The sequence below is a fragment of the Tiliqua scincoides genome, chromosome 1 (assembly GCF_035046505.1).
Source record: "Tiliqua scincoides isolate rTilSci1 chromosome 1, rTilSci1.hap2, whole genome shotgun sequence".
Taxonomy (NCBI): domain Eukaryota; kingdom Metazoa; phylum Chordata; class Lepidosauria; order Squamata; family Scincidae; genus Tiliqua; species Tiliqua scincoides.
Window position 1 is genome coordinate 138,612,752 of NC_089821.1, and position 72,089 is coordinate 138,684,840.

The window sequence follows — 72,089 nt, forward strand, 5'->3', positions numbered from 1 at the left end:
GATGTGGGAAATTAACCTCATCTCCCCAATCTTCCAATCGACGTAATCTGTTAGACAGCCAGGAGGAAAGAGGACCTGAACTTGCATTTCCCATATCATTCTTTTTGGCCTAATGTTCATATTTCCAACTCCACTTTACCTTGTAAAATAAATGATTGGAGCAGCAAAATCACCTCTCTGAAAGTCAAAATAAATTCAGATTCATCTGGGTTATTCGGCAGCCCCTTCGGATCCTCTACTCACAAAAGTGCAAAGATCTTCCTTCCAGAAAAATTATTCAGGGCTACTCAAGGCAGGGGGGCATGTTTCAAGGTTGCAAATAAAAAACAGGGTGTCACCATGTTAGTGCTTTTATAAAACAACCATGCCAGTGAGGAAATTTCAAAAGGAAGATATGAGCAGTGGGTAGTATATACACAGAGATTTGAGAAGGCTGTACACTGAGTCTGGTTGTTGTATTTTAAAAGAACATTAAGCCTGGCCGGAAAGTGAGGGTCATTTCACACGTTCCAGCAACAAACCTGTGTTTGCCACCAAGTGTCCATTCAACTGGCCCTTTTAAGCTACTTTCAAGCTGCAGCCCACCCCAGCTCTGCTTTCAGTCATTTTGTTTGTCCCATTCACACCTGCAGTTTTATTTGTACATATTACAGAACATAATATGTAAGGAGGTTAGAGATGGTTTAGCCTGTCTGGTTAGAGAAAAGAAATGGTTGGGTTTTTTTGGTAATAAGCTTATGTATAGCTCAAAAGCAGCAGCAACCAAAGTATATCTGGGGTCTGAATAGTTAACTCTTGTGAAACTTTTGAATATGAACTGGAGAGAAAATAGCACTATAACTGCAATAATATTTCCCCCCCAGCATTTCAAAATTAAGGAAAGGTCTTTGATTTTTACCACCAGAAAATGTTATTGCCCATGTGCTTTGTACCTTCCAAATCCCATGACTTTTGAATGTACAATCCCAAATATTCATCCACCTTTGATCTAAAAAAGTATACTGCTCACTCTTGAAGGTATAAAGGTATCTCTCAGTAACAGCAACCTTGGAGCATCTGATCATTGATGTTGATTGGTCACAGCAGGAGTGTTACAGATGTTGGCTACAGTGGACAAGGTAGCTGTTACTTTTGCCCCACCAAGAAACTTAGTCGATGAAAAAATGTGACTGTTCATCTATGGGTGATTTCCGAATCCAAAAGTACTGCAATACAAAATAATTTGTCCAAACATCCTGAAGGGCATCCACAACATTTACACAGTCATAAGGTTAGCACTATTTTAACGATATTACATTGACAAAGGATGCACAATGAATATGAAGAATGGGGAGTTTTGCTTCACCCACGTTGAAATAGGGAGAGTCTGTTCTCGTGCCATTGACTTGGATGGAACAGTGCTCACACCAATAGATTCTTTTTGGAACGCATGCCACCACTGCAGCAACAGACTCATCTCAAGAGCTCTGCATTGGCACATAAATGCATTCTGAAGTGTGACAGAAGAGCATGAATTTTATCTGCTCATCTCTGACCACAGTGAGTTTAACAAGTTGTATCACAGACAACTAAGGATACTTTGTACTGCTATTTTATGAGTTTGTTTTGACAATCAGCTGTCTTTTGTAAAACAAAACACATTATCAAAATTCAAACCATCATACTCAAATAAGCAGTCTGCTCACAGGAGTAATGTCAGAGCCACAAACTCGCACGAGATCTCATCTTCTTTTCCATGAACTGGAAAAGCACAACTTGCGGTTTTTCACAGCCAACTCAGGGGCCGTGATCTGTGTGACTTCCAATCAGAAACCTCAGTCTCATGGGGCTCCAGCTACACTGCTCACAGAAGCAGACTACTCAGAGAAGTAGATGAAGGCTTTTCAGTTAAAGTCAGTTGCTGATGCATTTTCCAAATTAAATTTTGTGGGGTTTACAATGACAGGAAGGGAGGTGGGTGATGATGGACACCATTTCAGGCTGTTATTTTATGCATATAAGGTTGCCAAATGTTGAATGGTGCTTGTAACTATACAATTGACAGCAGATTGATCTAAGGCTTCCAATTCCTGAAGATTAAGTTACTACTAAAGGGGCAGCTATGAGGTCTGGTTGAAAAGCTGGCAGCTCTATAAGCATTATGATCCTGAGCATGTTTCATGACAGTTCCATGAAAAGCTGGTCTTACTCTGCATTGCCGTAAATTCTGTGGCACCATGGAATATCAGAAGCACTGTATTATTTTAAGAAGAACATGGATTTCAAAGGGGATGAATCTTTAGGCCAAGGTTCTTGCCTGATGAACTCTTATAATCAATTGCTAGGAACAGTGAAGTTGTATTCTATTTGCTGCAGTGGGGAGGCACAGAGATCAAGGATCGGGCCACAGGGACAAAGTGAGGGAGAGTTCAAGCACAGCATGTTTGGAGGCCTCCAAGCTCTGGTGTGTACTAATAATATCATCAGCACATATCAGGACCTATTTGTACATGTCTGATTTCAGGATAATGAAGCAGATCTTCGGGTAAAATAATCTGTAACTATAAATTTATTCCAGAACTGAACAGGTAAGTTCTTCCATCCTTTGAATGGATCTGGCCCAAAGCAGAACAAATAGAATAAATTTGGTAAGACTTGAAGCTTGAAGTGTCACAAGCATGAAACAACTGCAGTTAATGTAGATGTGTGATAGATTACAAAGTATTTTGATAGAAATGGCTACCCTTTGGCTGTTTCGGGTATGCTCTCCACAAATTGCCACCTCTGTTCCAAACACAATGAGCTCAATGGCTTATGGATGTATGTTCTGGGGAAGCATTCACACTGTTCAGACATTTCCTGAATGTTCAGCAAGGTGGAAGTGCTATCCACTGGCCCTGTCCTAATGTTGGAAACAATGATGCATTTGTCTATGTATGTGCATGGGCTCTGTCCACATGATCAGGAATAGTAACTATTCAAAGGATCTCTAGTCACATAGACAGAGCCTATACCTGTGCAGTTGATGCGCTATGCCAAATGCACGTAGGTGGGTGGGGCCCAGGGGCATGAGTAGATGCAATCCCCCTTCTATGACTGTTCTGAAACCATCTGAATAGCGCTGTTGGGCCATAGTCATATTACTAAAGAAGCAGCTGCAGGGAGAAGGAACATCATAACAACAAGGCAATGCAAAAGACCTGCCCAGTCACCTATATTGCAATGCAACGCAAGCAGCTGTGTATGATTTTCTACAGAGATGAAACTCAGCTGCTACGGTTAATGGTAGGTAAGGAAGAAGGTCAGAAGCTCTGGCTATTCTTTTGTCTGACTTCTCCCAACTTGAGGTGGGAAGGTGATGGTCTGAACAGCTAGGGCTCATTCACTGTGATCTGTGACATCCTCCCCAAGGAAGTACCAAGGTTGCTCTTTGAAACAGAAGGACTGGTCCTTGGCTGGCTTTGGCATAACTCCCATGTGAACTGACCATAAACTTCCAGGCCCTCAAAATGCAGTCTTCAAAATGCAGCATTTCCCCCATTCCACATGTTCGTCCGCATCTCTCTCATGGGGTTATGGAAAGAGGCACTCTTTTTCTGGTTCGTTCATCCAATGAATGATGTGTCCCAAGTTCACCTGGGAGCTGAGTAAGAGGTTGCTGTATTTTCTTTGTCTCCAATTTCGCTGTCCAATCAGAAAAAGCATTTCAGGCCTAGCCTGTAACCAGTGACGCTGTGCTGCTTCTTCAAAGTCTGGAAGTGCTAAGAAAAAAATGTGCCAGTGAATGACAGGATGTATGTGCATGCACATGCATGTGCACACACACACACACACATGCACGAGCACACAGACACACGCACACGGAAAGCGGTTTAGGGCGACATGTTTAAAAAGTGACAATGTCATTGCACTGTTACTGTACACTGCTCTTCTTAGGGTCAGGAGGATTGGTGGTTTTGCTTTTTTTGACTTTTCCTCGTTCTGTTTGGTCCACTGGAGTTAAATCACCCTCAATGAGATATAGATATATATAGATAGATATAGATAGATATATGTTTTAAAAAAAATATCAGCAGCAAGGTTCTCTGGAAATAGATTCTGTTTGATGCAGCTAGTCTGTCTTTTCCGTTTTGCCCTCTTTCACAGCGGCCTCTGAAGTTTTCCGCAGGGGGGCTTTCTCTGCATTGGCGTGTCCTTGGCCAGATTCTGCTGCTCCGCCATTTTTGTGTGCCGTGTGTTTTTCCAAGTAGTTCAGCATTTCACTGAGAACAGTTTGGAAAGTGCTTAGGGCAGCACATATTGCAGGAGTTCCAAAGCCGTGAGTGATCAAACTGTGAAGTAGGGAGAAAGAGAGAGAAATATTGAAGAGTTTACTGTACGCAGATTTTCATTATGCTGAAACTGAAGACTTGCCCGCTAAAATATTTATCACTTTTGAGATGGGGAAGAAGGAAGGCGCACAGACAAAATCCAGGCCATATACAACTTCAGAAGTTGATTTTCTGGTTGGAGGGTTAGAAATGAATTATCGAGAGACCGGATCTGCAGTTGGGGCAATTTCATTCACATCAGTAGCGATACCTGGAATTCTGTGGATTCAGAAACTGCCATTAGGCTTCCCAAAACTATACAGTGTGACCCCCTAAAGGATTGTTTCCTGAGATTAAGGATAAAATATAGCTTTAAAAGTTTCAAAGACAGCTAGACACATCACAATTGCTGTGGGAACTGGGTTGGCCTTATCTTCAGTATTGGGACCCTTGATTCAATCAGACACATATATACAACTGTGTAAAGATATATGCATCACGCCCACTCTTTACCTATTCACTGCAAGAAATAGTGATGGAACTGATTCCTGCAGTGTGATGCACACTAAAGACAGCTATTTCCTCAGCAATTGTGATGCCTTAAGCTGTCTTTAGTGTGAGTTAAAAAATGTAGTGCTGCTGACCGTTTTTCTTGCAGGGCTTCAAGGTATAAATTAGCAGTGGAAGTTTTCCTGACATAGTAAAGCAATGCTAGGGAAAGCATTACACATTGTTTTTCCACCTATTATGTAGCTGTTAAAGGCACAGCAGCCATACCAGATTTTTGTGTGTGTGCAACTTTTATGTCTCAGAGAAGGTGGAGAGTTTCAAAATTGCTTCCCTCTTTCACCTTCTGTTGCCCTGGGCTGACCTCCTTTGCTGCATTGCTCCACTGTAATAATTTGCCAAGTGCGCATGTGTGTGTTTTAAAACAGCTGCCACAGGTAAGTGTAAAGGGTACCACCATGTCTGTGTTACTACACAAGTCTGAGTGGTTCTTAGATCTTCAGAGGAGTTAGCAAGGGTCTTTTCTTCTCCAATTCAGCTTTCACAAGCCAAGATGGAAATAGGTTTGCCTCAGAACTTATCAGAGATGTTGCTGACAGCTCCAGTGCTATTGAAACTCCATTGCTATTCTCTACATTGGTGGCCTCTATCAGCTGATAGAAGTCAAAATAGGAAAGACCACACTGAAGTCCTCTCCCTGTTTAAATTGTTTACAGTAAGCAGAAAATGATTCCTTTCTCCCAGGCAGGGACTACTCTTCATCACCCAAAATATTTTCACTTTGCGACCCAGGTGTCATTTCAAATCTCAGAGTGGGCAGGGGACAAATAGATTTCAATAAGACTATGGTAGACGCCTACAGCACCCGGTATTCCCAGGTGGTCTCCCATCCAAGTACTAACCAGGCCTGACTCTGCTTAGCTTCTGAGATCAGACAAGATCAGGCATCTGGCCCTGGTTACAAAGAAGGATACTTCTGAATACTCATCACAAACTGTCTGAAACAGGGTGGGTTGGGTGGAGTGGGGCTGAGATGACCCTTTTGCCTTTTATAAATGGCAGATAGTGGCAGTATAGGGGAGCCAGCCAGCTTGATGAGCAGTTAGAACACATCATTTCACCCATGAATAAAGTAGGAATAATAGAGTTCATCAAGGGTATTGTGAGAAAAACACCAAAAAAATCCCACATTCATATTTATAAAGAATGTTCTGAGATGGACTGAGTACTGGTGCTAGTGTATATGCCAATGTTTTCTAGTCATTATGCAGTTGAGCATATGCAACCATGCCTAGAAGCTTGTTGGGAGGGAAGTCTCTATCATGTTTTAATGATATCCTTTCACATAAGTACATCCAGCCAAATAGGCCCCAAGACTTGGACTCTCCTTTGGCAGCAACCACAAGGTCTCTTGCACCCCATCCCACCCTTCCACCCCCAGGCTGACAGAGCTCAGTTCTTACTGCAAAGGAAATACCTTCATTCTCTATGGGAGGAGGGGGAGAAGAAGAGGAAGCCACCATCTGTCTAGCCCCAATTTCCAACATTGGCCGAGTTTGGATATTTCTAGCAGCAGAAGTTGCTATCAAATATTTACAACATGCTGTGACTGACTGATGATACTCAAAAGAGAGAGAGAGAGATTCTATGATGACCTGTTTGTTAGGAAGGCATCAAATTCATGTGCAGCCTATACAATCTTAAAGGCATGGTCCACATGCTCTGTCTAATATATTAAAAACTAACTTCTGTTCTCAGTCCTCACATTGGTTCAAGATGCTGCTTAGAAACGGGAATGCCACTTGTCAACCATGACTGAAAGTGCCAAAGCTTAGCACCAAGCCGTAAATGTCCTTTTATGAGCAGAAGTTGGGGGGTCACCTTCAGTGACCTGAATGGCACTCCCTTGTTAAGCAATCGCGCTTGTCAAGTTCACATGTGGCCCTCACTCTTGTTTGCTGACACATGAAGAAGTGGTTGTGTGCAGGCTGCTTCCGCCTGAACTATATCAGCATATCCTCCTGCTTCCTGGTTGGCAGCCCTAGTTTTGGGACAACACTGGTCTCTAGCCTCTATTAACAGGGACCCATGAGGGGTGCATTATATCTCTAGGCACAGAGTGCAAAAAAAATACATTGCATCACTCCACAGGACTCTGAAATATATACATACAAGGGATCCTCCATTGTTCCCTAACTATTATAATTATGAATAGTATGAATAATTATGAACTGAATATGAATACTTTCACCGTGTTTCTCACTAATAATAGCATCTCAATACCATCCCTTTTTTATTTTCACCTTTTGCTCTTCTCTTCTGCTCTGCTTTGTGCCTTTCACATATGCTTTTGTTTGTTTTTTAAATCATGAGAACTATGTGCAGTTCCACTGGCACCCTTAAATTCCAAATGCCAGTTCTCAAATGCATTGTTTTCATGCAAACAGCAAACAAGTTTAAAAAAAAAAAATAATTGTACTGGTCATTAAAGTGAAGCTGGGAAGATGAGCAGGTTCTGGGGAAAATGTGGGACCTATAACGGAAGCCCACAGTGGCCTCTAAGTGACTTGAGCTATTGGGATCAAAATATAGGAAATTCTGTGAAAATTTCTGCAGTAATTCTACTGCTGGATTGTTTGTTTTTCAGAAACATTTTGCAGCATGCCCAAGAAGAGGAGAAAATCTGATATGCTACCAACATAGCACGAGAGAGGAAAAATCTGAAAGACGGGCTGCCTACCAGATGCAAAGAAGCACAGCATTTTGAGCATTCAGAAATTAGCATCTGGAAATATCCCAGCTCTGTAGTCTAAATAGAGTATTTAGTGCCAGATGTGTTTGCTGCATCCACAGCTACTATTCTGTTTATTTATTTATATCTTTGACACCAGGAAAAATTTAAACCGACAACCCCATGTTCTCTCTGCATAAACAGACCTATAATTTACTTTTTTATTTTTTATTTTCAGCAGTTGGATTGTCCATTTAGGTACAGTGGTGAAAATATAGCTTAATGCTCCCACCTTTTCTGCTTCTGTATGGTGCAGTTTGTACCAAGTGTTCTGCTTTGATTGTTCAGTGTGTTGGCAGAGTAGTGGAAGAGAAACATCTGCATCTCTCTAGGACCACTAGAGGGCACTTTTAACTTATGCACAATGCAGTAACATCCCAGATGGATGGGTTGATCCAGTAAGTATGCCCTGATTATATCCTGATGCCTTTGTGAGTCTGAAGCAAACTTTCACGCATTTAGATTTTGTGTGTCAAAATCCTGTACGTTCAAAAGTTGTTCATCAAGCAGTCATGCAACTTCTGGGAAAACTGAAATGGTTTTGTGACTGATTTTTTTCCAAATACTGGACAGACCACTGTGCTGGAATCTCTAAAGGTGTTCTTGTTTGTTTTTTAAGGTTCCTAGAAGCTGTGTAATGGGCAAGCATACAAGGACCAAGTGCAAGGAAGCTCAGCATTGGAGACTTTGTGGATCTTGAAGTGGTCCAGAATGATCGACCAAAGCAAAACTCCCTGACTGAAATGAGCTAAAGCAGTGTTTTTCAACCGGTGGTACATCAGGTGCCGTCTAGTGGTACAGAAACTCAAAATGGTGCTGGGAAGCTCGTGAGGCTGCCCCTGGCACCATCGCAGAAGATCTCAGGGCTGACAAGATGGTTGTGCTCAGGAGGTCATGACCAGAGGCTCATAAGCAGAGGCCAGGAGGAGCAGGGGATAGCATCAACTGGCCACTGCTGGGCCAGAGAGCCAGGCCCTAAGGAAGGTAGGAAGCCTTCCTACCTCTTCCCCTGACACCACCACAGCTACTGGATGCTCCAGCACCTCCCTCTGTGGGCATATTGATCTGGTCCCAACAGAAGGGCTGAGTCCGAGGTAGGGGCCCTAAATGCTGGACTGTGACTGCTGGACCCTGTGAGTTGTATGTATAACTTTTTTAGTCATTAAGCAAGAATATATTATTTTTCACAATAAAATTCAACCTTTAAAAATTATTTACACCCTTAGCCTGTGGAATTTTAGGTATTGGTGTTACTTAAGATAATTATGAACATGAGAAGTGGCACATCAGGAGAAAAAAACAGTCTCCCTTTATAAAGCCTCCCTTTATAAACGCCATGTAAGGCCTCCCCCCCCCCCCCACACACACAAAGTGGTGTAACTAAAGCATTTGGCACCTGGGGGCACAAAATTTTTTAACACCCCTCCCAGGGGCCAGATACCCATAATGCCCCCCAGGGGCATCCTGGAGGTGGTCTTGAGGGGTGGGGAAGCCGCTTGTGGTTTCCCCGCACCTCAGAAGGCCTGCCAGAGGCCTTAGAAAGGCATCTCTGGTTTTTTTAAGGCATCCCGGAGGCTTTCTGGGGCCTTCCGAGGATTGGGGAAGCTGTGGACGGTCTTCCCACACTGTGGAAGACCTCCTGGAGGCCACTGCCTGCCTCAGGATCTGCCATTGGGGTGCAGGTTAGCACCCCCTCAAGACATGGTACCTGGGGATTGTACCCCCTTCCCCCCTCTTAGCTATCTCACAGCCCCCAAGTCACAAGTTATGGGTCACAGCCCTGCCCCACCTCATTCCATGGTTTTAACAGATTGTGGTACTAAAGAAGTACTGGTTAGCAGAAGCAACCTTATTCTCGGTTTCCACAGAGAAAGTGCAGTGACATCTAAATTGTTCACCAGCGTCTCTAGAATTTCAAAACTCTTTTTTGAAATTATTTCACAGATAAACTGCAACAGTCATACCTGAAATGTGTTAAATGTCTCTGGATGTCAAGGTCTAAAATTGGAGTGGGTCTTGAGGATCCCAAGGGTGATCTGTCTTGGCTTAGCAGGTCCTGGAATTCTTTACATATTTGCCTAGAATCAGAATGGGTACATGATTGAAAAGCATTCATGCCAAACTAGAAAATAATCTTCATATATTGTACCATAACATGATTATAATGTAAATCCAAGATCATTCACAAAGATTTGGTAGAACAACAATATATTATACTAAGTATGGCCAAGGTTCTCAGCTGCAACTCAATTCCCCTTGTTCTCATACAGAAAGTAGAACAATTAGATGCACAAGACTGTTGAAAGATTCTACCTATATAATAAAGTTTATATAATAAAAAGGGCTAGCAGAGGGGCTTCATGGGTGTGCAGCTCACATGTGATGGTGACATTGAGTTATCTATGTGCTGGGGAAGTGGTGGTAGTAATGGAGCATAATATCTGAACAGGACCTGGAACAGGGCTTCTGAGAGGAAATTTATCAGGGGCCCTGATTTTTCTTTTGGGCCCCTGCTCAAAAGGAGAGGGGTGGGGGTGAAACAGGGCAAAGGGGTGCTGACAGCTGGAAAACGCTCCAGAGCCCAAGTCTACCAGGCTTCCTAATGCAGATCCCAGGTGAATCCACCTGATAGACCTGGCCAGCCAGAACTCCAACTTTCGCTCTCTACAAGGCTAGCTGTTATCCCAGGAAACTTCCACCTCCCCTCCTTCAGCCCCTGGGCCCCCTTTTGACCCCAGGCTGAGATGTACCCCTGCACACCCTCCTTGGAGGCCTTGACCTGAAAAAAACAGGGTTCAAATCTCTACTTGGCAATAAAGGTCAATGGATGACCATAGGCTAGTCACCTATGCCTGAACTGTCTCACTAGACTATGGTGAGGGTAAGATGGGAGAGATATCATATATACTGCCTGGAATTCCTTGGTGGAAGGGTGGGATAAAAATGAATCAGACCAGACAAAATGTACTTTAAAATACCTCTAAGTTTTTACTAAAACCTGCCCTTCCATTTGCAGTGTTTGGTCAAGGGACAGCTCAAGCCTTCACATTCCATTAGAACAGGAAAGGCAACCAATGCAAGGCATCTGCCCTTGTGATGGCATCCACCATGTGAACTTCCTGTGATAACAGCTCAGAGCTTTCGAGCTAAAACAGAAATTATGGAAATAATACTTAAGGGAAGCACCCTGTTAGAAGGGCATTGGTGCAATCTCTGTGTGGATTATTCCACCACCACACTATACACTCTATGAGGCAGCACGTAAGGATCAGAGGAGAAGCAACAGCCTGGATGCCATGAACCAGCGGAAAGACTTATCCCAAGCCTAGTACAGACAGGAATGTAAAGTGGGGGCTCCCTTTGTTACTAGCTGCAATTGTTTAAAGATTACGAGGTACCAAGACACAGATCACTCATTTATTGCAAATATAATGGCTGTATCCCAGTGGTTATGTGGGAGACCTAGTGCAACTACATGTGTGGAGGCATCCCCCAGTACGCGCTGTGTGTGCCAAAGCTTCCTTGTCTCTCAGAAGCCACATGTTGGAGTCTGGGTTATTGCCTGTAAGTTCATATCAAATATGTTTGGGTGGCATGCTTTTCTTTGCTTTCTAAGGTATTGGAGGCTTTGTGGTACACTGAACACTTAAAAATATGTATTTTCAAAACATGTAGGCCAAAAACTACTTTAAAATGAAAGCAAGGAATTTTAGCTTATTTTTTCATTCTTTATAGCAGGGGTCTCCAAAACCTGGCCCGAGAGCCAGATGCGACCTGTGGCAAGCCTCTATCCGGCTTGTGGCCAAACTCTTGTCCCCTGAAAGCCTCTGACCCACTCAACTGAACATGACCAGAATTTTGCTCTGATTGTGTCTGGAGGGTGTTCTGAGGGCCAGAGAGGTTGAATGAATGAGCCCATTCATGCATTTATTCACTCATCTAAGTTCTATCTCTTATTTATTTAAACTTTATATTTAAATTGTTTTTCCGGCCCTCCACACCACGCCAGATATTTGATGTGGCCCTCTGGCCAAAAAGTTTGGAGACCCCTGCTTTATAGTGTCAAAATATAATGTCAATACAGCTCCAAAGGAGCTGTAATGAAAATAACTGGAATGCGTAAGCCTAGAGTAATTTTTCATCCAATCTCTTCAGACATGGCTAGTTCTGTGAGTCCCTCTCACTCTTAGCAGGTAGGGGTCACTCTGAAATGGTATATCGATGTCCATATGAAGGTGTGAATCCATCCTTAGGTAAATGTTTTAAGATTCTGTTTGGTCTTTGAAACCTGTGCGTGCGTGTATATACCCTTTGGAAAAATAAAGAGCTTCATAGGGCCTATTTGCCTCTGGTATGATTGTGTATTTCAAAACATCTGATTGCTATGACTGTGTGTGGCTTAATAAAAGTGGTGGCTTGTTTCTTTCCACTTAAAGTCTGTTGTGTCATTTTTGGACCACTGCATGCTGGTATAGCCAAAGGGGTTTCTTTGAAGCAGGGTGACACATCAAGTAGGAAAGAGGTTCCCTTTTCAAAGAAACAGAAAGCTCGCCACTTTCATGGAAGACTTTGATACGGTATACATGATTTGCGGTCAACCGAATCTTGTCATCGGGCAGCACATCATTGCCATTGAGAGTGTCAAAAAGGCATCAAGGATGGAGCTCAGAAAACCTACTCTCTGCCTTTGGAGGCAAATTAACACCTAGGGTTGGTGTTCTGGATCTGGCTATCCATGTTGCAAACTGGACTGGAGTCATCAAAGCCAATAGAATGACACGAGCTTACATCATCTTTTTGAACTTAATGGTTTTTAGAACAAGCTATAATGCTGCAGACAAGCATTTAGTTATCTGTGAGCAGTTCTATTGCTCTTTTTGTCCTCAGTGGAACTACTTGCAAATGATACTACTTGCAAAAATTCTGTAATAGATTCCAAATGCCTGATAGACTCCCAAAAAGGTGACATTCATGACCATGAGAACCAATATGCACACTGACTAGACTAATCTGGGGAGACTGGTTCCACTCCCTGCTCAGTCATGAAACTCCTTGTTTCCATCTAGGTTGATCTACCTCATAGGATTGCAATGAGGAAAAAATGGAATGTACAATCAGCGTGTGGTATACTCCAGGAACGTTTCTGGAGGAATATCCATTATGGGTTACAAACCATGATGTGTATATGCAACCTCCTGGTTTTAGAAATGGACTATGTCAGATGCAAGGGAGGGCACCAGGATGCAGGTCTCTTGTTATCTGGTGTGCTCCTTGGGGGGCCTCTGTGACACACAGGAAGCTGGACTAGATGGGCCTATAGCCTGATCCAGTGGGACTGTTCTTATGTTCTTACATCATAGTGAGCTCCATGAAGAAAGAAAGATGTACAAACATGGCACATACATACATACATACATACATACATACATACATACAATAAAATGGCAGTGATGGTGATCCTTCAGTGATCTGCAGCCTGATCAATTCTATTGGGGAAGTCCCATTGTGTTTACCAAATTGTCACTGTATAAATTGACTCAGTAACAGCTTAATCCTAGGCATGTCTACTCAGAAGTAAGTCCCATTGTGGTCAATGAGGGTTACTCCCAAGTAAGTGTGCAGAGTGTTGCAGCCTTACTATCCAGATTAATGGAGAACAAATCAATAAAAGTGATTTTCCAAGTCAGTATGTTTATGACTATGATTTTGAACAACATGCAAGAGAATTTTTCTTCCAGTATGACTTTTGTTTATTTTTTTTAACATGTTGGCTTTTGTCAATGCACCACAAAATTGTCAACTATTTTCATCACTTTTGACAGATTAAATGAAAAACTCAAAACTCACAGCTCACAGATGATCTAACATAACGAAGCTTATAAGTAGCTCTGACATTGACTGGCAAAGGAAAACAGCACATATCTGTCCTTCTTGATGCATGCAAGAATGTCATCTTAATGCACATCTTATTGAAACCTAGCAGATTTTTGCAAAGTTCAAGAATATTAACATAAAGGATTAGTTATTGTTATACTGTGATGTGTTCTTGACACCAAACTTTGCACAATTTACGCAACACAAGTTCCACAAATTCTAGTGAATAATTTTCACAATAAGATACAAGGGCGCCAAAGGAGTGACTCATACATATAATTTGTTCCCCAAAAACTCTATCAACTGTGGGCATCTAGAATTCAGATTGCATTCTGAGCATTCTCCAGAAGCAAGGTGTGCACATAAACTATTCACATAACACATTTATATATACTACACTGTACATGGAATAATGGGAACTTTTTGCAGGAACAATCTTATTTTATGTCTGTAAGGTATGTCTCTCTCTCTCTCTCTCTCCCCGATGCTTTTCTTACTCAGAAACACACTGTTAAAACCCTTGAGCTAAAGAAAATCAGCACAGATTTCCACTCCAGCGAACATGTCCAGGACATGCAGTTGAACAATTCTGGTTCGGCCCAGTTGAGGGCAGTCATAACATAATGGCAAACAGCCATTACTTCATTCCTTGACTGTCAACCCTTAGACAGTTGATTCCAATGATACGTCAACTATCAACTGATGTAACACCCCATCTCCACCCTGCACAAAGCCCACACACCTGCTCATACAAGCAGTATAGTTGTGTAAGCAGTGAAATCCTGAAGTGCTGAACTTGTGTGAGACTGCAATTCATTCACACAACTGCCTCACACAAACAAAAACACATTCGACCTTGCAAAGAAGAATGCTGGAAAAGTGAGACCTTGTGTGATGTTCACTTCCAACACTGCACTGCTCCCACAAGTATTTTTGTGTATGCGTGTCTGCTGCTGACATATGCTTAGTACTGCCTCTCAATATCTAATTAGATCACATATCATGAGGTTCCCATCTTGTAGTTCTAGTGACGGGATGATCCAAAGTGAGATTTTCAAATGGCATGTACACTATATGGTTCTTGCTTACTTTGTTGCTAGGATCATCTTTTTTCTTGCTGTCTGTTCCTTCTGTTCCATGTGCTGCCTGGCAAGATGTTCCCCAACCGCCTTGGCTGGGAATTCTGTTTCACAGGTATAGCCAAAATCCCTTGCCAGATGTAAAGCTTCTCCTGTGAGTAGACAAAAGCATTTGGGTCATTTTAGATTCAACACTGGGATTGTGTTTTATTCAGGATGTACAATGTCTGCCTGTATGGACCATTTTCTGTGTCTGTATTTCCAGTTGGTAAGTTGAACCTTCCTAAATTCACATACCTTCCTAGGCTCAACTGGGAGCAAGTGCTCCCAGAATTCTGCCTAAAGAAGGCCTTTTGGATCCCCTCATCTCTGTGTCCTGATCAGTGCAGAGAGACTGTGTGTGCCCTCACAACCTTGAACATATTCTCCCAATCATCAATTATCATGACCACCAATTCTAGAGGCCCTCCACTTTGGACTGTACAGCATGCTGTGGGACTAATACACCTTGGACTATTCAGCATGCTGTGTGCATTTCTTATTTCATTTATTTCCCTGTGACATTATCCCAAAATGTTAAAATTCATGGTGACTTTTTCATTCCTGTTGAGTTTCATTTCTGATGGCACCAATATAATAATAGGGTGTCAAGCTGATAGGAATATCTTGTCCAAAATTAACAAAATGAGGGTGAGATGTAAATTCAAAATAGCTATGAGCTAAACCTACTCAGGCTGCCATCCTATAAACATTTTCCTGGGAGAAAGTCCCATTTAAATAAATGAGACTTCCTTTTCCATGGATACACATAGGACTGTGCTGTAGGTCTGCAGAGCCACACTAGTTCTTGCAGCCAACAGTATGCTAGGGTAACTTTATTTTCTGAACCATGTACCAGAGAAGTTAAATTTTGGGAATGCAGTATGGAATTATTTTCTGGTGTGACTGTAGTTTTTTAAAAGACAGGAAAAAAAAAAGAACATGAAAAGATCAGCTACAGTATTCAGCAAGGGGAAACTTAATGTTTGTAGATATTCAAATGATTTGGGCAAATATTCACATGGATAATTCTCAAATTGCTCAAAGAAAACAAGGGAAGGGTCAGTGGAACTGAATGGACTGAGTGCTAGTTCTGATGCTAGGAGACCCAGTTTCGGATCCCTGCTCAGTGTGAAGCTCACTAGGTGGCCTTGGGCATGACTGCCTCTTCGCCTAACCTTGCTCCCTCAAAGGAATATTGTGATGCTATTCGATAAGGATTAGACACTGTGCTGTACACCAAACTTACTAGAAGAATGACAGCCTTGTTTATAATAGGTGACTAGCAAGCTCTCTTGTGGAAAACAAAAAAACCGCTGTGCATCCTCCATGGGCCAGCTTCTCCACATGTTATATGGCAATCATCTTTGATTACCTAACCCCACACATTGCTGTGAAATTCTCACTCCACAGTAAAGGCTGATACTTAGTGAAACATTTCCTGAAGTGAACTGGTAGCTTGATAATTTCAAAGATGTAAGAAAAGAACAGGGAGATTCACAGCAGGACTAGAGCATGTGTGCATTGTCTCCTTAATTCTCAGTGGAAGCTGCTTTCCCTGTCCAACAGAAATTCAAAGGAAATGTGAAACTGACACGCAAACCAGTGCTTCCCAGTGCCCACTGGAGCAGCAGTGCCAAAGTGGCTGCCACTATATTCAGCAGGCATCAGGAAACTGCCGGGAGACTCCTTAGAAAGTCCTGGCCCAGCAATGGGTCTCCTTGTGTCTGTGCTGGCTATTTTGCTGGTGCAGATGCAAGAGCCTCAGTGTTGGGCCTTTTGGCTTGATACAGAGTTCAGGATCTGGCAGAGCCCCCACTCCATCCCATTCCAGTACGTCCCCCTGCCCTGCCCTCGTTCCAGGCCTCCACAGGCTTCAGAATGGCCCACAGAAGTGCCCAGAAACTACTTCAGGTTTTCAGAAGCAAAGAGCTTCTGAAAACTGGAAATAGCTTCCAGAGGCTTCTGTGGGCCATTCTGAGGCCTGTGGAGACCTGGGGAGGCCCAGCATGACCTGGAAGAGGCCTCTAGGGCCTCCTAATGACAACACCACCAACACAAAGGGGGCTTGTGGGGGCTCACCCCTGGGGGCTGGGGGATAAGAATAGATCCTCAGTTTGGCAGTACTTGTCGTAAGAGGCAACTAAACAGCCACCGGGTAGATGGGACTCGTCAGGCTGGGAAGGCAGCTCATCTGAGAGAAGGAAAACTCTGATTCCAAACCTCCACTGCCTTGTGGCTACATCCAGTTATGGAAAAGGCTTCAGGAGTCAACCTCAAGGCAAAATCCGGAGCAGGAGTCCCTGAGGCAGTTCATGGCTGAACACAGTCACGTTCTGGCAACTCCTGCAACGCCGCTGGAACCAACCGTATTGGCCTCTGCCTTTCCATTGGACCATTTCAGCGACGTGGAGAGGGGAGATTTGCTGCATGGGTAACAGTCTATCCTCCATATCTACTCTACCCAGGCTTTGCGCACTGGAGAGGACACTCTGTTCCAGAACCACCATTCAGAGCGCAATACCAGAGTCTTCCGAGACTGAAGGATGCCAACAACAACACAAAGGGAAGGAGTTGTCAGCTACTGTACAGTAAACCAACGATGGACCATGGTATATGTCATCTGCCGTTGGTCAGAACATCATTAAGAGATGCACACCTATACAGACCTATCTGTTATGGTCATATCCCTGCTCAGTTAAAAGTTGATAGCTTACAAGGAGCAGCCACTGAAGAAATGATAATGAAATACAGTGGACCCTCACTTTACAGTGGGTTCACTTTATGATAAAATCACTTTACCATTGGCTCTCCAGGGTAAAACAAGGTTCATTATATGATAAAGTTATTCACTTTATCGCTCATGATTGTTGCCAACAGGACCTCGTGCAATCAGCGATGCGAATGTGTTTGGTAGCATCTCAGCCAAGAGCATTTTTATCATCACTGCTGTGTGTACTGAGGAAGGATACAACTTGGTAATTTCTGTTTTATAATCAGGCCTGAGGATTGGGAGGGATGGGGGATAAAATCCCCAGGGTTTGGGCCACGTCAAAATAAAACTGCACAATACAAAACAAATTTATTTAGTGTTGTATTTCCATTACAGCTTTAATCCACTTTCAATTCACTTCTATTATCCCAATGCATTCTGGAGACTGTAGTTTGTTAAGGGTAGCTTGTAACAGCTCTCAGATACCTTAACACAGTGGTTCTCACACATTTAGCACTGGGACCCACTTTTTAGAATGGGAATCTGTCGGGACCCACTGGAAGTGATGTCATGACCGGAAGTAACATCAGCAAGCAGGACAATCTTTAGAAATTCTATGCTGCAATCCTACCTACACTTACCCAGGAGTAAGTCCCATTTACTAACATTGTTAAATGAATATACATAGTAGCTTGTTAAAAGTACAGGTCTGTAACATTTCCCCAAATGCAGTCACATACTATGGTAGCATCAAATCTAATATATTAAAAATAGAATATTGAAATGAATGGGTACCCACCTGGCATTAGCTTGCGACCCACCTAGAGGGTCCTGATCCACAGTTTGAGAAACACTGCCTTAACATACTATAGTGTCCTGTTCCCCCCGCCCCCCCCAAGTATACATTTGGAAAACAGAAGTGCATTCAAAGTAGAGTTGTAGTGGATGCAGCCCAGGTCTTCTCCATATGCACCAACATGTAGTATAAATCAAACATGAGAAAGTGAAACTTATACCTTCTGACCAGAACTACTAGGTCCCAGCAGTAGGTCACCTCCATCTCAGACCACAGAATTCCCAAAAGTAAGCTCCACCCCTTCTTCAGAACACCCCTTCATGTGTTTGTCTAGAACACATGGCACTGGATCAAGCCTACATGTGTTTTGGCATTGTTTAAAGGTGAAAAATTAACAGTATGGAGTACAAATATAAGTGTGGCACACAGAAGAGAAAAAAGCTGAAAAATCAAGAAAAGTCCAAGCAAGTCTATTTCACCAGGGCTTTGTTTCAAAACATAGTAATAAAGGAGGATAGTGAATGCCAGTCCTTGGATGTCTGTGCATTATCGGATTTTTAAAAAAGCAAATGAGGAGGGTGTTGCTGAGGTGGAAGAAAAGAAATGCAGTAGCACTACTCAAAGTAAGGAAATTATCCCATTCTGATGAATGCTTTCATTTAGTTTCAATCTTGCTCAAACTATTAGGTTAAACTGGAAATTAAAAACTGGTTTTAAAAATACAGGAATTGTAGAATTCCTGGTTTGTAGAAAAAGTTAGGAAGGGGGCCCCAATCAAGCATCTTGCCCTGGGTCCAATGGTAGCTCTCAGCGGCCCTGTTAATAATTATAACATTGTGTAAACTGATAACTATGGCTCCTAAAGTAGTGGTTCTCAAACTTCCCGGGAGCTTTAGTCCTGGGGTAAGTCTTTGCAGGGGCAGCAAAGCGATCTCCAGGATCACACCCCTGTGGGGGAAGGGGGGCTATTTTTAAATTAAACACACGTGCTCTCAGGGTCCGTGGGTCTTGCGGGGCTCCCCGCAGCTTCTAAATAGTGACAGTTGCAAGTGCAACGAAACCGGAAGTTCCAGCTTCCATGGTCTTGGAATGAATTGCCAACAAAAAAAAAATGCACTACTGGGTTCCAATTTCAATATTTTCACAACAAAATGCTGTCTCCAGAATGTATTACATCATAAAGCGGGAGTCCACTGTAACGCCTGAAATGAATGTAAGTGCATGAATATGCAGAACAAATGGGTCTTCTCATGATAGAAGAATGACAGAATAATGAAACAGAAACAATTTTTTGCACACTTTGGTGTCCTGCCTTTCTCCCCAGCAATTGCACTGTTCGCTTGAAGTCCCTCCCTTTACCTAGCTTAGGCCGGTGCACCAAGTGTGCCCATACCAGAGTCAATTAGACCTGGCTACGGTTATCCATGCACTGGATTATTGTAATGTGCTCTACATGAGGCTGCCCTTGACGACCATTCAGAAACTTCAGCTAGTCCAGACTGTGGCTACACAAATGCTAACTGGGGCCAAGTGGTTTGACTCAATCACAACACTGTCGTATCAGCTTCATTAGCGGCAGGTTCATTTCAAGTTATGAGTCAAGGTGCTGGTTACGACCTTTAAAGTAATGACTTGGCACAGTGCTTCCCAAACCTATGTGGCTTGTGATGCCCTTCATACTGCAGATGCTGTGCTTGGAACCCAGAAGTGGGTGGTGGTGATGCAAAATGTGTCATGCAATGACTTCACCACCACTCACTTCTAGGTTCGGTGACCAGAAGTGAACCTCAAGCAGGAGTAAGAGGGTCAGGGTGGGTGGAAAGTCCTTTCCAAGTGGACCGAAATTATGTGAAGCAGCTCTGCCTGCAGCACCGAGCCTCCTGCCACTGTTTGCATGCCTGCATCATGGTCTCACTGCTGGGCAGCTGGCATCCAGTGATATCCCAATGAATGCCTTATGATGCCCCAGGATGTCACTGCGCACACTTTGGGAACCTTTGGCTTAAGTTAGGACCAGGGTTCTTGAAGGAAAGCCTCCCCCAATATGCAGAGGCCCATTCCCTGAGTTCAACTGGAGAAGTGGGTACCACTATTATCAGAGACTTGGTTGGATGTGTTGCAGGGTTGGGTTTTCTCCATGCTGTGGTACTCCCATGTATGTAGTACTCCCTCGGCATCAAGATTTGTTTGGCCTCATCTCTGCATGAATTTTGGCAGCCTCTGAAAAAATTGTGTTATTTTTCTGCCTTTGGTGACTTATGTTGACTTTCCTTTTTATGGGTGCATTTCTGTTGGTTCTCTGGACTGCATTCTCTAAATGGTTTTATTTGATGTATTTTAATTAATCTCTTTTAAAAAATGATTATTGTAAGCTGTCTTTAATGCCTCCATTAGGATGGGGAAAAGATGAACTATAAATATTTTAAAATAAATTTCTTAGGTTAGATATTCAAATCCCGCCTTTCCAGTATTCAAAATGCTCCATGAATGCTCTGTGGTTGTGATTTAAATTCAAGAATTATACATATGATGAATTAATTTTGCAGATAATGTGCTTTTTAAATTTCTCCTCAGTTGGAGAACTGAGCATTTATTTGCAACAATGGCCAACAAAAAATGGCTCTTTTGTTTGATCAACGGCACACTCCCACACTACTGTTTCCCAGTTATCTAACCTTTGTCTATACAGTCTCCATCCCATCTCATCTGGGGGTGAAAGAACAAAACATTTCTTCCCACTCTCACTTCCGTGCTCCTAAAGGTAAGATTGCAGGACTGCTGAACATTATGCTAATAAAACCAAGGAGCTGATGGTTGGAGATTCACAGATAGGCTTTCTCCAAGGAGACCTGCTTTTGGCTTTCACTCCAGATAGAGCAACCCTCCATCTTAGGTAAGCCCAGGAGAGCTTCATGCTACTCCTTGCACCTGCCGGCAGAAGCCTGTCAAGGTACACATGCCTGGTCCCTCCAGTGGGCCTTCCAGAGCTCTCAGCCTCAGCAACTGTCCTTTTCAATCATGCAACCCTTCCTGGTCAATTGTCAAACAATCCAGGAAAGTCGTGCTTGTTCAACTTCAGCTCAAGCTGCAAACAAGGCCTATGTCCCAAATTGGACAAAAAACAATAAACAATGCATGGCGTTTGGTTTCCAAGTCGGCAAGCATACAGGGTACTCTGAACAAAGTTATTCTTGCATTTCAGTGCAGCTGTCAAGAGAGAACCAGCTATAGGGTATAGCCCTAAATGTTTAGTTTAAGTGTAGTTTAAGTGCAGAACTTAAGCCTTTAAGTTCAAGCCATTGAACAAAAACAAAGAGAGTACTAAGAGTATGACTTCATGGCATTACAAGTCTTACCTTCTACCAAGGATGTTAGGAGAGTGACGTTTGCTGCTTTCCTTCTTCCCGCAGGTAGGTTGAGTCCCAGTCTGTCCAATTTTTCTCTCAGGCAACGTCCCCCATTCTTGGATTTTGCTCTGTCAGATGGTGGTGGTGGATGAGGAAACAGAGCTTTATTCTTTCTGATTTTAACACATTACCTTAAATGTTCACCATAAAGCTTCCTGTTATCAGTTTGCAGCTAAAACTAAGGGGACTACTTATCAGGATCTAGAAACTCTTAGAGGCTAGAGATGAAAAATGGGAATGGTGAAGTTGGTAAGGAAAGAGTTCAGGACAGCTCCCATCTGAGATGCCAGGCATTCTATCTTTACTTGCAGTCAGAATGGACTGTAGAACAAAAGTAAAGCATTCCAACAATGGCCACCTTCCTCTCTTGGATCTATATTCCAGAAAGAACTTTCTGAACAATTGTCACTCAGATCTTCATGTAGGAAGCTTCCTGCAATGTTAATTTCATTCAATGTTAATTTCAGGACGTATGAGTATTCATAGGTTCCACTGAGCCTATAATCCATAAATGGGTAGAATCCATAAAAGGGTTCTACACAGCAACATGAAAAGTAAATGGAAACACTGGATGCAGTGTCATCCTGAAACAGCATGGAGGAAAGGTGTCTCCCACCATGAAAAAAAAATGGCTTATCAAAAGAACGAATGAAAAGCAACTTCACCATGAAGCCATATGAAGCCACACTTCAGGAAGCAGATTCTAGAAGAGCTGCTGTTTTTCTGCCTCTGAATACTATTTCCATTTTTGATGAAAGTGCACGAGATAAATGCCATAGTGACATTTCAGCTGCAGAAATGCATAAGAGATTACTTTTACACCTTAACCTAGCTGAACGAAAGCAATGAAATGTCTCATCCAGTCCCCATCAGAGATGTTCGCACATACAAGTGCGCTACAGTTTGTCTTACCTTCTCAAAATCCCTCCCAAGAGAGAGGCATTGAGGCATTCTGGTGGAGACAAGCGCCTCTTCACCTCCGCAATCGTCACTTTGTATTTAGAAGTAGAGCTGAGTAGAGATAAGCGGCCAGGAACTGAGCAAAAGAGATCCGTAGGATTAACGACACATGTACCACCTGGAAAAAAAAATGAAGAAAAAACAAATCATATATGGAAGAAAGTCAAGTGTTTCAGACTAAAATGTTCTTGGAACATGTCTGAGGGAATGTTTATGTCTTCCCCAGCTTTGTCACTTTGAAAATCACCGTTTGATTGCTGGTCTTGTGGGCTGAAAGACATATAAAAATTACATACCAAACAAGGAAATTAGAGGAAATCTTGTTTAGTGTGTTGAAAATAGTCATATACAACAGGCTATTTGCCACCAAAGTTGAGGCAAAGGAGATATTTCATTTTCTACTGTAGGCTACTGCAAGAGTGGTGGCTGCTTGTTGTACTCTTAGATATTGGTTTGGGGGGACTTTTCAAAGACTTTTAGGCCTCAGGACATCCAATGATGCCATTTTCAAGTGTAAAAAAGAAAGAGAAACATTTGTTGCCAAATGTAAGGTGTAAACAAAGAGAGGTGAAAATGTGAAAGATTATAATAATGTATGTATTAATTGTTGAAGCCTGGTATAGACACCTTGTGGCACACAAACAGCAATTAGATCCAGCTTGTCACTTTTACTGATCCCTTCTGCTCTCACTTGTGGAGCACAAGCCTCTTGCACTGGTTTGATCTGGCTGCACTGCTCACTGAGCAGTTTCACTCAGGAAATTATGGCAATGAACCTAAAGGAAAATATGAGAGTATTACACCCTTCCCATCAGGAAATAGGAGGCATGTCCAGTGGCTGAGTGAGAAGAAGTGATTTGATGCTGTTTCTGGACCAGCTAGCATTGCTGTTTTGGGAGAAGAGAGCAGGTTGGCTGGTCCAGCAACAGTACATTACTTTGATGCTTCCTGCACATGCCCAATCTCGTCTGATCTCGGAAGCTAAGCAGGGTCAGGCCTGGTTAGTACTTGGATGGGAGACTGCCTGGGAATACCAGGTGCTGTAGGCTTATACCATGGTCTTTCGAGACTGAAGGTTGCCAACCATTTCTCCCTGGAATGCCCTGCAATGAGGTTTGATGAGCTGTGCTATTTGCTGATGGAACGGATATCTGTTAGCAACAGAGAAAACAGAGCATAACCCTTTCTTGCTCCTTTTGGCCCCACCACTAGCAAATTTTTAACCCTGTAGGAGCTGATCTCTCTCTCTCTCTGGTTAAGTCTCTAAAAGTAGGCAATTACTATTTATTTATTTATCTATTTATTTATTTATTTATTTAATGCAGGAAGGGTGTGTTTGACCCTTGAGCACTTTGACATGAGAGACTCCACCACCCTGGTGACAAAGTTAGCTGGTTTCAATCATAGTTCAGCCATTTTTGTAACTTGTATTACATTACAAAAGGATTGTTCAGTAGGATCACGCAGTGGTGGCTGTCCATCCCTCTGTTAGCATAATACTGTCGTGTCCAGTATGCTCCAGTACTGTGCTCCATAGAATACTGTGCTCCAGTATGGCTTAACAGCTGCCATACTAGCAAGATTGATGCCAGATTAAATGAAACCATGAGGATCATAAGCGGCTGTATAAGACCCACTCTTGGCTGTTGGCTCCCCCGTTTTGAGCCACATAGCACCAACAGCCCTACAAAGATAAGAGGCTTTAGTGAAAGAATACAGAAAAATCACCAACAACCCACTGCCAGTGCATGCCGATCTTCCTCATCTATCAATCGGTAGACTCAAATTCAGGAAGCCTTCTCTGGCACTAACACAACATCTGCTCAACAGTTTCAACATCAATGCCCAATGGAAAGCAAAATGGGCAGTCAGATGCCCAGAAACAGGTAGATATATAGACGATCCTACACTTAAGGTGCCAGGTTTCGACTTACCTCGTCAGCACTGGAAAACTTTGAACAGGATCTGTACCCTACATGGTTTGTCAGGACTCAATGTTTAAATGGGGGTCTAGTATTTACCCCTCAGTGTGATTGCGGGTTCTCCCACCAAACCATGTACCACATTGTGTCTGGCTGCAAACTGTGGGCGTATACTGGCCCATGGTCTGACTTTTTCAATGAAGGTAACTCTGTCCTTGAATGGCTGCATGAACTGGACATTGACATTTGATCTAGTCTAACTAATATATAAATCCATGTATTATATGCCATATGCTAAATAAATAAATAAACTGTTGTGTCCAGAGGGCTAATTAAGCTGCTGAGTCAAGAGGCAGTATGTGTGTTGAGGGGGGATTGTGGTGCCCCCTATCCTCCTTAACTGATATGACATGAGCTCTTCAGAGTCCGTGAATTCTCTGAACACTCAAATAGCATAAGGACCAGAACAATGGTGCCAACGTCAATCCAATATTCTGTGGGCCAGGGCAAACAGCCAGGGGCCACACGTACGTAACAGCAGCCCACTGAACTTCCTCCATCCCACACTGCTGCCAGTAACTCAGTGGGGACAGAACAGGGGAGACTATGAGCTGTTTGGATTGAGGAGTGGGCCAAGCCAGGGGAGGTTTGGGACGGGAGGGGAAGGATCTCAGTCACAGTGAACCTGTCTCCCTTTCCCTAGCCAAACATGCCCCTTGACTCTACCCAGACTTACACCAGCTAAGAAGCTGGTATAGGTCCAGGGTGATTTATTGGAGATTTTTGCTTACCTCTCTAAGTCCACCTGGTCCCGCCCCCCCAATAGCATGCAGCATGTAATCCAGGCAGTTTAGTGGTGCCAAGTCTATGCACTGGTTCACGCAAAGCTTGGGTTGCTCCCCTTCAGATAATAAAGGAAGAGGGGGTTATGCAATTGAATTCTTGGCCGTATTAAATATTCTCTGCAAAAGATATCAGGGAGAAAAGTTCTAGCATTCTAGTTTTCTTTGTGTATGCTTTCATTCACTTGCTCACTCAGTCCTAGGAAACATTAAAATGCAATCCCACAGTCTGAACTGAAACAATCTTACCACTTGATCTGCTGTTGGGGTATATAAGTTTTACAACAGCAGAAAATGGAGGTGCAAAATATTTCTTTGTATTTTATACTTCTACATACAAGGGTGATTAATTCAGTTCAATTCAAGTGCTATTTGTATCAAGACATTTCAAGTCTACCAGGGAGGGATGATGAAAACCAAGGTCCCAACAATTTCTCTCTCCATGGTGTTTCTATCATGTTTACCTCTTTACCATATTTATAGCAGTAACTATTGTTTGAAGCAGAGTTCATAGCCAGTCTCAAGACAAGTTTCATAATAGTTTCAAGGCAAGAAACTACTTGCATTATATTCCCACAGGCTGCGTCTGGTTATTTTATACATATTGCAGTTCATGAGGTACCGTGAACTATTTATAAATCTTTTCACAATTTTCAATTTATCATGTCTATATTTATACCTAGAACATTCAAATAAGCAATCATAATTTTTCTGAATAAAAGCCAGAAAAAAACCTAATTTCTGATTTTTTTTTCCTAACATGATGTGACAAAGAAACAGAAACTAGGATGTAGGTTATGCAGATTTCTCATTTATGGTTTGGTTTAGAACATAAGAAGAGCCATTCTGGTTCAGGCAAAGGGTCCATCTAGTCCAGCTTCCTGCACATCACAGTGGATCACCAGATGCCTCAGGGAGCACACAAGACAACAAGACACAATCTGCATCCTGGTGCCCTCCCCTGCATCTGGCATTCTAATGTAGCCTACTTCTAAAACCAGGATCTTGCACCTACCCATCATGGCTTGTGACCTGTGATGGACATTTTTCCTCCAGAAATCTGTCAAATCCCTTTTTAAAGGCATTGTTAGACATCATCACCACATCATGTGGCAAGAAACTTCACAAACTAATTACACACATGGGTAGAGAAATATTTTCTTTTGTCTGTCCAACTCTCCTGACACTCAATTTTAGTGGATGTCCCCTGGTTCTGATATTGTGTGAGAGGGAAAAGATCTTGGGGTGCTGGTGGACAGCTTGATGAAAGTACCGACCCAGCATGTGGTGGCAGTGAAGAAGACCAATTCCATGCGCTGGAATCCTTCTATCAACTTTATCCATCCCCTGTAAAATTTTGTACATCTCGATCATGTCCCCTTCCAGGTGCCTTGTTTCTTGACTGAAGAGCCCCAAACGCTGTAGCCTTTCCCCATAAGGGAGGTGCCCCAACCCAGTAATCATTTTGGTCACCCTCTTCTGCATCTTTTCAATTTCCACTATATCCTTTTTGAGATGCAGTGACCAGAACTGGACACAATACTCCAAGTGTGGCCTTACTATCAATTTGTACAATGGCTTTATAATATTGGTCATATATTAAAGCGTATTTTCAATCCCCTTTTTAATAATCCCGAGCATGGAATTGGTCTTCTTCACTGCCACCACATGCTGGGTCAGCACTTTCATCAAGCTGTTCACCAGCACCCCAAGTTCTCCCTCCTGATCCATCACAGACAACTCAGAACCCGTTAGCCTATATATGAAGTTTTGATTTTTTGCTCCATTGTGGATTACTTTATGCTTATTTATATTGAAATTCATCTGCCATTTTGCTGCCCATTCTCCCAGTTTAAAGAGATCCTTCTGGAGCTTTGGTCCCTTCTGGTCTTCACCACCCGGAAAAGCTTAGTGTAATCCACAAACTTGGCCAACTTGCTGCTTATCCCTGTCTCCAAGTCATTTACAAACAAGTTGAAAAGCACTGGTTTCCAGTGACTGGGGCCAGCAGGATTAGGGAACATGCTTAGAATGTGTCCACCAGGTTTGCTTTGTTTTGTTTTCCCATGGAAATGGTTAAAGTATTTATTTAAAAAATGTCTATCCCACCTTACTTCAAATGGCACTCAAGGCAGCTCACAACACTATTAAAATATCTCAATATGCAAAATTAATTATATCAAATATATATCAAAAAAGTCTTGCAAGAGCAGCATAACCTGCACAGCACAAAAGATTCAAAACAATTTGCCAACATTTAAAAAACAGCAGCTGGAGACATGGTTACAATGAAGACAAAATCTACCCTCTGAGCAGGACAGTGGGTAGCTCAACACTCACTAGCCTTGGGCAGTGTTTCTCCACATTTGTCCCTGCTGTACCACTTTGCATCATCCACCTAATTGGAAGCACCACCGGAAGTAACCAGCAATGATGTCATCGCCAGTTACTTCCAGACTGGGAGTACAGATGCAATGTGACAAATAACGGTAAGTGGTTCAGGGTGGAAGAGAGGAATTTTTTGAGCACGCAAAAAGCGTGCACTGGAACTCTGCCCATCAAACCGAGCCTCCTACTGCTGCTTGCCGTGTTGAATTGTTGGTCTCGCTGCCAGGCGGTGTGGGTCTGGGGGTCCTGCGTGTACCATCAGTCCACCATCTCAAGTATCACTGGTGGTACTGGTACCACTGGTTGAGAAACACTGCCCTAGGGGGCACATGGATCACCCATAATTTTGGTGTGTCTTTTCCCATTAATTTATCTATAGCTATCTCTATAGTTATAGAGTGAGTTTTTGAGTGAGTTCAGACTCTTTGGACGCAATCCTAACCCCTTATGTCAGTGCTTTCCAGCACTGGCATAGCGGTACCAATGGGACATGTACTACATCCTGCAGTTGGGTGTCACTCACAGAGGCCTCCTCAAAGTCAGGAAATGTTTGTTCCCTTTCCTGAGAGCTGCATTGCCCTTAAGTCAGTGCTTCCCAGCACTGACATAAGGGGTTAGGATTGCGCCCTTTGTCACACTCCAGCATGATCAAACTGTGAATCCAGAGCAGAGTTATGCAGACAGGGACAAGTTTGATTCCTGGGGACTTCCTTGGGACAAGTTCAGTGGGGCAAAGGAGGCAGGCTACAATCTGGGACACAGTTGTAGGTAAGCGAAATATCCCTCCCACCTTGTAGATCTGTGAGACCTTGTCTTCACTGATAAAGACTACATACATGCAGCTTACATGAAGACGCACTGCACCTGCCTAGAAGTCTCTGCACAATAGATGGCCCTCCACTCATTTAAACAGTTTTACTGAAGGACATTTAATAATAGACATTTGTAATAAATAGTCATTCTAGAAATGGTCACTTCTAAAACATAAGGTATCAAATTAGACGTTTGTGTTTTAAAGAAAAAATGTTCCAAAAAATGTGATTTCTTCACCCATGTTCACACCAGTTATACTCCCACAGACCTACAATTCTAGGAAAATATTATCCCTTTCACAAGATTTCAGTTCAGATAGGCAATGTGTAAATGGAGTTAATTATCCTGGAAGTCACTATTCATTTCAACTCTTTATATGTTTGTCTGTGGGTGGGTAGATTATTACCGGCAGTCATAAATCTTCGTATTGCAATGCAGGTGACCAATTAAGCCTATGTTTTCCAAACAATGAGGCAGCACAGTAATGAAATATTCATATTTCTCTTTTAAAATCCAACCCATATGTGCACAAACAATTTGTGCAGAATAAATAATTGTTCCTTTCATAGGAAAACATTTTGCTCCCACCTGCTTCAGTTCAGGTTTCATCTTTCAGGGCCAAACCACATGTTCTGTTAAATGCACAGTTTTGCCCTGAGTTTGTGTGTGCGCATGTGTTTTCGAAAGTAGTAGCCATGGAACAGGGAGATCAGGGCTGCAACCACGGCATATGGTGGCAGGACAGATATTGAACTGTTTTTCCCTTTGTGCTGTGGTCCTGACAAAATCATGCCCCTGAAGCTGCCACTAGCCCTCTAAGGAAAGCTTCCACTGGCACCAGCTGAGTTTCCCTGTGGAGGCTTCAGAGGCACAGTTTTCTTTGGGACCAAGGTATGGAAGATGAGGACTAACCATCTCCCATGAGCTATGGTCCCATTCCTGATCTCTTTACCCTGTAGCTGCTACATCATTTTTACAAATCAGACCACATGCCAAACTACATGTATGATGTGTCCTGTGGCCACATTGTGTGTTCTGTAGTTTGGTGCTGAAAAAAAGGCATAGATTTATACAGTTCGAACAACTGATTCACAGAGGGATCCACTTTAAAGCAATGCTGAGCAAAAAACAGATTATTGGACATTACAAGCAGGATCTAAAGAATGACTTTAGCCTAAAGTCTATAGGTGCGCCATAGGGGTTTGGGCATGGAAACTGGGAGTACTGACTTCCTTCCTTTGAGTGGCAGATTCCCATGCCAGAGGATTCTTTGGGACCTGGCCAGTGAGAGTGAGTCATACTTTGAAAGAAATTAAAATGCGTAGAATATGAGCAATTCACCAATAAATTGTATTACTTATTCTTCACCATAGAAACATGACGATGAATTGATCTTCTCAGCTTCCCCTCATAAGGCAGATATAAGAGTTGTCGGATTGTTTTCTATGTGACACTTTAAGGGCCCAATCGTATGGGTCTCTGCACCAGTGGTATGCTTGAACCGCTGGCTCTGGTTGTCACGAATGTGCCTGAAAGCATGCTTTCAATACCCTCAGAGTAAGCAGTGCTGGCAGAAAGCAGTGCTCCTTTCCCTGTCACCACAACTGTGGTTGGTCTTCCCAGATTCCCTTGTTTCATTGTCCTTCAATACTCTATCGTCATCTGTCAGATTTTGTACGCTCTGATTTTTTGCATAAAGCTGGCCAAAGACAATAGGTTTTTTAAAAAGTTGTTATTGCTTATTAAGTACAGTTTCATTTTATTTGTCCCAGTAACATGGTGGTTCCCAAAGTTTTTTGATTGGCGGCTCACTTGACCTACTGGGCCATTGGTTGCAACTCCCCATTAGGGCTACAATTCTATACATTGTATAGGGTGAACAGTTTTTCACAAGGATTCCGCAATTCCCCTGGCTGGTTTCCATGGAACCCACAGTTCATAATTTGGGAACCACTGCAGTAGCATATTGGGACAAGTTGGTTTCATGGTGTTTTGAAGTATTATGATACAATACCTATTTGTTGGAATACAATAGAAGGACCAAAGATCTGCGTGGGCACATTACAAGTAATGATAGCATTATCATCCCAGCTTCATCTCTCTCTCTCTCTCTCTCTCTCTCTCTCTCTCTCTCTCTCTCTCTCTCTCTCTCTCTCTCTCTCTCTCTCTCTCTCAAAAAAACAAACAAACAAACAAAAAAAAACAAAAACAAAAAAACCCACAAAAAACACTTATTGTTTCTCTATGATCTAAATCAGGGGTGTCCAAACATTTTGGCAGGACGGCCACATCATCTCTCTGACACTGTGTTGGGGGCCAGGAAAAAAATAATTAATTTACAATTAAAATTTGAATAAATATACATATATGAATGTATTAGAGATGGAACTTCCATGAATGAATGAATGAAAGTCTTGTAATAGCTCAAGGCCTATAAAAGGTCTTGCACAAAGCAAGACCAGCCTTTCCTTTGCTGCCACTGCTGCATCACAGATGTGAAACAGCAAGTAGTGGAGAGAGCCCTCGTCCCACAGCTCAGGTGAGAGATCGAACAGTTGTCCTCACACTGAGAGCAGTTGCATCAGGCCAACATGAGCTCCAGCAAGTCTCCGGAGGTCCAGAGGCTCATTGGAGACTGGAGGCTCCCTGCGGGCCAGATTGGGAGCCCCTGAGGGCCGCAAGTGGCTCCCGGGCCAGGGTTTGGGCACCCCTGATCTAAATACGGGACTCCCAATGAAGATCTTGAAGAAAATTAATGTTCCACTCCCAGTTTTCATCTTCTCTCTTTATAAGCAGCTTAAAAGGGATTGCAATAGTCATGGTTGCACCATGGCAGAAGCATAACTGGCCAATTTTGTGCCTCATTTCTCATGACTTATGGAAATCTGTGAAGATTTCTAAAGTCTACGATATGAGCAATTTCCTAAATAGGCTATTGTGTCCAGTTTGTATCATATCAATCTTCTATAGCTGAAAACCTCAAAGCAGCCAGGCTGGCCTTACCATACAGCAACCTGAAGCATGGGGCAGATTCCAGACAGGGTCATTTTTCTGCCTCCAATTTGTGTATGAAAGTTAAAAAGCAAGCTCCTGAAGGTAGGAAAAGGGTTAGCAGACTTTATGTTTCAGGTGTACAAATGTACAGATGAGTTCTTACCCCCCCCCCCCAATGAAATTAACTATTACATAAAGTATGCTACAGACCAGTATACTTTAGAGACTGCTGCATGCCAGCTGAGTGTCAAAACTGGAGACCACTGAGTCGAAACTACATGCCAAAACTGAATCGCTGCGTGCCAAAAACCCTTTCCCGGTGTGAACAGAGTTTACTATTCCTCTAGGGAGCCTCCTTTCTATGCCTCCAATCGCCCTCAAACTTTGTGCCGGCCAGCCGTGCCAGCCAGTCATGTCTACCTGGAAATCTGGGTGCAAAGCCTGCTGGGGCAATGGAAAATGGAAGCGACTGGCTGGCGCAAAGCTTGAGGAAATCGGAGGCACAGAGAGGTGGCTCTCTGGTGGAATAGTAAGCTCTGTTCACCCAGGGCAAGAACTGTAATGGGTGCCAGATCCAGTCCACAGATTGGAGTGTTCCTGCAGCTAAAAAGAAACTGTCTACACTGTTGAAGGATAACAGCTGGAGTTTGAAGGTTTCTATGTACATAGAATAACGTTGTAAAGACCCTTACTGCTTCTGGAAAGGCTGCCTACATAAATTGTCTTGAGCAATAGAGAAGAGCACTCTGAGGAGAAGGAAAGGCAGTATATAAATACAGAAATAAATAAATCTATGGGGCCTTAGAGTGGCAAACCTTGCCGTCCACCCCCATAAAATCCATGATGCTGGTGCAGAAGCTGCACCATCATCTTGTGCTTTGGGGCCACTGGCATGAACAGGTGGAGGCCCCATGTGTGCAGCAGTGGTTCCATGATGTCCTGCTGGAGCAAACAGGGAAAGTTTGGGGGCAACAGAGAATGGGGCCAGTTTGGGGGCAGGAGTGGGAAGATCACAGTGGCAGAAGCACACGCTGAGATTCTGTCCCCTTTCCCTTTCCTGAAATGCCGCCTGAGACTCCTCAAAGTTGCATAGGTCTGAGGTGACCCAATGGAAGCCAGTTGGCCTTCAAGGAAGTAAGAAAAAGTTTTACTTACCTCTCCCAAGCCATTTTGTCCCATCCTCCCCTCCATAGCATGCAGTGTGCAGTCCAACAGCAGCCCTGCATGCTATGGCCTGGCAGGGGATAGGATTGGGCTGTTAGACATTTTATTCACTATGGAAATCAGCATATTGGTGGAAAATGTTATGCTGCTTGCCACACATCATGTGTACTGTCTACTTAAAACTCATGTTTAAACACCATGGTATGAGTTGGGCTATCATTTACCAAGAAGCACATTACAATTTTTTTCCCTGACTTTTGGTACTAAGTTTGAGTCTTTCATTTAGCACCCTAACTATAAAAACTAGAACCACCTAATTTAAGAAAACCAATATCACTATTCTCATGCAATTGATCAACTTGAGAAGGTTTTAGTAGCTAAACTCCAAGCAGTATAGAAAAACACCCCATGAAGCAATCAGTCCAAAAATGTTCATTGTATTCTGACTTTTATCCAAATCAGCATGTAAAGATATGCTTTAACTGTTGTCCTGCAATCCTTCCTAGATTCATGAAACCTCTTGGATATGCTTCGTAGAATGAAAGAATCATAGAGTTGGAAGGAACCTAAAAGGTCATCTAGTCCAATCCAAGTGCCTGTAGAAAGAAATCCTCCTTGAGCATCTCCAGCAGGTGCTTGCCAAACTTCTGCTTGATGATCTCCAGTGAGGGAGTGTCCACCACTTCCTTCGGCAATCTGTTCTACTGCTGAACTTCCCTGACCATCAGGAATTTTTTCCTGATATCCAACTGGAATCTCTTCTCTTGCAGTTTGTACCTGTTGGTTCTAGATCTACTTTCAGAGGCATTTGAGAAAAAATTTGTCCCTTCTTCCATATGACAACCCTTTAGGTATTTCATATCCTATCATATCTTCTCTCAGCCTTCTCTTCTCTAGGCTGAACTTTAAAGCAGAAGGTTATATCCAACCTGTGTTTAGATGGGTTTTATTTTGCAGGGGGCCTTCACAGTTTATCCTACAGTAATTTCATTTTTTATTTTTTTTTAGGGAAGTGAATATTAAAAACATTTTGGCATGATACAATGGCAAAGATAGAAATGATTATTCCCTATGTGAAAGGTTGCAAATGTATGCTTGACTTATTGGGAATAAACCCGTATGTGGGCCTTCTCATTGTATATGATCAGGCAGTACTACAGAAAAAAGAGGGGGAGCTACAAAATAATAATAATAATAATAATAATAATAATAATAATAATAATAATAATAATAATAAATAAAGTATGTGGTGAGGAGAAGCATTCTAAATCTGGACAGAAAACTGCTTCTTCCAGACACATGCTTCAGTCTTTCATCATCTGACCCATAAGCCACACTTTGCCAGAGCTCAGAAACAGAAACAGGTAGGCGCACATATTAAAAAACATAAAAGATTGGCTCTCTTATCCCAGCCTTCTAAGATTGCCTAGCCTCTGAAATCTCCTACAGTGAAACTGGGGTTTCGTTCCCCCTGAAAGTACTAGGAAATTGCCAGCTGACAAGTGCACTGCTCTCTTGTCCTGTGATAAGATACAAGACGTGCCTTGTGTTGCAGAAATACGTTTCCATTCATTTATCCTGAACTACTGCCTGTTTCCTGATATGATTCCAAGTTTCCATATTTAGGGGAACAGAATAATTCCGCTCCCTTCATAGTTCATCTCTTCATCTTTCTTTGAATGGCAACATATTGTGGTTTGTAAAATATTTTTGTAAACAGGCCTGTCTGCACACATGGAGCTCTCAGCAACTCCCAGACACACTTGGAAGCAATATAGAAATTAATGGGGCTTCAGAAGCCAAAGTATTTCGGATTAGGCTGCTATTTGGAAGTTGTGATGAACAATGGAATTGGTTTCCAAGCAGGTGTGTTTGAGACAGAAGCAAAATTAGAGAGATTAGAAAACTATATCGTCTGTCTCTGGAAAAGGTAGCTGGTCCTTTTGTGTATGAGCCAACTACAGCATGTGTAAGAACATGTGCAGTTGTGGGCTGAATTGGGCTGGCCAAAAACATTTTGGTGCCCGAGGCAGAAAATCTAAATGGCAGTATCATTCTCACTAATTAACATGGGATCCAATCCACAGCAAGTGCTCCTGCACAAGCCTCATTGAGATGAATGAGTGCTGTTTAAGGACATATTCATGTCAATGGGGCTTCTGCAGGATCACCTTCTGGTGCCACAAGAGGTAAATCTGTCTGCTTCCCACTCTGCCACCTGTCTCAAGAATTTGCTGCTTATGACCAGCTTGTATTTTAGGTGCTCCTCTGGTCTTTCAGGGTTCATGGTACTCTTTTAAATTTTGTATTAATAAGTGCCACTTCTAATTTCTGTGTTAAAGCGGACAGTCTTGATTGAAGATGCTATCGTATGGATTTTGCAAAAAAGAAAAAAGCATTTTGAGGAGGGGGTGTGCTTCAAAAGAATACATAAAAATAAAAAGGAAGTTAGAAGTAGAACCTACGTCTTTTCCCCAATATAACTCGATTTCCTCCTCTTCTGTGGATAGACTGCCGGGCAGATCTGGCTAAAAAGCCATCCGACAGATTGTTCAACAGTATTAATTCATATGAATATGAAAACTATAGGGGCACTTCTCATATTGTCTGTCAACTACAAATCTGTGGGTTCAACAATGTCGGGATTAGTTAATTCCCTGTCCCAACCTGCTATATTCTTTCCCTTTATTGTGCTGCAGGTTTGCTCTGCTCTGTATTCCATTTCCTTGAGTTCCAATATAACCAGGAAAACTTTTAACATCAATGAATTCTGAAAGTGAAGCATGCACAGTGTGTCTCAGTTTTATGTTCCCCTTAAATGTTTTCCCCTCCGCAATGTTGATGAGCATATACAGAGGGATAAAATGCTGCAAAAAGAAAATTTATGGAATCATGTGTATTAAGATTGTACAGGTACTTCCTGAATTACAGATGTCCAACTTACAGGCTGCCCAACTTATCGACAGCTGGTGTTGGTGCTTTTGCACAAGTGCAGTTCATTTGGCCTTGTGCTTTCATGCAGGTTCAGTAGTGCTGCTCCAAGTTATGTTAGTTCTGACTTCCAGACAAACCTCCAGAATGGAACTAGGATGTAAGTCAGGAACTGGCTGTATTAAGATGATTTTGTGCAGTGTTTTACTGATGTAAACATATGTTTCTCAGCATTAGTATAAAACACCACATGAAAAGCACTATAATACCGTCATACATACAATCACCCCAAGATTGCTTTTTACAGTGGTTTATCACTGCACACTTGAAGTTAGTAATGTAGAGCAGGGGTCTCCAAACCCTGGCCCGGGGGCCAGATGTGGCCCGCAGCAAGCCTCTTTCCAGCCAGCGGCCAACTTCTTATCCCCTGAAAGCCTGTGGCCCACTCAGCTGAACATGACCAGAACTGTGCTCTGATTGTGTCTGGAAGGTGTTCTGAGTGCCAGAGAGGTTGAATGAATGAGCCCATTCATGCATTTATTCACTCATCTAAATTCCATCTCTAATTTCCTTATTTAAATTTTTTTTCTGGCCCTCAACACCACGCCAGATATTTTAGGCGGCCCTCTGGCCAAAAAGTTTGGAGACCCCTGATGTAGAGGGAGGAAGAGAGGAACAAAGAAGGAAACTGAAAACTACAGCAGATGGTGGATACACAGTGCTGTTATTTATTTTTAAATAAGAAATAGAATTCTGGATTCTGAACACTTTGAAAACCAAGAGCAGGTAATCTGGAACTCCAAAGCCCAGGGAGAAATTCAGATGAGGTCAAGTGGCCCCAGCTCAAGCCCCTGAGTGGTTGGCCAAACCACCCTTACCCCCAGTTGCAACACCTGTACTACTGCCATGTAACATGAAGCAGTCTGTGGTGAGAAGCAACCCCATTGATTTAATGTGAAGGTGATCAAAATATCAGCGCTTAGACTGAGTCCACTTTACACTTCAATGACATCGACATAGAAGTAAATTTCATTTGCTCCAGCAGAACTCAGTTAATTGCTCCTTAACACTTTTCAGTATACTTTGTGCATTAAATTCATTGGGACTTAGCTCTGAGTCATACATTCTTTCTCGACCCTCAAACCTCACAGACTTTCAGGGGGTTTAACTGGTTTCAGTGGCACAGTCCAGAGAAAGTTAGATACTGCTAAATCCGGAGGTGATCAATGGAATTAGAAGCTATACACATTTTTTTTTGGGGGGGGGGGGAGGGCGGCGGAGGAGGTGAATTTACTTCTGAGATAACACAGATAGGGTTGAGCTGTATGTGTTTCCCTCATGTGCTTAGGTTGCATTGACTTCAGACTTCAATGGGATTTAGCACCCACCAACCTACCCCCTCCTTGATGTGCCTGCAACAGCTATGGCTTGTAAATTAGTTTTGCAGATGTAGCCCCAACTCTTATGAATTTATAGCCTTACATTTTCTCAAGAGAAAACAGCACAGTCCACACCACCTAGTATACCCAAGGGTTTGAAATCAAGCTCCTTTGTGTCCCATTGCAAGGTATTAGAGAACAACCCTGGCGGAATCCATCTTGCCTTAGATTCACAGAGAACTCTCTTCAGAGCAAGTCCTACTGAATTCAGTTTCAAGTAGGCATGCACAGAATGGGGTTGCCCCCCCCTTCAGCTATACTGTGCCCCCTGATTTCAGTGGAATTCTTTCCACTGATTTCAGTGGAATTGTGCTGGGTGCGGGGGGGGGGGTGTATCTCAAGAAGGGAGGGGGCAATGCTCTTTCTTCGTCTTGGGATGCTACAGATCCAGATCTTCACTGGACATCCGTGTCCCAACAGGGTGACCGGAGGCAGTGGAGGAGAGTGTCCCTATACCTTGAACCATTGTGTAGAAGAGGCAGCTCAACATGGAAAGGGGCTCAAAAGCTGCACCTGCCCAAATTCCCTCTTCTATAGAGCGGTTAAAGATAGAGGCACTCTGTCCTCCATTGGATCTGGTCAACCTGTGTCCCAAGCACCGACTCTCTTCTTACAGCCCAGCCAGCTCCCTACCCCCATCCGAGGCTGAGCCCTTTGAACACACCGAGCTGCGCCTATAGCGGGTTCCAGCCGCTGGTTCGTGCAGCTTGCTTCCTCCCCACTCCCTTCATTGTTGTGACTCCATTGGAAATCAGCTCGGCTGGAACTATTAATTAAAGCAGCGCATTAGGGGTTTTTAATGGGACTCAAATTGCCTGCTGCAAAAAGAGACAGCAGCGTTAATGACAAGACATTCAGGGCAATTATACGTATTATGGGATTATCCAGATCTGGGTAGATAAGAGCTGAAGCGTGGGGAGGGAATTGGACCACGAAGGGCAGGGGGTGCCTGACAAAGGAAGAGGGGGTCGCGCCAGGCTCCCCAGTCGCCTGCAGCTCCCCGTGTTTCTAGGCTGGCGCCACGCGAACTCCAGCCCCACGGATTGCGGTGGTGTTTCAAGGATATTAGGGCCTGTGGTGCGTTGGACCGAGGAGACTCCCGTTCTCAGAGGGCTCGGACTCGCCTTCCTTTGCCAGGGTCCCAGCTTCAGTGAGGGTCGCAGAAACTTTCCAGGTCTACTCTGTGGAGTTGGAGACGGAGAGGAAAAACCTCTTGACCGCCAGAGAGCGATCTCGATGTAGAACTTAGGGGTGTCCGAGAGGGGAGGAGGGCAGGTGGGCAGGTGCAGCTCAGTGTGGAAGGGGTTGAGAAGCTGCACCTGCCCACATCCCCTCTTCTCCACAAAAGTTAAAGGTAAGAGGCGCTCTGTCCTGTCCTCCATTGCATCAGGTCACCCAGGACGAGGGGGGAAAGATCGAAGGGCAGAGAGCAGGCTGGGGAAGAAAGGCTCCACAGCAATGAATGGGTGCTGGTACCAGAACCAAGCGGACAGGCCAGGAAGCCGCAGGAAGGCAGGAAAAAATAGTGCCAGAAGTCCTGAGAATTAGAACTCACTCGAACGCGCTTGACCACATGACGCTGTAGCATCGTGAGAACCTTTAACAGCACAAGCCTGTGCAGGTCTACTCAGGAGTAAGCCCCATTGTGTTCAGTGGGGCTGACTCCCGGGAAAGTGTTTCTAGGACCGTAGCCTATGTGGGACTCCTTGCAAATAAACCACCGGAGCCAGTAGGTGAGGTTCCGCGCTCAGCCAAGAGCTCACTGGGTGGCTTTGTAGGGAAATGGTGTTCTCTCCGACCCAAGCCCTCCCTCATCTTACCAGTGGCCCGCCTGCCTTCCAGCGTTGCCCAGGGTAGGTGGCCCACCCTTGAACTCATTGCCGCTTGAAGCCGGGTGCCCAGATCTGATGGAGGACAGAGTGCCTCTATCTTTAACCAGTGTATGGCAGAGGAGATTTTGACAGTGCCGCTCACTATGGAAGGGCTTTGAAAGCAGCACCTGCCCCAAATCCCTCTTCTATACAATGGTTAGAGGTAGAGGCAACTCTGCCCTCCACTGGATCTGGGCCCCCTGTGCTTGAAGTCCCATCCTCGGCACGTTTACGCGGTCGTAAGGCTACAACCCTAGGCACGCTTTCCTTGGAGCAGGCCCCGTTGAACATGATGGCACTTACTTCCGAGTAGACCTGCCTCGGCTTGGGCCGTTGACTGTGTTCAACAGGACTCCTTCTCAAGAAAAGCCACCCAGCTTCTAGTCCTTTGGCTGTACTGCATCCTATAGATGATTCTTCAAGTAAGAGCTGGGGGGGGGGGGGAGTGAAAGACAGGCTCTGCCCTCCTTGTCTTCTCTTCCCATAAGCGGAGGTGGAGAGTTTCGTGCCGGAACTGCGAGCCTATTCCCGTTAGGTTTTGCCTTCTGTTTCGGCGCAAAAGCCAACGGAACCTGCTCGCTTCCCCCCCCTTCCCTCCGTCCCATCTGGCTCCTCGTCCTCATTCCCTATTCCGCGACGCCCAGTTCTGGACAGAGCACGGCATATGTCTCCTGGCATCTTCTGCCAGAAGGTCCCAGTGGCAGAAAACTTGGAGCTTTCTTTGAAAATAATGAGAAAAAGAAAGAAAGAAAAAGAAATGTTGGGTCTGACTCAGTCCCTGCTGGAGGGCGCCCCCCCCCCCGCTAAAAGTCTCTTTCCTCCACCCCTCCCCACTCTCGTCCAATGGATGAGTTATTAGGCTGCGTTTCATCATTAAGTGCCTCAAATTAAAATCGCTGATCAAAGCCCCCTGATCAAGCCCCGGCACCTCTTTCTGCGAGGGGCGGGCAGCGCCTTCAGTAAACGCAAGGAAGGCGCAAGGCATGGAAGGCGTGCGTCCGTCCCGGCGCCTCATTGGGTAGGCTGCTTTTTGGGTTGACTGATGCTGGGTCTTTTCAAAGCCTCTTTATTTTTATTTATTTATTTTTTTAATCAAATAAGATCTGACAGTGTTCCTAGCCCGGCGTTCATGCCTCAGCCCTCTCATGTCAGTCACCTCGAAGCGATTTGACAAACTCCAGATATCTTGAAACGGGGAAAGAGTTCAGATCATTATTAATTCCCCAAAAATGTTTTGATTCAAAGTAGTTTGTATTTTACGTTGCCAAGGGCAATCGAGAAAGAGATTGCCCATAGCCCGGGCCCCCTTTTTCTCTTCCTGGCCCAGAGGCGATAGCAGTATTTAAGCTTCTGAAATTAGCCTGGGGCAGGGAAAGATGGATGATCACAAAGCGAAACAAGAGCTGGGATTTTTTTTTTTTCCTTTCTTTCCTTTTTTTTTTAGTTTGCCATTTCATAAAACGACACAGGAGGGCCAAGTGTCGTTGTGTTGCCTTTTCTGTTTTTTTGGGGTTCCCCCGCCCCCCCCAAGATTCCAAACTAGTTGGGAGACCACCAAGCTGACCCCACTGCTGGCCCTTTCCACGGGAAGGCTTGAAAATGTGTCAGGCAAACAAAACACACCCAAGAAAGTGCTTAAAATAGTGCTAGGATTAATAACAATCATTAATAGAGCCAGGTCCAGATTGATATTTGTAGTTTAGAGAGGAATTCCTAAGAGAGAGAGAGAGAGAGAGAGAGAGAGAGAGAGAGAGAGAGAGAGAGAGCTGGTCTCTGATGAGCCCTGTGGGGGTGGGAAGCAGGTTGGGGAAATGCGGAAGGGGAAAGAGATTGAAGGGGGGGGAGAGGTGAGGTTTTTCTCATTAGAAAATGCGGAGGACTCCTGTAAGTAGAAGGTTCGTTCCTTCGCCTGTGATTTCTTTTGAAACGGGCGATCTGAATATTCAACTTTTAAGGCGAAGCTGCGCCCGCCTGTATGTACAACATTAATATGATCTCTGCAGAATTTGGGTCCTCGCAAACATTTCCATATCAAAGCAGGCGCCCGAGGCGAGAGAAGCCATCGATACGCTCGCAGTAGGTAAAGTCAAGATTATTGGTTGTGATGGTGCGAGGAGCGCAGCTCCGGGCGAAATCCTGCACACCATTAACTAGAACTGATCGCGCTGGGAGCTCGGCCACCGGATCGGTGGCAAATATTGGCTCTGGCTGGTAATTAGTTCCCCGGCTCTGAAGTTCTGTTCTTACCCCCCCCCCCCCCGACGCGCGCCCCAGAAAAGGCGATTCTTTCCCGAGCCTCATTAAAGAGCGAAAGCCCCAAATCGGGGGGCCCAACAGTGTCTCCGCTGCGGTGGGCCAAGGCAGAGGAAGAGGCAGGTCGCGGCTGCTTCTGGGGGAGATACGTGTTTGGATCCAGGAGCTGGGGCGGGGTGGGTTTGGTTCATTGCTTTCCTTTCGGAGAACAATAGGACCATCTCGCTTGGAGAGGCCGAGGGACAGTTGGAAACAGACACATTTTCCTCCAAGTCTCATCTTCTTCCTGTCTCTCTGTTTTACTCTGCATACACCCTACGTATTTTTCAGTACTTATTTAGTTTCTAGTTCCTTTTCGTTCCCATCAATTTGATTTCCCCACCTGTTTAAATGCCTGTTTCAGAAGCTCCATTCCTTCTTCCTTTCTAGTCTTGTCTTCTCTCTTTAAAGCTCGTTCTTTCAACATTCCTCTCCCTTTCCTTCCTATTTTTCTCTTCCTTCCTATGCCTTTTTGTGGTCGAATTTCCTTCCTTCCTTCCTTCCTTCCTTCCTTCCTTCCTTCCTTCCTTCCTTCCAGAAACCTCACATCCTTCTTAAATTCATTATAATATTAGAGGACCAGGTCTAACACGTTTTTCCTGACTTGGTGATTGGGGAGAAGGATGCCTGACTGATTTACTCCTTGAGGCTTAGGCAGTAGTGTTTTGATTTGGTTGCTAACACTTCTTTTTGCGAAGTCGGACAAAATATTTATTATGTATTTTGAACAGGCATGTGAAACGTGAGCGTTCGCCTTTGATACCAGCCTCCGACTTCACCGAGAGATGGGGTACCAGAGCCGTTCAGCTCTTCAGATCAGTCGAGAACCAACCTTCCAGTTTCATGCTGGAGTTCTTTTGCCATCAATCTTTAAATCCTTGAATAACTGGATGGCCTTTTGAAATAATGGAGAGGGTGGGAGGGAGGGAGGGAGGTGTACAGCAGTCTTTCTTAACTACAATCAGCCACTCAGGTAATTGGAAGCTCCTTACCAGGAAAGAGACTGAAGATGGAATTGCATCAACTCAATAAGGACGGGATAAGAAAATCTCCTTCAACTGGGAGATTAGAGTCCAGTCAAGCAGTACAGACACATGTCCCAGTTGATGGCAATCCAGTCTTTCCCTGTTTCTTCTGTAACAATCCAGCTCAGCACTTGGTTATAATTAACATGAACTGAATTTCAAGGAATCAAAATATAAATTCCTCTTTTGTAGGGGGAAGGGGTGGTTTTTGAATGGGAAGCTACAATTTATTGCCAACTATAATTTATGTCACTTATTCTCGAAAAAGGCCCACTCTCCCATTTCAGACTGCAACTTCCTGCTGCTCTCAGATCAATTTCATGCAGCCTTTACCTCTAATTACATTTTGCCTTTTCCTTGCCTTTTTGATCACATAAATAATACCACTTAGGAAAAGTGTGAAATGATTCCTCATAAACAAAAGGGTGCAGCCTTAAATAAAAGGGAGGGATGAATGCAAACACGGTTTGCGATTCAGTGAAATATTCCAAGTTTGGAACAAGAAATGGAACAATACTTGACATTACACTTAACCTAGAAGTGCATTCCACTGATCCAGGATGGAGGTGTTAATACTCCCATGCGTTTATTCAGATGGAAATCCCATAGCTTTCCATGGTCCTTACTTTTAAGGAGGACTCTAGCCTAAAGCGACATAAACGTCAGGCATTTAGGGTCTAAGAAACTGGCTCTAAGAAACTGGAAAGCAACCCCAGGCGTTAAGTGGACTGCTTCCTTGACGCTTGAACAGTGATTCCGTAAGGAGCTGTCCATTCAGCACCAAATAGCAAGCTACCCACCGCCTCTCGAATTAACGATTCCTTCGGAATGACTGTGGACTCGCTGGACTCAGAAGACATTTCTCCACCGGGGTGTTTACGATTCTTATGATAAGTTTTGTTATTCAGCTATTTATAGATCAAGACTAAAAATATTTCCTCTCTCATTTTGGCTCATGTTTTCTTGAAGGCCACTCGACTAAAACCAGCCCCAAAGCAGAATACTAAATTACCGTTCAAGCATGAGATCAGCGGATATGTACAGGAATAGGCAAGGAAATACTTAGAGTAAGTACAAGATTACTTCAAATTAAACCCTGTCAGTTCAACTGAAACAGCTCCATTAATTCCCATTGAGTTTACTTGCAAGAAATGTGTTTTGGGTGGTTTTATGAGCCATTATCTGGCTGTGAGAGTACCTGTGGCTCTACCGGGTGAAAATAACTCTTCAGCAGCATTAATCAAATGAAAACCACCACTATTTATCCCACCATGGAGCATTTACTCAGACTCATATTAATAAGTTGAATACATCTGGGGGAAATCAGGGTTATCATATTTCATTGGTGGACAGTTGGGAGGGGGGAACCAAAACACACATTATGGCAGGGAGGCACACTCACACACTCAAACAATTACTCAAATAATGCTCAACACCTGGTCTACATCCTGGATAAAAATTATGTTCTTTTTAAACTTCTTAACCCGCATTATGACTAAGACATGATCCTCACAAAGAGTTGAATCTCTCTCTAAACTCGAAAAGAGTTTTCATTAACACCAGTTAATCAACTGACCCGCCCACCTAATGCGTTTAGGTTTGAAATGTACAGTTATGATCGATCCCGATACGCAATAATTCAGGCTTCAGATATTAAGAAAGCTTAATAAGATCGAAGAAAGCTTTTCTGGTTTATTTTTACTCTGCTGCGTTTCTGCCCTACAGCTTCTCTCAAGTCACCCCAAACCTTTCGCCTTTCTCTGACAATTACTTTCAGGAGCAGACTGGCAGCCCAATCCTATGCATGTCTACTCAGAAGTAAATCCCATTAGAATCAATGGGGCTTACTCCCAGGAAAGTGTGGACAGGATTGGGCTGTAAGCCCAAACGTTTCCAAAACACGTTTAAACAAACTGAAACAGAGAAGGTAGATGGGAAGATAGCATCACGAGGTCAAACAAGTGGGCGGAAAACAGGATTTGTCTTTCATTCATGGTTCTACCCAAAAATGAATAAAGAGCCGCCTAGAATCTTCAGAACACAATGTTTGTTCTAAGACGCTTCCCTTTCTCAGCAGATCTCTGAGAGGCCTTAGAATTCCATGGGGAGGGAGACCATGCAAGAAAAACCATTATGGATTCATTCATTTGTTTTTAGGACCTATTGTTGGTCCTATTAGAGGAAATATTTAGCATCGTATTACAATGAGTAGTAAAGAAGTACACGAACACACACACCCAGGTTTTGCAACTTGCTTACCTCTCCTTATGACTCCACCTTGGCCGTTCAACACTAGCCCACACTGGGCCTCCACTGAACCCTTGAACAAAGAGAATAAAATTAGATGAGATCTGAAGCCCTACGGGTAACGAGGGGGGTTTGACGGGTCTAGCGATATTTGCTGTAGGAGAGACTGAGCTCAGGTGGCAAGTGAGATCTCTAGGAAATCTCTAACTCGGTGGTGCATTTCAGGACAGTAGGAAAGGGCAGCTTCTTTCCAGGGCTAAGACTTGGTTTCACCACGTTGTGTGTGTTATGATGGTCTTCTTTTGTCTGGATGATCGGCAGGCAGACAAAGAGGAAGAGAGTGAGTGTATGGATACACAAAGGTTTCCGAAGAGATATCTTGGTGGGGGGAAAATGACAATAACCACAAATGAGGAATCTGTGGCCATACACCTCCTCCAGCTCTGGAGTGCGGATGATTTCTAACGTGTTCTGTGAGTGTGTGGCGCTCATATGTCACGGATTTACTGTCAGGTTGCAGAAACAGAGATGGGGTTATGCATATAGAAGCGCGCATGTTCCCCAACCTTATGGAGGACTAGACTGGAGCAGCAGAACGCAACCATTACAGTAAGTTAATAGGGCAGGTTGCTCTTAAAGTGCTTGTGGACTGCAACACCTTCATAGGCCGTCGCAAGTGCGCACCAAGACCTTTCTACATAGTCAACCTCCTAAATATATTTTTCTCCCTTTGTGTGTACACACACACACACACACACACACACACACACACACACACACACAGAGAGAGAGAGAGAGAGAGAGAGAGAGAGAGAGAGAGAGATTCCTCCAAGACAAGCCCTAAATCCTTTTGCCCAGTGGAAATGTGTTAAAAGACGCATTTTCCTTTACAAACAACGAGGTATTGGACATGAAAGAGGCCTTTAAGGGTGTTAACCTATTCAACAGCCCGTGAAGAGTTAAGTACATGCGGAGAAAGAGTCGGTGCATAATAAAAAACCCCACTTTACAAAAACAACCTCTCCTCGCCCCCCCACCCCCGTTTTCGCCATATTGAGGCTGGCCTAGAAAACCCCCCTTTCAAGGCCTCTTTTGAGTTTAAGTGTTCTGCCTTAAAGTGATTATGAAATCAATATGGAAAAAAAACTGGGCGACTGAGCATAAATTAGAGCGGTGATGGGAAAAGGTGTGACAGTTTTCTTTGTTGCCCGTGGAAAATCTTTTTAGGGGACTCAAAGATGCCCACTCCGGTTCCAAGACTCCTTGCATCTGTTAGGCTGACTTAAACTATTGGACTTTCACTTAGCATTCTGAGCAGGGCAAAGTATATTTACATTTGTTGCATTGGAAATGAGGCATATGTTGATGCAGAAAGTGGAGGGGGCGAAAGAGAAAAGAGAGAGGCTGAAGGGCCGCTTCGGAGCCCTCTGTTGGGGTGGTTGTTCCTCAAGCCCTGCCTGCCCCGTCTAGCCCCTGTCCAACGTCTGGAGGTAGGCTGAGCAAGATTTTCAAGCCTCTCGGAGAAAGAGCGAAGCAAATTCAGCCAAGAGGGGGTTGCCCCCATCCCTGAGACCCACTTCCTAAATCTCCCAGTCAGCAGGCGCAAAGAATGAAGTGGTGGTGGTGTCGATGAAGATGATGATGATCTCTGGTGTAATTTTGTTGTAGTTATGTAAAATGGCGATATTATCATGTACAATTAAAAAAAACTGAAGTGCTATTTAATTTGACTTGTCTGCATTTAAAAAAAAGAAAGAAAAATCAACGTTCAAACACAAAGAAGCAAACCCTGTTAGATTATTCTCTCCCTCCCCCTTTATCTTTTTTTTTTTAATTTTTATTTTGAAAATGAGCTCCCAGAACTGATCTACCTTCTAACTCTTGGAAAGGGAGGGGAGAGGGGAAACATGTTGTTTGGTCGGATGACATCGCATAAATGACCAGCTGAATGGCACTAAGTCGAAAATTGGATAAACTATGGTGCTTTTTGCGCAGGATTTAGTCATTGTGTGCTGCCTTGCAAACGTCTCTAATCCCTCCTTTCGAGGGGAAAAAAAATACAAGGCTTTGTCCTCCACATAGAAAAAAAAATTGTACAGCTTAAAAAAAAATCAGCAGCAGACGTGGTTGTAAAAAAAGGGAGTAAAGGGGTCTTAGCGAAGTTAAATAGTGAATGGCAGATTTGGGAGAAGGAGTGATGAGGAGGAACATAAGGGAAGCCCTTGTTGAAGATGGAGAAAGAAAGAAAGAAAGAAAGAAAGAAAGAAAGAAAGAAAGAAAGAAAGAAAGAAAGAAAGCATAGAAAAGCATAGAAAAGCATAGAAAATTATGGAACGCATTTCAATGTAGAAAGTCAGGTTTTGGTGAAGGGTTCTTGGCACATCCCAATCACTTGAGTCTTGCTAGATTGGAAAGGGCGTAAGAGGCCTTTCTTTGACTGGGGGGGGGATCAAATATATATTTTCTGGTGCCAAGAGAAAGACCCCGTCTTTTGTCTGAAAAAGGGCACTAAACGGTTTTCAAACGCGTCTTCTGAGGAGGGGAAACGACACCCCAACGAAATGAAACGGGCAGGACTCGCTAAAAGGAGGGACTGAGAGCACGGCCTGCCTGACCTGCGGGCCAGAATGGAATGTTACCTCTCTCCAACTCCCTGATTTTCCCAATCTTGTGTGTGTGTGTGTGTGTGTGTGTGTGTGTGTGTGTGTGTGTGTGTGTGTGAGAGAGAGAGAGAGAGAGAGAGAGAGGAAAGTCGAGCTACACGATGTAAGATCCAGAGATTATGCAGACTTAGTTCCATATTTTACACACACACACGCACGCACACTTTTCAGTCTCCTTCCTCGCTTGCCCAGACAATATTGCTGTGACTATTTATTTTATTTGTTGGGTGAGTAGGCAACAGATCTGCCTGCCTCCCCCCCCCTTCAGTTCTCCGCAGGCGACTAGGGGCCCAATCCTACCCAACTTTCCAGTGCTGATGCAGCCACAATGCAGCCCCGAGGAAAGGGAACAAGCATTCCCTTACCCGGAGGAGGCCTCCCTGACTGCCTCCCCCACTCCATTGGCAGAGTTGCCTCAGCACTGGAAAGCTGGATAGGATTGGACCCTAGGTTACTTGAGGGAAGGACTGTCTTTAGGGAAACCAACTTTCTGCCAGCCACAGGTCCCTGGATTGCCCCAGTCACCTCTCGGCCACAGGTGAGGGGACTGGGTGGCTCCCCAGTGGGGAAAAAGGACTCTTTGCCCAGGAGGCAGACCCTTCCTCGCGCTTGGCCAAGAGGCTAGGGCTTTCTCCGGACCCCTGGGGGGTGCGGTCTTGGGGCAACAATGTGGGGAGCTCCCTTCGGGAAGTGCATGCGGTTTACCTGCAGATCGTCTGCTCCCGAGGCGGCCAGCCCAAGGCTCGGTCCTGGCAGGAGTCTCTGATCGGGATGCATGCCATACTGGGAGCCATGGCTCATAAGAGAGAGGTCGTGGCGCCGGTAAGCGTCTAGGCAGCCCAGCTCCCTCCTCTGCTCGTCCAGGCAGGAGGACTTGAGCGCCCGGGCGTTGTGCAGGTTAATGAAGTCGGTGGGTTCTCCATGGTGGATCTGCTGGTAGTACTGCTGCGAGTGGTGGAGAGAGTTCAAGGAGTAGGCGTCGGGGTTGACGGCCGGGTGGCTGTGTTGGAACTCGTAGTGGAAGGACTGGTGGTGCAGGGGGGTGTACTGGTGGTTGGTGGAGAAGTAGGGGGACGCGAAGTCAGTGCCGGTGGCGGAGTAAGTGAGCGGCGACGAGGAGGAGTAGGCGACGGTGGAGTTGGCCACAGACTCCAGGCATCCCAGCTGCATCAAACGGTAGCTGTTTGATCCGTCATGACGTATCTGAAAGGAAGAAGGGAGAAGGTAACCCAAATACTGGAGGTTGGTCATTGAAAAGAGCGTGGCTCCGAAGCCCCCTGTCCCGCATCGCTCTCCCCCCTGGCCACCGCTCCTCTGCTCTTCACACTCTCCATCGAATCTCTGCCCCAAACACCTGGAGTAGGGACCAGGCAGGTCTCTGCTAGTTGCTGGTGGTGCTGGTTGTTTGTTTTTTTTTTAAAGGGAGAGAGCGAGAGGGAGAGAAAGGGGGACCCCTACATATGAGAGCGAGGAATCCACCCAGGATCGCAACAGAGCTGCTGCTTCGCTGGGCTGGTGGACGCTGAGCCCAGGAGTCCCCCAGCACAAGAGTTGCTCCACTCCATAGTCGTAGCGAGCGCCCAACAGCGGGTCAAATCCTCCTCCGCCGGCTTCCCTCACTCTCCGGCGCTATCGAGGCCAGGCAGCCATCGCCCGGTGTGCCTGGATCTCGACAAGCCAAATCCCCCCTTCCCACCACCTGAGTGGGAGTGGAGCGTCTCCCGGCCCCCAGCCTTGGAGCGGTGTTTCTGGCTATTGGGAACCCTCTCCGCCACCTTCCCAGCTCATGATAGTATTGGGGGGACTGGTCTGCGTTCGCTTCGGCACCCACTGGAACCAGGCAATGGGTTTGCCCCTTCCCCGGCGACAGATGTCATAACGAATTTTCGCCTTTTACTTCTCCAAGTTCTCTCTGAAGCCGGATTATAATTAAATGTAACGGTCCAATGTGGATTAACAAAAAAATGGAAACAACCCATACACAGGCACACTCGACCATACACAGGCACACGCACACACGCACACACACACACACACACACACACACGCAGACACACACACACACACACACACACGCTCCCTCTCTCCCTCTCACACAAAATACCTCCGCATCGTGGACGAGTCCTGGAAAGGTAGTTGACATTTTGGGTTCTCCGCAAAGAGGCTCAGGATTAAATTCCTTCTCCAAATTTAAAAGGAAAGAACAGAACCAAACAAACCACGAAGCCGACAGTAATTTTTAAAAATCAAAAAAATACAGCCATCTCCCGTTGTCCCTACATCAAAAAAAATAGGTGTATATATCTATATTTCTAGACTCTTCCTATCTAAACACAAAGAGGCTTTGCAATGTGCCTGCACAGAGCTCCAGCTTTTTTCCACCGTACACCGTTTTAAAAACCTGTAGGAACAATTTTCCCCTCTGCACAAAAGCAGCTCCCCGGATCAGATTTTGTACTTGCTGGGTATTTCTTTGGCTGATGTCGTAGGTCCCTTGGTAATATAGAAGTTTTGAAAATTAAGCATCAGCACTGAGAACTGGGAGGACAATAGATAGAGCAGCTTCATCCCATGAGACAAGGAATAAATATTGTATCTTCGCCTAATAAGGAACTCGAGGTTCTTTCAACGTTTTTATACATTTTTCCTCCACTCTTTTAGAACGCTTTTTTCCCCTTCCCCAGCCTAATGTGGGACCTGATCTCTTCGAAAGGGGCCTTTTAGGCACATTCTGTTGGGAAGACCCAGATCTCATATATAAAACAATCTAGATTAATTGAGATCATCTTTTTCATTAGGTAAGTCTTCCTTCTTCCTGGTTTGTAGACTATTTTCAATATTGACCAAAAACAGACGTTTGGGGTGTATGTTTACTGGGCTATTTTTCCCCCCTGAATTAAGGCGATGCGTTTAGATTTCTTTTAAAAAGAATAAGAAGGGACCGAATTTCAATCCACCGCCCCCCCCAGCCCAACCTTTTAATAGGGGGAAACCTAGATGAAATCACACACACAGACGGTTCGAAAGGAGCATTTCCAAGAAATGGACGTGTATGAAACCTGTGTCACTGGGTTGCCTTTTCTATATGTGCACACAAAGTGTGGATGATATGGCGATTGTGTGAGCGTGTGTATAAAAACGCACGTTTACATCTAATGGCATTGAGAAAATAAAATTAAAAAAAAGCTGGAGGTAGAAAAGAAGGCGAGAAAGACTCGCAGCTTTTTCAGCTTGGCAAGTATATTTGGGGGTGCGACGAGAGCATCTTTTGGGGGGTGCGGAAAATTAATTTGGTGGACGTCTTTTGGTGGAGTAAGACGCTGAGGTGTTTTAAATGACATTTCTCTACAACCATACGCCCCGAGTAAATTTCCGAGAGCGGAGGTGTATGTTCTGTTTCCTATCTCACAGCCCAATCCTATGCATGTCAGCTCGGAAGTAAGTCCCATTAGAGTCAATGGGGCTTACTCCCAGGAAAGTGTGAATAGGATTAGTCTAGAGTGTGCGTGTGTACATTTATGCCTTGATGGGGTTGTTTCTGCTGCGAGGTGCCCGTTGTCCAAGCTGGCAGGAAGGAGCTTGGGTAAGTGGTCGCCGCTGCTGATGGCGAGTTGAGACTACAAGCCAGGGAGACAGAAGCGGGTGCGACTGGCTTTTAATGGCCATTGAATTTGCTGGGCTTCTGAGTGCTTCAGCCGCGAAGTTGTCTTAACCAGGAGCCGCAGGCCAAGGGACAGGTGGCTCTTTTGGAAGGTCCAGGTTTGGGGAGGGTTCCTGGGCATCTCCCCGTTCAGGCAGGCTGTCATTCAGCCCCCTTCTCTTTATACCACTGGACAAAGGCGCACGACTAGAGTGGGCACGCCTCGTCTGGAGGGGAAAAGCGCCTTTATCCAGGCGTCAGCAGCGAACACCCTCTGCCTCCCGAGTCCAGTGGTGTGGAGATGGTGCCCGTGAAACTCCGCCACGCCAGGCAAGCCGTGCAGAGAAGCCTCGCTCCTTCCATGCGAGACACCAAGTGCCATGAACGCCTGCGATCTCCGACGGGTCTTTTCTTTGGCAAGGCTTGGTCATGGTCCAAGTTGGTGGAGGTGAAGATGATGAGCGAGTTGATCAGCCAATGAGGCGGGGCGGTCCCCTGGAAACACGTCGGAACCTGGTCCAGCGAACAACACGGGATCCGCATTAATGAGCAGCCCTCCACCCCCAGCACCCGTGGAGGCGTCTTCAGGAAGCGATAGTGACACATCGCCCGGCTGGTCTCCTCTTCAAGGGTCTGCCTCGCCCACCAGACGGGAGGGCGATCAGCCTCCCGGAATCATCAGGAGGGCTCGCCACACCCCGGCTGGTGGCGACGCATCACAGCCCCAGCCCTACAAGGAGGGCGCGGTTTCCTGTGCGGGGGCACTGCGGGGCGCCCAAACGCCTTGGCAGCCCGCAAGTTAGGCACGGAAAGAAAAGGCAGCCAGGCAGTCCCAAAGATGACAGGCACCCTGCAAGCGCGTCCTGACGACCCACTCAGACTCTCAGGAGTAACGGCTCAATCCTAAACGCCGCCTTGGCGCAGGAAGAAGCCCCATTCATTTCCATGGCACCCTTCCCAGGAAATGCGCTGAGGAGCCCAGCCTGAAGAGTTGGTGAAATCTCATGGATTTCCCTGACACTCGGGGGGGGGGGGGCGCAACTTGCCTACTGGACCCTCAAAGTAGAGCTGCTCTGAAGTCAGGTCCCTGCTTTCAAGGCGTCTTCGCGCAGGGTGTGTGGAGGTGGGGCTCTCATGGGGGGGGGGTTGGAGTGTGAAGTGTGGGTGCATTGAGGGTGCATTGAAGTGTGGGTGCATTGTGCATTGACCACAAGTATACTCACGTGGAAGTTGGCTCCATTGAGTTTGAAGATAAAATCTATCTTGGAGAGAGAAAGAGAGAGTCTGTGTGTGTGTGTGTGTGTGTGTGTGTGAGTGAGAGAGAGAGAGTTTGTGTGTGTGAGAGAGTGTGTGTGAGAAAGAGTGCGTATGAGAGAGAGTGTATGTGTTTGTGTGTGTGAGAGAGTGTGCGAGTGTGTGTGTGTGAGTGTGTGTATGAGTGTGTGAGAAAGTGCGTATGAGAGTGTACGTGTTTGTTTGTGTGTGTGTGTGTTAGAGAGAGTGTTTGAGTGTGTGTATGAGAGAGAGAGCGTGTCTGTGTGTGTGTGTGAGAGAGGGAGAGAGTCTCTCTGTGTGTATGAGAGAGACTGTCTGTGTGTGAATGCGTGTGTGAGAGAGAGTGTGTGTGTGTGTGTGTGTGAGAGAGAGAGAGTTTCTGTGTGTGTATAAGAGAGAGGGGGGTAACGCCACGGTTCTTCCCGTCTGCTATAGGATTGCACTTCCATCGACGTTCCCCATAGTCGCAGAAAGTTGCAACCCGGCTCCACGGAAAGTGAGTGGGGGGCGGGGAACATCTGTGTCCTGCCCTATAGCTGAGAACTTCCCCCTGTTGAGCCTGCTTTCCGATCTTTAGCCTGGCTGAGGGAGTGCTCGCTTTTCTTCAGCCCGGTTCGGAGAGAGGACCGAGAGTTTCCTGGGCGCGCAACCAACTTCCTCGCCCCGCTGAGAACTGCTCAGGAGGGGGCATTAACTCCTCCCTCCCCTCAGCACACCAAACCTGCACAGCCTCACGCCTCCCCCACCCCGCCGGCCCGCAGCGAGTTCCCAACAGAATGAACCCAACAGTCGTTGCTAAAATGTTTCTGCCTGGAGGGAAAGTTGAAGGCAACCAGCTGCACCCCCCCACCCCCACGACCAGACCAAGTCTGATACCTACACGGCGTCACCATCTCCTCCCAAGAAATCCAGGGCCCCATCCTATCCGACTTTCCAGCACCGATGCAACTGCAATGGAACCCCTAGGTGAGGGAATAATGTTCCTTCATTGTGAGGAGGCTTCCACGACTGCCCACAATCCAGGATGCAACACATGCCCCATTACTACAGCTGCAGCAGTGCTGGAAAGTTGGATAGGGTTGGGCCCCCAGTCTCTAAACAAGTTTGAATACCCCCCCTCCCACACACACACACGTCCATTCAGAAGTGGACTGAGGGCTGTGGAACCTCTTCTGCTCCTCACCAGTCCTTCCAAGGAAGGGCAGTGCCTCCTGCAAGTGATCCTGGGCTTGGCATCCAGAGTAGGCACCAGGGCAGACCTTCGGTGTGGGGTTTCACAGGCGTGCCAAGGGTCATTTCATTTGCTGGAGCCCTTCCTCCAGTTCTGGCCGCCCTGAGCTGGAGGAAAGGGGGGGGGGGGAGAGGCGAGGCGTGTGTGGAGAGCAGGGCCTTCCTTGGGGGAAGCTCTGCTTTCCTGGGAAGCTTCGCGGGGCTGTAGAAGAAATAGACACCCGGGTGGGCCCTCCTCCCTGAGCCTACTCTGCCCAGACAGTAGAGCAGCCCTACTCGCCTGCAAACCCCTCTCCCTCCTGCCCTTCCTGATCCACCTCCCCTTTCAGCGCTTATTCCTTTAGAAACGACCATAATTTTTTTTTTTTATACTCCAGGAAAAAAACAAACAAACAAAAAAACTCTGCAAACTATAATAACTCGAAAGAGAAGGAGAGGGGCTGCGACAGAGTGATAAGTACTCTAGGAGCGCAGTCTGCTCTGAACGCAGGGCAGCGATCCTAGCCACACTTGCCAGGGAGTGAGTCTCATGGACTTACTTCTGAGTAGACATGCATTGTAGACATGTATTGGCAGTTCCCCCGGAGTACACTGGGACTTACTTCCCTGGAAGAGTGTATCGCAGTGCAGCCCCAGAAAAGCTACAGGACGTGACTAGGGAGCAACCTGGTGGCACATTTCTGTGGCTGGACGGAGCAACGCAGAGACGCGTGTCTCTGTTTTCTAGTTCTCCGGAGGCTGCTCGACAAGTCTCTTCCGTCTCGCTTCAGCCAAGGTCATCATTAACACGCATCTGCCTGACTTGTGTGAACAGCCTCCCCCCCCCCCCCACCCCCGGGAACGGGCTAAAACCTTTCAAGGCCGGGCTTTGAACACGCGCCTCCATGCCCTTCCCTACGCAAAAAATTCCCACCGTTGACTTTGCGGAGAAGAAAGCTCGCTGAACAGTCAAGTGCTCCATTCAGAAGAATACTTGGTGTGCGCTTAGCTCCGGAGATGCTCCTCAGTTTCCTTATGGCTAGAGGTATACTGAAAACAGTGTTGTTTGCCTTACTCAGAAGTAAGCCCATTGTGTTCAGTAAGACTTGGGGGTGTAAGCCCATCTTACACAGAGGAAACAAACACCTCTACTTGTAGCACTAAAGGCCAAAAGCTGACACGCTATAATAAAATGAAACGGGTGTTAAGCCTGAAGAGTGTTTGGCCAACACCTTTTACACATGCGGTACAAACGATCACTCAGACCCATCATCGTGAACCTAGCCCCCAAGGTGTTCGGCTGAAGGACAGAAGAGATCCCTCTGTCGTTCGTGGAAGGGTGGCGCTGGAGAGACTGAACCTGTCTCCTGTCCTCTTCCTAAATATAACAACAGGGAGGAAATGAGTTGTTTGATTTCTGCCATGCCTATTGATGAACTGTGATACAGTAGCAGAAGTTGTGACAGCCACAGTCGTGGCCCACAGCAGCAGATCTCTTGGTCAAGGAAATTACAACCCCCACCCTCATATAAAGATAGACAAAGGAAGAGAAGAATATAGAGAGTGAATGGGAAACACAACCTACAGCACAAGCCTATACATGTCTACTCAGAAGTAAGTCCCATTGTGTTCCATGGGGCACATTGTAGCCTCAGTTCCCAACTGGTGATTTTTTAAAATGTCTTCCAGGAAGAAAAGGGGAACTTTGTCCTAGTTTTCACTAGAAGCAGTCCAAGTCAGTACTATCTCCTTATGCAGTCTTTTGGATTGACAGTACAGTACAGGTATTTGTCACTCGTTGCACATTCCGCTCTAACCTTCTTTTCTTTTTGGGGGCTGAGGGAAGTCCATACCCTTCTTCAGTTTCCTAGTATTGTTATCTGTTTTTGACTGTTTTGTACGCAATGGGTGTATTATGATCCAGCTCTCAAACAGATGTGCAAGGCTCCTTGCCTAATGATGGACTCCTGAGCTGAATGTGTGACCTGGAGCCATAAGAAAGCATCCAGTATATAGAAAGTGATGTGGGGTAATGTTGGAGCTATCTGTGATGGCCCATTCATGGTGTGATTTTGTGGTTTTTAGGTGATAAATATGTACATATGTGAACCAGTCCTAACAGCCATCACTCCTATAAAAAAATAGACAGAGTACTGATTAGTACAGTATGTTGTATGAGAAATGAACCAGTCTCTATGTTCATGCATCATGGATTTCCAGAATGGCAGTTCCCATGGACTTCATGTATGCATGCACACAAACACAAATTAGAAATGTATTTATGATATATCTGATGGCTTACATAAGGCTGGGACATATGCAATTTCTTACATTGAACAAGTATTTGCTTATGTAACAAATTCATCACCTGAAGTTCAGAAGCAACAGAATGGGTCAGAGAAGCTATATGTTTAGCCAATTATAAATGAATATACAGTGAAACATTAAACATTCGTGAAACATTAAAACAAAAACATCACCTGATATCTCCAGTACTTTGAAAATCATTCCAAAAATATTCTCATGAAGATTTCTGTCCAGCTAATCAACAGAGCCATTTGCTGGCATTCACAATTCCAACTGGTAAGAACTGCCTCTGGGTTTGTACTGTAGTCTCTCCAAATATCACCTCCAGTAGTCTCCAGTGATGCTAGAATGAAATCTTACTTCTACCTATCACTTTTAACATATTCTTGGGCTAAGTGGCTGGAGAGATATCAATGTATGGTTGGATTTCAAAGCATATTTGTCTTCGAAAAGTAAGGAAGGATTTATTTTCTATATTATTCCCTCATCAGCTCCTTGATTCAATTTCCTTATTTTCTGACAATTACATGCCAATTTACTGGGATATCTTTGCCCATTGCTTTATTAATTAGGTCTTGTTCAACTAAATATATCAACAATGGGTTTGAATGGAGCCTTTTAATGATCCTGAACTGCTTTATCCCACAGTGCACCACAACCATTCCTGTGGCACAGTACATTGGTGTGCTGTCAATGGTCCGCAGGTGTGCCACAGGAGTTTGGGGGAGGGTCATTTATTAGTAGGGCCATTGGGGGATATATGATGTGCTTTGATAATTTTAGTGCCTTCTCAGTGTACCATGAAATGAACAAGGCTGAAAATTGCTGCTCTATACGGTCATGGTGTCTTCCATAAAAATTCTTTCTAATCCTTTATTATACCAGATCATGCTATCTGTCTTTGGGAACTTTTCCAAGATCATTAATGGCAGATCTGCTTAGACCACAGGTGTAGTTCCAGCCTGTACTGCGAAATATTGACTTAGGGCCCAATTCTATCCAACTTTTCTGTACAATTTTTTTCTGTGCGTTTTCTGTGCAACCGCAATGCAACCCCAAAGTAGGGGAACATATGTACCCATACCTTGAGAAGGTGGTTGTGAATGCCTGCCCACCACAGGATGCAGTGCCCCCCCCCCCCAGCATGACTGCACTGGCACTGGAAAATTGGATAGGATTGGGCCCTCGGTTACAGACACCATGATGAACCAGGTTGACAATTATGACACTGGCCTGCTTCTTCTGTTCTTTCGCACTTTCTTCCCACCTTTGAGGCTTGATATCCCTCTTTAAAATCAGTGGGTGTTTAAATGTGCCAGCGAGCTTTAAGGTCATAATTCATCAAAATATTTTTCATTGCACTTGCAATTTTCCTTGAACTCTTTTTTTTCCTTTTCAATCTAAGTGAAGCCTGATCTGATTAAAATCCATTGCTACATGCAAACACACATTTGTGCATGCTCTCCTAAGTGTCCCTTTGAGAAAGTTAATCATACTCCTGTTTATAAAGCAGTTGCATATTAAATTGACCACATTAATTAAAGGCACAATCCTAACCAATTTTCCAGCTCTGGCCTAGCCGCAATGCAGATCCAAGGTAAGGTAACAAACAGGCCCTTACCTTGAGGAAGCCTCTTTGACTGCCTCTCCACAGCAGGATGCAGTGCATACTGCATTGGCACAGCTATATCAGTGCTGGAAAGCTGGTTAGGATTGTGCCCTAAGCTATATTCACTCCAAATTTGCAACCTCTCAGAATCACTTCAGTGAAGAAAAAAGAGGAAAACCAATATACACTCTGGGGTGAAAATTCTACCCCAAATTATATTTATTTAATTTTCACTGTTTAAAAATACCACTCTTCATCCAAATTGCTCACAGCGTGGTGTACATAGTTCCTTTCCTCCTTTTGTCATCATAACAACTTTGTGAGTTAGGTGGGGCTGAAAGATAATGACTGGTCCAAAGCCGATGGGGAAGCTTCATGGCTGATCAGAGATTTGAACCTGGATTTTCAAGAGATAAGTCCAACTCCCGAACCACTACACCATCCTGGCTCTAGTAAGAAAAAATAAACAGTTCATGGTAGCTGCTAAATGTGGTATGTGTTATGGACTAAGGTGCTGGTGACAGTGTTCTGAAAGGTCAAGCTTGCAATGCCACTTTGCTTGTTTTGCAAACTGTATGTCTCTGGAGTAGTAAACATTCCCTAGCGTAGACTGAAGAAAGGCATGCTTTAATTAATCTCAACATTGTATTAATTGGTACAACAAAATGAAATATTTCTTAAATTGAACACGTCTCTATTCATGTAATCACTATAGCAGCTTTCTTTACATTCTTCTGTCACAGTTTTGAAAGGGTGGCTCATTGAGCAGAATCCAGAAAGTGGGAGGAACAAAAAATATCCTCCTGTCTGCACAAACAGTAGATCAGATGGTAAACCAGTTTTTGACCTGTATGAAGGTCCAGATTGAAGGTAGCAGCAATGACATGGTTGAATACTTCACAAAATCTAAAACTAAACAAAAGCCTTCTTTACACAGAATTTGGAATGATCTAAGCGCCAAATCATAGCTTTCCAAGTGTAAGAATTTTTATTTTATTTTAGTGAGGGAAGATTTATTTAATCATGTAATCTGCCTGATCCACCCTCCACCTGCCCTCTCCCGGCCCAGTTTCGCTCCCTCCCTGACCTCCCCCTGCCCTTCCCTTGCCCCCAAAGGCCTCTCTGCTGTCTGGCAGTCCTTGGGAGTTCTTTCAGCACTGAAGCCCAGTGCCAACTGGCACTGGCATCTCCGCTGGCACAGCGCGCTTACTGCCAGTGCTGGAGTGCCTTACAGCACTTTTACAATGCCCAGCACTGATGGTGGGGCTGGAGCACCAACGCTGAGCAGCACAGGATCTGGCTGTTTATTAGACTGAAACTTGAATGTAATCTCCATGCTAGTTCAAGTTACCAGACTAGGGTGCATTGTAGGTAAACATTCAATTCTAGCTAGATCATATTTATGCACCCCAGTCTTATGTGATTCTCTTCTAATTCAGAATTTCCAACCATTATGTAAGAGAGATGGGGAAGAGTGTTTATCTTCAAAGGGACTGGCTTGTGAATACTGAAGCTGAACTGTTGTGCTGGATGCACACAAAGGCCTCCATCTGGAAGTGCCTTCAAATGTTTTGGGAGTCAGTGCCCAATCTCTTCTGATCTTGGAAGCTAAGCAGGGTCAGGCCTGGTTAGTACTTGGATGGGAGACCGCCTAGGAATACCGGGTGCTATAGGCTTATATACCATAGTCTTTCGAGACTGAAGGTTGCCAACCAACAGTGGAATTGTACTTCACTTGTTTTACAGCCCAATTGTGTTCTGCTAGTGCTGACTACTATAAAAGCACTATAAAGCATTTTGCAGAAGTGCGGGGAGCTGGCACACCAGTGGAAAGGCCCAAGCCTTCCTGTACATGCCGATGGAGTGACAGAGGTTCATTGGAGCTGGTAAATCAGATGCAGGGGGTGGAACAGAGTGGAGGAAGGGCAGCAAGAGTGTTGAATGGGAGGGCAGAATGGGGAGGGGATGGGGCAGGCTGGGTGGGCAGATCAGATCCAGGAAGAAAGTGGGTTCAGCAGTAGTAATGAATCCAGACCCCCTTCCTGGGCCTGTATGGATCAACACAGACTTGTGCCAATGATATTGCTGGCCCAGCTCTGAGTTGACCCATTGCAACTGCTAGGGCTTCCCTAGGGCAAGGGGACAAATGTCTCCTTACCCTAATGAGCCACACAACGGCCAAAAATCCCCCATGAGATGCAGCATAGCCCACACCAGTGCTGCTGCAGCATCATTTAGTTTGGATTGGGCTGATAGATTTTAAGAAACGAGGGTGAGCCAACTACTCAAAGATGTAAAAATAGGCCATGGCCACAGGTAAAGAGTTTTCTGCACAAACTCTTTTGAATCATCAAATATATCCTGACCATACTTTTCCATATCAAGTATCCTGGCTGGGAGAATACCAGACCAGATAATAAATTCCTGCTCCATCAAAAAAAACAAGACTGACATTGTTTCCAAGAAGCACTTCAATTTTTGAGGCAGGATCCAGTCATTAAACTTCTCTCTGGTAGTGAAGAATGAAAACATCTGTAGACTGTGATGTATTAAAGATGTACCTTATATTAGGATCATCCATAATTGATGCAGACATTCCAATAAATAATACAGCGTCAGGTTCTTTAGATTATTGAGGATCATCTACTGTGCTCATATCTTTATGCAGCGCTAGTAATAGCAAGCATGTCTCTTTCTCTAATTAAACACACAGCACCATGGTATGTTTAAATAGTATTAAGATTGTGGCACATATTTAATAAGAAGACTTCACTCAGAGATAAGCCTGACATTTGGCTGCTTAGTTTATGAGTCATAACTTGATGCTTTCCCACTTTGGAGTGACAGAAGTTTGGCAAACATTTGCATATGCATGCTGGCAATCCCAGGTGACTGTTACGAGGGGCGCACAAGAACACTGTAAGAGGATGCTTAATAAGAATATTTATAAACCACTTTTTGACTAAACAGTTCGCAACACAAGGATGAAGAGCTGCTTCCCTGACACAAAGGGGTTCATAATCTTAAAAGAAAAGGACACAAGAGGAACACTGGAATGAATGCTTCACCAGAATGAATAGGGGCTATTATCTCCCAGTTAAACATAATAGCGTCTCTCTGGCGCATCTTAGCTCAGTTTGCAGAAGTTTGCTCATGTTTTAAAATTCAGTGCTCCATTTATTTTGTTGTTGCTGTTTCATCGTTAAGATGTTAAAATCCCATTCATGACATTCTCCCTATGTTCATTTCCTCATTCATTGTCAACATGAAGAGGGCAGGGGAGCTTATCTTGCTCTGTGGCAGAATGTCAGGCTCCCCTCTTTTCATTTTTTTTTTAATAAAAGGAGCACCAGATCTCTTCCTAGCAGCTAACATGTTTTCCACCACAATGCCCCTTGAAGGTAGGCCTCCACAGGAGAAAGAATGGGCAGTACCAAGCTGCTGCAGTGAGCACCTCTCCTCTGGGGAGAACCTGGAAGTGACATGACATTATGTCACTTGATGTCATGCCATCGCTGCCTCCAGCACCAAAGCAATGTGTTATGCCTTTGACTCCACGCATATGCCAGTGCTCTGGGGCTCTCTGAGACTCTGCGCATGCACCAGCAGGGCTCCCCTAGACTCCATTTAGGAGTGTAAAGTGCTCCAGATACTGGAAGGTTTGAGAACTGCTGCCTTAGATGATGCATCAGTCTGGAGTATTATGGGAGAAATTCATGGTCACAATGAATGAAAATTGAACTGAATGAGCCTGGTTTGATTCATGTTTCCATTAATCACAACATGACTGTTAACCTGAAAATTTTGTGATTATCCATAAAGACAGCGAAACCCATCAGTATTGAGAATCACCTATATGAGGCTATCACTATTCACCAGGATAACTCCAACAAGTGAGGCAGGTGAATGATCGTATCACAATCACAGGATTCATTTGTATTGTCAGCATTCAATGTGAATGTCAACGTTCTCTAAATATAACTCATTATTTTGTATTCTTTTTGTTCCAGCTCTTCTAGGCATATGTTTTACTATTAATATTCCTTATGCTTAAGTGTAATTCTATTAATATTTTTAAGCCACACTATTCTCAAAAGCATGAAAAACATGAATAGATCAGTTTTTATGATTACGGTGTTTTTGTAAAAACATTGAGCACATATTTATTCATAGGTTTGGAGCATGAGGTTTTTATTGACCCAAGAATCCAGGATAGTTGCAAAGGAACCAGTGCTTACATTTTTCCCTGTCTGATTCAGAATTCATGCCTTTCTGCTATTAAAATGCATCTGCTGCATTCCCCAGACTGAAGCCAGCTACTTCAGAGACAGCAGAGTCCATCAGGGATTATGTATTTATGTTTTTAAAACATATTTTAATTTCCCTATTGATCATAACAGCTCATGAATAAAATCAAGGGTTTTTTCCCCAGAATTATCAGTAAAAATTAACAATTAAAAATTGTATGGAAAAGAAAAACATGTCTTCAGCAGTCTGGTAATTATATATCCACAAGGTTTGATTCTGTGATGAATTTTTCCCTTTACCATTTTTTGTTTTACATAGAGAAGGGAGGAGCTATTTATAACTCTCTGACAATCGCCAACAGAGATTCACAATGAGGATGCTGATAGTACAAACTATGAGTTCATTTCTGCAACCTCAGTAATCCTTGCTTAAGCCAATTGTCCTGCTGACCCTCTTGGGACGACTGGCTTGAGTGAAGGTTGAAGGGTCAAAGCCCTGGAACTTTGGAATTCAGAGACATAAAGGGTTTGTTTTCAAATCAAAGAGTCTCTTCAATTGAGTTCAGTTGGCTTGAGATGAAACCCTAAACAAGTATTTGAGTTTTCATTGTGTTTAAAATAAAAAAAAGGAAGAAAGAGGGAATGGGAAAGCAATGAGTCAATCACATTTGAGGTTGAATTTTTGAAATGCATTGGTCCCAGGGCATGCTTTGCAAGCATATGATAAACTGATCAGCACCAGACTAGTGACCACCTGGGAATTTCATGTCTTTTTCCTTGAGTTCCATAATGCAATAAAGGTGAGATACCAGATGCTAAAGCATCACTTGAGGGTCATTTCACATATTATCCAGAGCCCATCTTGGTTTGCCACCACATCAGGCCTAAACCACACCTTACACACAAATATGTCTTACTGGCCCTTCTTTTATATGGAAAGGCAGTGTGGAAGAAGGGTTATAGGAGAAGGGAGGAGATCCAAAAGAGGCACAAACAGAGCTCCAGAAAAATGTATTTCCATGGAAGTTATTTCTGAAAAATCATGTGTTTAGAACTGAGATGTACAGTTAAGTCTCCAGCAGCAAGTCCTTGTGGGTAATGTCAGAACAAATTTCAAGGATGGTTTTATTTAACAGTTCAGAAAAGGTTACGAACTCATCTTTTCCTTTATTAGTGGAAGAGACATTTCCCCCTTTCTTTTCCTTCAAATCTCTCTTCAAAATCCACCTCTTCTGTGAATCCTTTGTCTTAATCCTTTAGGTCTCATTCCCTACCAAAACCAAACCTAAACATACATTAACTTATGCACAGTTTTCCTCAGACTGCGCTTGCCTTCACCTTGGCCCCCCTTTCTTTTGTCTCTCCTCTCTGATGAAATTTAGATTGCAAGCTTCTTTGGGGGTGGGGCAGGATCCATTGTTCCCCCTTACTCATCAATCAATATACAATATTATTCATCTCCTAATTATTATTGTTAGTAGTAGAGGTGAAGTTGCAAAACCGATCGCCAAAAACCAAACAACCCTAAAACATTCCATTCCTGCTGTAAATTTTAAACTGTACATTCCAGGGCAGAGTTCTTATAGTACCACTTGCTTTCCTGCAGGACATCTGAAATTTACCCTCTTTGATTGTCTTGAAACAGCCCCTGAGCAAGATTGTGTATCTGCAATAAACCACAAGAGTATGAAAAAGAATGCAAACCTGCTCGGAATCCTTTTATTTTCTGTTTCAGGAACAGCCTGTGAGTTAGACTAATTCTGCATCCTCTCTCTCTCTCCCCCCCCCCCAATGCGGTTGTCTCATGTCCCTCCAAAGAGTTGATGGTTTATCAAGCATCATGACCCAGTGCAGCAAGGTCCCTTGTCTTTCCACAGTGCCACAGGGAGCTGTCCATTCAGCACCAGGCAACCACGTGGTGCCTGCCCGCGAAAAAACAAAAGAAGTGAAATATTAATTAAAGGGAGAGAGAGAGAGAGGGGTGGGGGGAGCGAGAGAGGCAATCTGTTCAATCCTACGCCTGCAGGCAAGCTCTAACGGAAACCACATATGCTTCCCCTCTCCCCCCAAGAAATCTTCATTTGGGCATTAAAATACTTAAAAGGATTAGTCATTAAATACTTGTACATTTGGTTTAATTTGCTCGAAACTCTGTGTCACAGGGTTACATCAGAAAGCTAAGAGTTTTAATCTCATTTGCAGTATTTACCTAGATGTTTTATTTCTTCTGCTGCTTGTTACAGGGATCATATTAATATCCCAAGCGTCCAGAGGGAGAAAGTTAAAAAAAAATGAGCTGGTTGCTGACTGATGGCATAGAAATATCAAAGGGCTTTTTCAAGTAAAACAAAAAGCATGAATGGGAATCCAGAGTTCCCTATAGCAGCCTGGCTCTGACTGATGCTAGGGATGTTGTAATAGTTGCTGAGGGAGACAGTGCAGTTAAGTAGCTAGAGTAGACCTAGGCACATCAGCAGATCTGGATTGCTTTCTGGTTAGCTCCTCTCAGGTCATTTTCCTTCCCTCTGATTTTTGCAGTTCCTTTCATAGATGAGAACAAGAAGGGCCCTGCCAGATCAGACCAAAGGTATCTCCAGTCCTGCTTTCTGTTTCTCAAAATGGTTAACAGATGGGCTTATAGGAAGCCCCTAAGCAGGTGGACATGACAAGGGCACTGTGTTGTTTCAAGACCACTGAATTTCTCTCAGTGATAGTTCTCCAGTCAATACTGTAAGTTAATTTAGTGGAGTTGTTGACATGTTGTATGTTTATTATGCATTCGCTTTGTTAGAATGTGAAGGAAGCGTGCAGTAAATCTGGGGGCACAAAACTTTATAAAACTAACTTTAGAACATCTTGCTATCATCCTATAGGAGAACCCTGGCTACTGATTCAATGGTTACAGGAGTAAAATGTGTTGAGGTAGTATAATATTGTATTAGTATTAGTATTGCAGCAACTATCATTCTTAAGATGATGAGCTTAATTACATTATGAGGAAGTTGAAACACCTCTGGTTTCAGGACCACCAGCACCCCTAACGTCCAATTTCTTCCACTCCTGTATCAATATAATCTTACCTAATAGTGTACCTAAACAGTGTTATCCTTTACCACATTGCCTACATTACCCAATCATGCAGTCTAAGAATCAATGTGGATAAGATAAAAGTTATGACCACAGATGGATCACAGATCAACATTTGCCTCAATGGAATTCAAACTGAGCAGGTTCAAGAATTCAAATACCTGGAATTGCTGGTACAGGATAAAAAAATGGCATCCGTCACCAAAGACCACAGCAGCACTGATCAGGGAACAGTAGCATGGTGCCTCTGGAAGAAGGTCATCTCCATCAAGACCAAAATTTGCCTTTTCTGAACACTGATCCTGCCAGTTCACCTCTATGGATAGGAAACATGGACTCATCTCAAAGCAGATATGAACAAGGTCTTCCAAATGCAATGCTTGAGACAGTTCCTGGATGTCTCTCTTCGTGATTGCCATTGTAACAAGACAATATGGATTACATGTGATAATCAACCATCGGTTGAAGAAAAATGCAGACTGCATGTATTGAGGCCATGTCTGCAAAATGAATACAAGTCAGCTGCCACACAAGCTCCTCTGGAAAGAGCAACCCCCCCTACCTGAGGGTTCAACAGGTAGCACCAAAGGAACATAAGAACATAAGAACATAAGAACAGCCCCACTGGATCAGGCCATAGGCCCATCTAGTCCAGCTTCCTGTATCTCACAGCGGCCCACCAAATGCCCCAGGGAGCACACCAGATAACAAGAGACCTCATCCTGGTGCCCTCCCCTACATCTGGCATTCTGACTTAACCCATTTCTAAAATCAGGAGGTTTCGCATACTCATCATGGCTTGTACCCCACAATGGATTTTTCCTCCAGAAACTCGTCCAATCCCCTTTTAAAGGCATCTAGGCTAGACGCCAGCACCACATCCTGTGGCAAGGAGTTCCACAGACCGACCACGCACTGAGTAAAGAAATATTTTCTTTTGTCTGTCCTAACCTGCCCAACACTCAATTTTAGTGGATGTCCCCTGGTTCTGGTATTATGTGAGAGTGTAAAGAGCATCTCCCTATCCACTCTGTCCATCCCCTGCATAATTTTGTATGTCTCAATCATGTCCCCCCTCAAGCGTCTCTTTTCTAGGCTGAAGAGGCCCAAACGCCGTAGCCTTTCCTCATAAGGAAGGTGCCCCAGCCCCGTAATCATCTTAGTCGCTCTCTTTTGCACCTTTTCCATTTCCACTATGTCTTTTTTGAGATGTGGCGACCAGAACTGGACACAATATTCCAGGTGTGGCCTTACCATCGATTTGTACAACGGCATTATAATACTAGCCATTTTGTTCTCAATACCCTTCCTAATGATCCCAAGCATAGAATTGGCCTTCTTCACTGCCGCCGCACATTGGGTCGACACTTTCATCGACCTGTCCACCACCACCCCAAGATCTCTCTCCTGATCTGTCACAGACAGCTCAGAACCCATCAGCCTATATCTAAAGTTTTGATTTTTTGCCCCAATGTGCATGACTTTACACTTACTGACATTGAAGCGCATCTGCCATTTTGCTGCCCATTCTGCCAGTCTGGAGAGATCCTTCTGGAGCTCCTCACAATCACTTCTGGTTTTTACCACTCGGAAAAGTTTGGTGTCGTCTGCAAACTTAGCCACTTCACTGCTTAACCCTGTCTCCAGGTCATTTAAGAAGAGGTTGAAAAGCACCGGTCCCAGGACAGATCCTTGGGGCACACCGCTTTTCACCTCTCTCCATTGTGAAAATTGCCCATTGAAACCTACTCTCTGCTTCCTGGCCTCCAACCAGTTCTCAATCCACGAGAGGACCTGTCCTCTAATTCCCTGACTGTGGAGTTTTTTCAGTAGGCTTTGGTGAGGGACCGTGTCAAACGCCTTCTGAAAGTCCAGATATATAATGTCCACGGGTTCTCCCGCATCCACATGCCTGTTGACCTTTTCAAAGAATTCTATAAGGTTTGTGAGGCAAGACTTACCCTTACAGAAGCCATGCTGACTCTCCCTCAGCAAGGCCTGTTCGTCTATGTGTTTTGAGATCCTATCTTTGATGAGGCATTCCACCATCTTACCCGGTATGGATGTTAGGCTGACCGGCCTATAGTTTCCCGGGTCCCCCCTCTTTCCCTTTTTAAAAATAGGCGTGACATTTGCTATCCTCCAAGGAAACATGGCTCAGACACATTAAGGAAGATCTAAGGAAGCAGCAATTGACCATTAATAAGGCTAGAATTATCACCAACTTGACCAATTATCAGTCAAGAGTGGAAGCATGTCATGAATGACACACAGATTCCGGTGACACCTACAGCATCACATTGGTTGAGAGGGCAACCTGTTCCCCAAGCACCAGCTAAGGACTAAAGAAGAAAAGTGTTCCTATAAGTGTGTAAAGAGATTCATCAGCAGTTCTGGAACCACATTCTATTCTTCATGTTGACCAGGACGCCAGTAGGTAAAATTGATCCGTAAATAGAAACAAGTCACAGCTTCTGCAGTGTGTGATAAAGCAATATCCAAGGCTAATGTCATGGCTGAAATGAGTACAGTGTAGCCACTGGGCAGCCCAGTCCTATGGTGCCGGAACATCCACAGGAAGAGGGGACCAAAATGGTCGCTGCTGTATCCTATGGACTCTGAGGCAGCTGCTGGAGTCTCCTTGGGGGTCTGATGCTGCTGCAGCTCCAGCGGGTCTCCTCAGATCTATGCCTGCTATTGAGTGGATACAGAACCAAGGAGTATCTTGTAGGGCTTCCTGACCATGGAAGGAGCACAGGATATAGTGGCAGAGTTTTCCACCATCTCCACCCCCCTCCTGGGCCCAATCCTCCCCTTCCCCAGCCCTCCCTCTGCTCAATTTCACTCTCCCCTTGCCTTTCCCCTGCCTTCCCCAACTCTGAAAAGCCTTGCCACCAAGTGGCGGCTATTCTCATCATCACACCACTCCAGCATCAACTTCTCGGCACTGATGCCCAACACAACTGGTGTTGGCCTCAGAGCTGGCAATGCAGCCTCTCAGCTGGCACAAAAGTGCTTCACAGCACTTTTGCAACAGCCAGAGCTGGTGCTGGCTGAGGAGTGTCGGTGCTGAAGAGTAGAGAATTGGGCCCTGAATTCAGTTGTTCTCGATGACATTGTAAATCATAGCATGGCATGGAAAAAAAATAAGAGGTTTTGTAGGGTGAACCAGGGTCACTTTCCCATGTGACCCAGCCTGGATGCAACTGGATTTAAACTACCACCATGCTTGATCACATGGATTTGTCTGAAGACACTTTAATAAGGGACAACTTTGCACAATTATATCACAGCAGCAACCTGTAATGGTTGGTTGGTTACATAGTAAGCTACATAGTACATTTGGCTACATAATTAGCACAATGGTTAAGTCGGTTCTACTTTAGAGCGAGGAGTGCTTTTGTGGGTGCTGACTTCCCCATGATTCCAGTAGTACAGCAGCAAAGGAGGTATTGTGAGTGTAGAGTAAATGTGATGCTGCAGACAGAGAGAAGTTTTTCTCCCTTTCCCATTAGAATGTGGGTCATCCAATGAAACTAATTGGCAAGAGATTCGAAACAGACAAAAGGAGGTACTTTTTCCACACAGTTACTAATTAATTTGTGGAACTTGCTGCCTTAGGATGTGGTGAGTGCCACTATTTTAGAAGCTTCAAAAAAGAATTAGACAAATTCATGGAGAACAACTGTATCAACGAATAGTGGTCACAATGGCTGTATCCTGTATCCGTGTTCCGACACAATATACACCTGAATAGTATTTCCAAGGAAACAAAGGCAGGAAAGGGCTTGTTGTCTTGCTTACAGCCATCATGTTGAACAGGATGCTAAACTGTTCAAGCAGGGTCCTTATAATCTTGGTATGGTTGTTGCAGTAGCTCAAGATATCCTGCAGAGGGCAATAGCCAGTTGATGTGTCTGCTGCCTCCTTCATAGATGCAGAAAGACACATGGCGGTCTTTCACATATGAATATGTGAATATAGAAATTCACATAGATTTTGCAAGCTGGCGCTCAATCACACTACCTCAAAATACACACTCCATTCATTGCTGCATATCGCATATCTATAGTATGGAAATACTCTGCTACTATGGCCCTTCTGGAGTTGGCAAGCAATGCAGTCAACTGATCCATTGTATTTTGGGGCATTAACAAATGTAGGGCCGAAATAAAACATTTTAAAATATATTGCAAAATAGATAATTCTCGAACTATGCAGGACAGACATGAGAGTTCACTTTGTTCAAGACAGAATAGGAAGGAATTATGAAGCATATCTTCCATACTGGTGCTTCAGGTGTGAACCACTGGGGCAATGAAAGAACACTTGGTCCTCCCTCCTAATATTGCCTTGCCTTTTCTTCTTAATGCTGGACCATCAGGGATTGCTAGAGTTGGGCACGAGCAATCATTTGCTTGATTGAAAACAAGGTCAATGGGACTGCTCAAGGTGAACACTCAAAACCTTGAGGTGAAAATTCAAGGTGGACCTTGAGGTGAAAATTCAAGGTGAACACTCAAAACCTTGTTGAACATTGTGATTGTTCTCCTTCAATGCTTGAGCAACCCAATTTCATCCAGCCTCCTCTGCTCCCCCACTTGCCCTAACAATCCCACTGTTTATCAAGAAAATAAGCCTTAATTCAAGGAGAGGGAGCTACCAGTGAGGCACAGAGCAGAGAGCATGTCAAGAACATGAGAACACGAGAGTTTAACCTACAAATATTGGAAACAGGGCATGGGCATTTGAGTAGGAAAAAGCTCAAAGGGGTCGCTTATCTGTTTGTACTAGTCTAATAATTCAAACACACAGGCTTTCATTTTTGAACACCCTACTTCAAATATAATCATCCCATCACTGGCCATAGTCAAGCATCTAAACTCTTAGAAGACTCTGTTCGTAGCACAATTCAAGAAGGATGTTGATAAGTTAGAGAGGATTTAAAAAGAGATGTTGATTATAATAAAAAGTCTAGAAGGGATGCATATGATGGACCTGGGTGTGGTCAGTCTGGAACAGAGATACCTGGCACTATGATATTGTGTCATGGTACTAGGGTACTAGGATCATTGGCATCCCTGGACATTTGTGTCTAGTTGTGGTTTGTTTTTTTTATCCCAATCATTTGCATCTCCTATAACTGGATAAGAAACATCATGTTGTATATAATAAGCCTCTTATACCAACATTAACCCTACCTTTCCATTTTAAAAATATAAAAGTACATCTAATATAAATGTACATATATTGGGACACAAATGTCGGGTTGCAAAAAGAATTTACACAAATGTTCAATACTGGGATGCATTTGACTAGTTCCTAACAACACAGTCCTGGAACGTGCTGGAATCCCTAGCTTGTATGCACTGCTGAAACAGAGACGCCTGCGTTGGCTCGGTCATGTTGTGAGAATGGATGATGGCCGGATCCCAAAGGATCTCCTATATGGAGAACTCGTGCAAGGAAAGCGCCCTACAGGTAGACCACAGCTGTGATACAAGGACATCTGCAAGAGGGATCTGAAGGCCTTAGGAATGGACCTCAACAAGTGGGAAACCCTGGCCTCTGAGCGGCCTACTTGGAGGCAGGCTGTGCAGCATGGCCTTTCCCAGTTTGAAGAGACACTTTGCCAACAGTCTGAGGCAAAGAGGCAAAGAAGGAAGGCCCATAGCCAGGAAGACAGACCAGGGACAGACTGCACTTGCTCCCGGTGTGGAAGGGATTGTCACTCCCGGATTGGCCTTTTCAGCCACACTAGACGCTGTGCCAGAACCACCTTTCAGAGCGCGATATCATAGTCTTTTGAGACTGAAGGTTGCCAATACAATTGACTAGGACGAAGTTATCCAGGACAGAGTGGTCCTCTCACTGGGATGCCCATCTTCTGAATTCTTGGAAGCCAAAATGGTCCAGAGGCTGGAAATGAATGTTCTGTACAAGCCAACATTCATACAGCTAACCAGCCTGGATATTTAAGTTACTAAGGTCTACAATATGAGGTTGTCAATAGAATGAGGTGGTTTGAATGTCATCTCAGGTATAAAGGAAAAGGTTGCAGGTGTACCCACAGGGATGTTACAGGTATACAATTCCTCTCCTTAAGGCAAAGGGATGGATGAGATTAGTGGGATTCAAACTACAGTATTTGGAAACCTTTGAATTCTTTGGAAATTTTTCATGGTTTCCTCAATAAAACATTTAGGGCTTTGATTTTTTTTACCACATTACATTACATTTGTACCATGTTTCCTTCTGGGAGGTCAGAGTAACATGCATTGAGTTACTAAGCAGTCACCCATCCAGGCATCCGGATCTTGCAGGGGAGCATTAAATGTGTTCTGAGTCACATTTTTGTCCATGCAGATCGATGGTGAAGCCCAGCTTAGACTAAATTTGCATGCTAGAATGTACCATAAATTATTGTGGAAATTAAACATGGGAGCAACAGCCAAGCATAAAGTCCTCTCTCCATCTATCATATATTTGGAAATAAATCCAGTAGATTAAATGCAACAGCTATAAAATGAAAGCATATTTTCTCATAGACTATGGCTGCAATGCTAACCAATTTCCCAGCACTGACATAAGGGCAATGCAGCTCCGAGGTAAAAGAGAACAAATATTGCCTTACCTTGAGGAGGCCTCTGTGACTGCCTCCCAACTGCAGGATGCAGCACATGCCCCACTGGCACAGCTATGCCATGCTGGAAAATTGGTTAGGATTGCACCCTATGAGACTACATGACTATGTCGACTGGATAGTGATGTTCCTTACTATTCTATGATAGAAGAATTAAAAAAACAGATAGATAGGATGGAGGAACTGCAAGGTGCATCAGTTCCCTTCATTGCCTTTTGGCTTTCCCAGACAATCTTACAAAACATTCAGTTAAAAGAAAAAGCCTTGTCAATTTGCTGCCCTTTATTGGTACCTCAAAATCTGCTGCCTAAGGCAGGTCACTCCATCCTGCTTAATGGTCCGGCCAGCCCTGAGGCTCTGCCCCTGCAGCAAGGCCAGCCCCTCTTGTAAGGTTATCCTGCTACAGGTGATGGATTGGGGCCAGCATGAGTGAAGATAAAACCCTGGGTTGTTTGATCATGTGAAAAAAGCCCTTGCTCTATTGGAATGCAGAACTCTCTTTTCATTTTATAGCTTCTGCCTTTAATCTACTGGATTTATTTCCAAATATATGATAGATGGAGAGGGGAGCAGCCTTTATGCTTAGATGTTGTTCTCATGTTCAATTTTATTGAGAATTGCAGAAACAAACCCTGCACTGCACACATAAAGCTTTTTCAATCACACTGTTGTGCTTTTCTTCCCTTCTCAAAAGCCAGAAACTCTTTTCTCATATTCAAAGCATTAAGCCCTGCTGCCCATGGGAACGCTTGGATGAGGACTAGATAAGAGAGTTACATTAGGGCAAAAATTCGGGTCACATCATATCAAACTGAAAGCATCAGGCCAAATACGAGTTTGGCTAATAAGATTTGTACACAGTCATTTTAAATTTTTAAGACTGGCCTTGAAATTTAAGAGGAAAGAAAAAGAAAGCAGAAACCATGAATATCATTCCATGTATTTTTATTTTCTTGCAATGATTTAGGCATTTTTAAATAAAATCTGATCCCTGTTCTCTCCAGGAGTGAGAGCATCTAGGAGGGG

At 44.3% G+C, this 72,089-nt stretch overlaps 1 protein-coding gene across 1 annotated transcript; it reads right to left on the minus strand.

The window, feature by feature from the left end:
- Positions 1 to 4,090: 4,090 nt before the first annotated feature.
- TFAP2D (transcription factor AP-2 delta) lies at positions 4,091 to 49,189 on the minus strand. The gene is made up of 8 exons (XM_066609676.1): positions 49,151 to 49,189; positions 47,752 to 48,249; positions 44,396 to 44,456; positions 22,408 to 22,573; positions 21,445 to 21,563; positions 14,551 to 14,692; positions 9,552 to 9,665; positions 4,091 to 4,310 (listed from the first exon to the last, which is right to left on the minus strand). The coding sequence occupies exons 1-8, from the start codon at positions 49,187 to 49,189 to the stop codon at positions 4,091 to 4,093; spliced, it is 1,359 nt and encodes a 452-aa protein (XP_066465773.1).
- Positions 49,190 to 72,089: the final 22,900 nt, after the last annotated feature.

What these genes read in the sequence shown, in the direction of transcription:
- TFAP2D (XM_066609676.1), bottom strand. Translation starts at nt 49,189, where the DNA reads ATGTCAACTACCTTTCCAGGACTCGTCCACGATGCGGAG. An exon ending in CGGGAGCAGACGATCTGCAG is followed by an intron (nt 44,457 to 47,751) that starts GTAAACCGCATG and finishes TCTTTGTTCAAG; the next exon opens with GGTTCAGTGGAGGCCCAGTG. An exon ending in CCTAACATCCTTGGTAGAAG is followed by an intron (nt 14,693 to 21,444) that starts GTAAGACTTGTA and finishes GTCTACTCACAG; the next exon opens with GAGAAGCTTTACATCTGGCA.